Source organism: Emys orbicularis, chromosome 24 (assembly GCF_028017835.1).
Source record: "Emys orbicularis isolate rEmyOrb1 chromosome 24, rEmyOrb1.hap1, whole genome shotgun sequence".
Lineage (NCBI taxonomy): Eukaryota > Metazoa > Chordata > Testudines > Emydidae > Emys > Emys orbicularis.
The window spans coordinates 14,314,478-14,384,719 of NC_088706.1; the positions used below are offsets into that span (position 1 = coordinate 14,314,478).

Consider the following 70,242-nt stretch of genomic DNA (forward strand, 5'->3'; position numbering starts at 1 on the left):
TAAAGCCCATCACCGCAGCATCTGAGCACGAGGAAGGCACATGAGCTCTCCACGCTGGAGCCTATAGAACCTGTCACTACAGGAGCTGAGGGCTGGGCAGGTACGTGAGATCTCTGTACCAGCGGCTGTAGTGCCCATCCCTGCCGCGTCTGAGCACCGGGGAGGGACATGAGAGCCCCTGGCTGGGTCCCTAGGGGTCTCTCCCCACTCCAGCTCCCAGGACCCTGTGTATCCCCAGGGCTGGGGATACTGGGCCAAGCGACCTGGGGGGCCTGAGGAAAATATTCCAGTGTCTGTGACGCTTACTCCCTTTGCAGGCTGAGACCGGGGAGGCTCTAGGCACCAGCGCAGCAGGCACGTGCCTGGGGCGGCAAGCTTCGGCGGTAATTCGGCGGCAGGTACGCCGAAGGCGCGGGACCAGCAGATCACCCTCAGAAACACCACCGAAGGCCGCCTGACTGCCATGCTTGGGGCGGCAAAAAACATAGAGCCGCCCCTGGCTGAGACATCCCACTTTGTTATTAGTGATTAATTATTGAACACTGGCTGGAGGGGGCTCGGGGTGTCAGTAACATTCCTCAGACGTGTCCCCCCCCCCCACGCTGGAGGCGGCGCAGTCCCTGCCTCGTTCACACGCCAGCACAGCCAGGAAATCGATGTGCAGGGCCTGGCGGGGAAGATCTGAAGAGCTCCTGGAATAGCAGGGTGGCAGAATCAAAGGAGGAGGCTCCCAGGGCTGCCTCTGATCTCCAGACACCTTGTTTTATCCAGAGGGTGGATGGGAACCTGAGCCCCAGCTACAGAAGGGATCAGAGATGGGAAGAGGCCTAGCGGGTGGTCATGCCTGTGTCCCCTCCCCTTAGCCCTTCCCTGCCCCAGGAAGAAACAGGAGGAACAAAAGAAGAGATAAAAATAACCGAGGAGGTGGTTAAAAATTGACAACCTGCCACTTGTGCTCAGTGGAGGGCAGGCGGGCGGGACCAGGGCACCTGGGCGTGAGTGTGTGGAAACCACACATGTGAGACAGAAAGGCAGAAGGGGAAATGCAGCCCTCTGTGCTTAGCCCACCACCCACAGCCCAAGCCCCCGGTGCAGCCTGACGCTCCTGGCGGCTCCAAACAGGCCCATCGCTGGGAGACTGATCTGCTGAAGGGCCCCGGCACTTGATCATCACCAGCAGCTTTCTGATCACTCTGGATGAACTGTATCGTTGAAATCCAACCTCCAGCTCCCCCTCCGGCCACCTGGCTTGATCTCCTGCCCCTTCCTCAGGCCCCCCTTCCCGGCCCTGCTGGGACCTGGCTCATTCTTAGTCCAGAGCCAGGTGACCGCCATCTTCCGGCCCCTCCCAGACTGAGGTGAGGCTGGGATGGGGGGCAAGGAATCTCCCTGGCTGATGCCCATAGAGCCCAGAACCCACCTGCTTCTACATGCAAACACCTGTGGGGAGAGAGTCTGTGCTGTGCCCCCTGGAGGCAGCGCACAGAAGGCGCAGCCAGAGGCGTAGCGAGCGCCCTCCGTACCCTCCGACCGGAGGGGGCCCCGCAAGGAAGGGGGCCCCTAAAAGTGGCAAAATAAATACCGCATTCCAGTTTCTGCATTGTAAGGGGCCCCGCCCTGACATATGTTTGGAGGGGGCCACGTTCTTTGTTGTTACAGCCCTGGGCGCAGCCTAGGTGCAGAAGGAGGCTTTGAGCCACCCTGGCCCCCTCTCATTTCTGGGCTGTCAGAGGCCAGGGTCTGCTCTAATGTACGGCAGCCTGTTAGCTGCTCCACAGAGCCTAGCCTAGCATGCCCCGTCCCGCCTCCAGACACGCCCCCTGCACTGAGGCTTGGGGTGGGGGGCAGCCCATGGCTGCTTACAGCTGCCCAATATAGTATCTGCCCTGGGGGTGTGGGGTGGCTTCTCTCCCAGGCAAGGCACTTGTAGCTAGTGGGACCTTTCCCTTGCACCAAAGAAAGGTGGCTGCAGGTGTCAATTCGCTTCTAGCCTGAAATATGTCATGCCTAGATCTTGCCCTCTCCCCAGCCCCCTGAGACATTTCAAATCTTTGGAGTTTTAGGCTGGAACAGCCAAAAAAAAAAAAATCCATTTTTTTTTAAGGCTCATTTAAATGGAAATAGGAAGACAGGAAAAGAATGACAGAATATAATTATGTGCGGTAGCAATCCAGCAGCAGCGAAGTTTGGAATTAGCTGCAGAAAGATGCCCCCACAGCATTACATTAGCCGAGCGCAGGAGCCAGGCGTCTCAGCTGTGTCACTGCATCTGGGAAAGGAAATGGAAGGCAAAAAAATAATAACAATCATAATAAAAGGCAAAGCAGATTGCAGGGGCTTATTAACTGTTAAAAAAATTTATTAAAATGTCCAGCAATACAGAAACGCAGAGTGTCATTGATGCCATGGGGGGCTGGGGATACAGGACACTGTGGTCACATCGCAAACAGCAGAGACTGGAAAGCGGCTGGCTGCGTTGTCACGCGCACACACGCACACACCAAATCAACCCGAATAAATGACGACAAACGGAAAAAAAACCCCAACCCCAAAACAAACCGGGAGGGCCTCGATCCTGCAAAGGCATTGGGACCGATTCTGTCAACCTTGGGGGAAATTCAGCCCCCTCCCCGTGCGAAATGCCTGGCAAGAGGCCTATGGGCCGTGCAAGACTACGAGTGCTCTGGAGCTGAAGGTGTCATTTGCAATGAGCCGTGGCAGCGCTAGCAGCGGGACGGCCCAGCTGGCCCGAGGGTGAGCCCATCTGAGGTGCTAGGTAACACTCGCAGGGCTACACTTCCATTCCTAGTGCACTGGCGTGATCGGGTGCAGCCAGGCGAGCTGGAAATAACACCTCCAGCTCCGGCATAGACCCCCCCTCCCTTGGTGTAAATCAGTCCGGCTCGCTTGGATGTAAGGCAGAGGCAGCGGGGTCTAGTGGACAGGACTGGGGAGGGCGGGTTCCAGTCCTGCCTCTGCCTTGCAGGGAGTCACTTCCCCCCTTGGGGCCTCTGCTTCGCCTTCTGCCCTTTGTCTATTCAGGCTGTGAGCTCTGTGGAGCCGGGCCCGGCACAAGGGGGCCCAATCTCAGTTGGGGGCTCCAGGCGCTGCCATCCAAAACAGGAGACTCTCAGTTTGGATCGGTGCACAGTCCTTGTGCCGACCTCTGTCCACAGCTCAATTTCACCCCTTGGGCAAGTTCCCTATTGCTCGAGGAGTCCCCTTGAAATCGGCCAGGCAGCTCCAGGGATGGTGGCAGAATCTAGCCCTTACGCACTGGGGTAACTTTACTCACACAAGCAGCCCCACTGAAGTCAATGGGGCCAGAGCCCCAGATGCTGTAAGTCAGCCCAGCTCCACTGGAGTCAACGGATCAGATCTGCAGCTGGTATAAACTGGTGTAGCTCCACCAGTGCTGATTTACCTCTGCTGAGGGCCTGGCCCGAGGGGACTGCTCATGTCACATGTTTGTAAGATCAGTGCTTTAAAATGGCAAAGGAAATGAAAAGCAGACCCTGGATCCTAGGTACGTCTGTCCTGGGGCAGGGGCTGGAGCCAGGAAGAACCGTCAGCACAGAAAGAAAGTGTAACTGGGCCTGCTGCTGCCTACGCTATCAGACCCAATGGGGAAGAGACGGAAAGGCGAGAACAGACCCCGCCCCGGACGGTTTCCGATTGTTTTCTATTGAGAAGCGTCCCAACACCAGAGCAATACTGGATCTCAAGGGCCGCCTGCTCCCCCTTGTCTTTCCTACGGTGCGTTTTCTACCCGTTGCCTCTTGCCCCAGGGAAAGGAAGATAGCAAAGAAAACGAAGGCAGATGGAAGGGAAAGGATTCCGAGTTGATCACTGCGTTGTAACCTGTCGGTGGCTGGGATGCAGATTCGGGGAGACCGAAGCTGGAAAAGCATCATTAGCCACTGGGCTCCTACGGGAATTGCCCTTGGTTTGAGTAAGGACGGTCGTTTTAGAATACTGAGAAACCTTCAGTGCTGTGAGTGTGAGCGTGCGTCCTGCTCTGAGCTTCTGCACTTCTAGCCAGTCAGGAAACCACTGGATCCGAAAGGAAGAGAACGGAACATAGATGCCACTGGGGGAGGAGCGGAAGAGGGGGCCTGGTAGGGAGGGGACTATAGGGACCTGCTACTTGGGGGGCGGGGGGGAAAGGAAGGGGGAGTTGTTTATTAAAAAACTGGAGTCTCCCTTGCAGAAGGCCAGTGGGATTGGGGATGAGGAGTCACACTGGGGTCTTGCCCAGAAGAGGAGCCCAAGCAAAGGAGCCAGAGATGGGGAGGGGAACTGTCTGTCCTGCCTCCCTGGGAACACGGGCCAGATCCCAGCTGGAGTGAATCTGCCCGGCTCCACTGGAGTCAGCGGGTATGTCTCCGTTCCCACAACACCCCCCCGCAGTAAGTCTCAGAGGCCGGGCTCTGAGACTCGCTGCCGCGGGGTTGTTTTGCCGTGTAGACGTACCAAACCGGGCCAGAGCCCCCCATCCCCCCACCGGTGTGAATCGGTGTAAAGCCACTGAAGTTGACACTAGCTGAGGATCAGGCCCTGCACGGCCGTGCTAGGACAGTCTGGACCCGTCCTGAGAGCCTGGCCTGGCCTCTGCGCTCAGTGGGAGCCCGGATGGGTGGAGCCCAGCGACTGGACCCTGCGTGGTGCTGAGCGGCTCCTGGATGGACTGAGCACCAGCAGGGTCAAGGTCGTGTGTACGCACAGAGGGACACAAACGCACACACACGCACCCCCCCCCCCCAGGCACACGGGCGATGGGGGCGTCCTAAGGAATGAAAGCAAAGGGGTTTAGAAAAGGGGGGCTGGGGGGGCCAGTAAAAGTTGCCCTTTCCCATCACACACACGTGCCCGGCTCTTCCCGGGGCGGGGGGGAGGGGAGGGGACTTGTGCTTGCTCGTCACCAGCCTCTAGAAATAGTTGCCTTCCTCCATCCAGTCCAACTGGAGCTGCTTCCTGTGTTTTCTCCGCTCCTTGCGGGAGTTGTGGTGGTGGCGCGGGTGGTTGTGGTGGCGGCGGTGGTGGCGCCGGGTTCTGTGGGACCTTCTGGCTAACGGAGGCAAGGAGGAGAAGGAGGAGGCACGTTACCGCAAGGCTAAGCCACAAACGCCCCCCACCCCCAGGGGTCGAGGATAGGAGACGAATCCTAGACCAGGGCTGGGGAAACCCCCACCCCTCCCATGGAGGTGCTGCGGGGTGGGGCTGAGGGGCGCTGCACTGCGACAGGTGGCAACTTTGGGACGGGCCAGCAGACGAAGGCTCGTCTTCACTGCAGTATTAGCTGGAGGTAGAGCTCCAGTGTGGCCCCACCCCGACTCCCGGCCACACACGCACACAACTTTAGTCCAGGCTAAGTGGCGCTTTAAACTGGAGTGAGCTGACCCAGGCGTGTGTGCGCGGATGCAGCCCAGCAGCTGCTAGCCCGACCCCTCTGCGCAGCTCCAGCGCTGGTGCGCAGTGCGGTCACGCTCATTTGAGTGGAGGAACGCGCCCTAATCGGCAGTGAAGGCAAGGCCTGAGGGCTACCTCCGGTGCAGCCACTTCTGGGGTGGAACGCAGCAGCTGCTCAGCATTCTCCATTTGAGAGCGCAGGGCAGTGTAGACATGGAGAGACACCCCTGGGATCTAGCCAGGACATTGGGGCTAAATGCCTCCTCCCTCCAGGGAAGGGGCTTGGTGTTTCCCATGTGATGGGGCACTGGCTCGGCACTGAGCCAGAGGGATCAGCCCTGTGCTCGGGAACCCCCAGCACGGCTACCTCCAGCGCCCAGAGTAACGGTGGGTTTGTCTATAGAGAAGTGCCCCCTCCCCCAGGCCCCGTGGGAAGGGAGGGGGAGCCGGCACTAACGTTTTGTGCAGAGGATTTTTGGTCTGTCCCACTTCCCGTTGCTGTGGCACTTGATGGTGGGGACGTGCCTCTGGGTGAAGCCACCCTCGCACTGGTACCGGACAGTCGAGTGGATACTGTACTTCTCCTTCTGCTTGCCGATGGGGAAGGCGTTCTCCACGGCCGGGGGCGGCCCGCACAGCACTGCACAGGGGGCAAGCCGCAGGCGCGGTTACAACAGAGCCGGGGCATAGGGGCTGCAGACAGTGCTCTCCGTTGGATGCAAATGGGTCGTGGCCTGTGGGCTGCTGGCAGGATACCAGAACAGCCCTTGATTGGGCAAAGCGCGGGCACCAGAGGCCCTACACCGGTCTGCAAACAACCAGCTTTTGGACTCAGCTGGAGAGCTGCCTTTCCCCCCTGCCATCCGAGTTCATGGAGTTTGGGGAGGGTCAGCCAGACCCACTTCACTGCACTTTGCAGGTTCCTCAGCTCCATTGCCCCGGGCTACGGATGGAGGCTGGACTTAGCAAGCGGTGGGGCTGGGTTTGGGACCGCGGCGCATTAGCAGAGCTGCATGTGGGGAGCCCAGGGCTAGGAGTGCAGGGGTTTCACTGAGGCTGCCAGTCAGTGGGACCCAATGGTGCTGGTGGGGTAAACCCTATTTTCTGTGCAGTATCTGAGCCCCTCACAATGCAATGCTCACAGCACCTCCCAGGGCAGGGCTGGGCTATTATTCCCATTGTACAGATGGGGAACTGAGGCCCAGACAGGCCTAGAGCCAGACCATTCAATGTATTTAAGTGCCTAAAGATGCCGATAGATTCTTCTGAAAACCCCACTAGGTGCCTAACTCCCATTGGTTTCAGTACCTTGACAAATCCAACGCTAAGTGACTCACCCACGGAGCCCGTGGCGGGGCAGGGACTAAAACCCAGCATAGGGCCCTGAGCACTGGGCCCTGAACAGCTGGCAGAATAACCCAGGCCCTGCCCCCCTACAGCAGCCAAGGGGCCCACGTGGTCCAGTAGCGTGCCTCCTGCAGTGCACGAGACCAGATGCCTTCAGAGGAAGGTGCAACTGTGGCAGAGCCCAAAGAGGAAGATGGAGCAGAACCTGGGCGCATCTCCCCAGCATCTGCCCAGTCACCCTGTCCTGTCCTTAAATGCCTGTTCAGAGCCTTCCCGCTTCCTCCATTCTATCAGGCTCCCTATGAAATACGGCCGTTGTCTCCCGCTCTGCCCGGCAGTTCCACCGCACTGCTTATGTAATACAGAACGCTTCAGGAAGCTGCCGGTGGCTGCTGTATAAATCCAATCTATGGAGAGGGCTCCTTTGACAGATTTGCGCCAAGGTGTTGTGGAGGATTTACATATTTAATTAATGGCCTTATCGGGACAGATATATCATTACATACGGTGGCTGGGATTTTGGAGCGTCTTTCTCTGGCTCGGCGGGAACAGCTGGAGGTTAATATAACTTTCAAGATAAGGAATGAGAACTTAATAGTTTTAATGGTGGCCTATTAAGCAAATTAAAGCAGAGGGGGAAGAATTAAGCAGTAGAAAAACCGAGATTAAGCGAGGTTCTTTGGATTTTCTTTGTCAAGGGGTGAAATGGGCAGCAAAAGGGAACGAGGAGGGGAAAGTCGCCTGTGACTTGGGCGCTTTCTTTACAGTCTAGCCCGCATCTGATTTGCCACCTTCCACTGAGAGGCAGCACGAATCCATGCAGAAATCTCTATCCGGGGAGGGGGAGCGCTGGATTTACAGCCATAAAATGGGTCTGGCTGGCAAACAGCAACACTCTCCTCTGAGGGGGATTAGATTGAATGCAGCAGGGCTGGCACTGACAGGCCCTCAAAATTCATGACCCGTCCCCCAAATCAGGAGGTTGGCTTAAAAATCAGGTTCTTTTTCATTTGCCTCCTGAGATCTGAGACTTTTGGAGCCCTATTTTCCTGCTCTTCTCTGCAGCTGAGAGGGCTAACATGTCACTTTAGAAAAGAAAAGAAAGCCGAGATTCTCACATGACTCCAGGAGCTGGGGCTTGAAGAAAACCACTAAGTATCGCAAGTTTCTCAGTGAACAGTGAGAGTTGGAAAAGCACCCCACTTCTAAGCTGACCTCACCAGCTAGCCTCCCTGGGCTGCCCCACCCTGCAGCACTGACCTCTTTGGCTCCCTGCCTGCACCCCCCTGCTGCGGGGTCAGGGTGCCTGGAAGTCACCCCTCTGTTTCAACAGGGCCCATCTCAGCCCGGAGTCAGACTGTGCCCTGAAGCAAGCGCAGCCAAGGGCTACTGCTGGAGCTCGCTAGGACGGGGTTAATTTAATTCTGCATTGTTCTCAGTGGGGGAGGGGAGAAGGGACTTCTCACTGTTCTCACCGGGAGCTGCTGACTTTTTCAGCCCGCCCGCCCGCCCACAGGCCACGGCCACCAGCACCCACTGGCTCACCAGTTACAAACCAAGCCAATTTATAGTTCCATTGGCCCCACCCCTCTTTCCCATTCAGCCAATCAGAGGCTGACCCTGGTCACCTGCCAGGAGGAGCTGCCTCCTCCTGCTCCCAGCCAGCAGCAGCTGGGGGAGTCTGGGGGTGGGAAGGAAGGAGGGGGCTTGGGGGGGCCCTGTGGGCGAGGGGGCTGTGGCGGGGTTACCGGTGCCTTTCTTGCAGATGTACGGCAGGTTGTAGTTGCAGGGGACGTCGTTCCACTTGCCGATCTCGTGGGACACCAGCACCACGCAGTCCTCGCCGCCCGCGAAGAAGTTGTCGGGCTGGTTCTCCCGCCAGTTCTCATATTGCTGGTGGGAAAGACAGTGGCAATCATACCCCCTCGCTTGCGGGCCCCTGCCTGCGCCCCCGCCCCTCAGCCCTGCAGGGACCCTCCGCACCGCTCTCTGCAGGGCAAAGCGGGGGCAGCAGCCAGGGTGGGAGTCCCTTGGAGCAGGACAGAGGCTGCCCCAGGCCCTGGCCGTGCCCCCCTCCATTTACACTAGTGATGGTACCCCTGTTTATTCCAGGGGGTCTCCCAGAAATCAGGGGGGGACTGAGCCAGCTGCTGGCCAGACTCACCATGTGGTGTCCTGCACCGAGAGCTGTCTTAGGCATCCCGCTGCTCGAGGCTGTTCGCCCCGCCCCTCCCCCCGTGGTTTGGCTGGGTTGTATCCCCCCTGCCCAAACTCAAGGTGATGTCCGTGTGAGCCAGAGGCAGCGGCTCGCCTGGCTGGGCCAGAGCGGGGTCTCTGGGCGTGGGACGCTGCTCTGTGACTGCATGGAGAGGAGAGGCCAGGCCCGCGGTCACATGCTCACACGTGCTGTCTTGCACACACACCCACAGGTTATCACACACTCATGCACTCCCACACCTGTGCACACACCCATGCTTACACAGTGGCACACACACACATCCCTGCACACACACACACACACACACACACATTCATGTGCACACTCACGCTTGCACACATTGGCACACGTGTGCACACTCATGCACACTGAACCCCACCACGCACTCTGAGACCTCCCAGTCCCCTCCCTCTTTCTCTTCCATATTCCTCAGATGCGCACACATTCACACTCACTCCCCCGTGATTCCAGGCATGCACTGCCTTGCACGCTCTCCCCCCTTCCTCACCAGTCCCCTTTACAGTAAATATGCCCAATGGTCTGTGATGGGATGTTAGATGGAGTGGGATCTGAGTTACTACAGAGAATTCATTCCTGGGTGCTGGCTGGTGAGTCTTGCCCACAAGCTCAGGGTTTAACTGATTGCCATATTTGGGATCGGGAAGGAATTTTCCTCCAGGGAAGATTGGCAGAGGCCCTGGAGGTTTTTCGCCTTCCTCTGCAGCGTGGGGCACGGGTCACTTGCTGGAGGATTCTCTGCACCTTGAGGTCTTTAAACCACGATTTGAGGACTTCAATAACTCAGACATGGGTTAGGGGTTTGTTACAGGAGTGGGTGGGTGAGATTCTGTGGCCTGCGTTGTGCAGGAGGTCAGACTAGATGATCATAATGGTCCCTTCTGACCTTAAAGTCTATGAGTCTATGTGCACGTTCCCAAGCAGGGCCCAAGTGGCCAACGGGCATTTTATAACCCCGATCCCTTGGGCCAGGACCGGATCGAACAGGACAATGCCATGCTGGGGCCTGGGGCAGCGAAGGGTCCCTGAGCCAAGGTGCTCCCTGCCAGAGGTGCTTCAAACTCACCAGGCCTGTGTTATCCGTCCACTGGAAATCCTGCTCCACAATCCGGTCATTGAGCCCGATCCAGGTGTTCTCGTGCCCAAAGCCTGGGAAGAATCACACAAGAGACACACGTGACGGCTCAGAGGGCCTGGAGCCCAAGTCATTGCGTAGGGAGCAGCTGTGCAACACAACCAGGAAAGCAGTTGCTAGAGCTGATCACTGTTCTTGGCAGGGATCACATTAAATGCTACTGGATGGCACATTCCAGGGCACTAGAACCTGGCACCGAGCTCTGCTTCTCTTCCTGTGCTAAGCTGTGTAATACTAGACAGCTAGTGTGTCATGCTCCACCCCAGTGATGGCTGCATTTCCGTGATGGGTGATATTTACCTATTGATTTACCAACTGCACCCAGAGTCTACCTGGGGCACTTCTGCTGGATGGGCCTGTGGATTTTCATCCATAGACCTCAATGCACTTTCAAAGATTGTGTAAGTGTCATTTTACAAATGGGGAAACTGAGGCACAGAGCAGGGCGGTGACTGGCCCAATGTCACACACTGAGTCCAGTGATAGAGCTGGGAATAGAACCCAGGAGTCCTGACCTCCAGCTCTCAGGTCTAACACCAGAGCTTGGGATAAAACCCAGGAGTCCTGATGGCCTGATGTGGACTGAGTTTTGGTGGGGCTCAGCCCAGGTCCCACGCCCCAAGAAACACCAGCGCTGCTGGCACTAATTGAGACGTCAGTGGCAGGGCTGGGAATAGAGTCCTGGCTCCCTCTTTGTCATCCCTCCCCACAACAACTCCCACCCTCCCACTGGCTCCTTTGCAGTGGCTGCTGGAGACGGGGCGCTGCCCATGGGCAGGGGGTCCCTCATGGAGGTTTTGTTGGGCTGAGGAAGAATCAGCGGACAGAGACCTGACCTGCACTGTCGGTGCTCAGATACTACGGAGCCCTTCACCTCCCCCGGCAATGGGGCTGTACAAGACCCGAGAGAGAGACTTGGAACTGGTTTTGTTGTTCAGGGTCATCTGTTCATAGTGGGGCCAATCCTGCAAGAAACCGAGCGCCTCGTAAGAGGGGCTGAGTGCCCTGATTTCCCACTGGCGCAGGTGCTCAGCTCAGCACCCAGCAGGACGTGAGACCAGCCAATTCCTAGCAGCAGGAAGGGCAGAGGGCAGCCCATGCCCCGCGCAGGCCTTTCCCGATTGCACAGTGGTGGATGGAAAAGGCAGAGCAGAGACTGAGCAAAGAAGAAAAAATAGAGTCCAACCTTCATTTCCCAGCGTGGCCGGGTCCCCTCTGCAGCACCCGCTCCATAAGAAGCTTTGAACAGACGCCCCTGCCTGCGAAGCGGCGCAGGGACGGCTCCGCGGATGGTTATTTGAACCTGGGCTCTTAGCTGGCAGGTGCACTGGGTGTGGGGAAGAGGTTGGATGGGCGCCAGCTCAGCTCAGGGCTGGAAGAGAGCTGGGGCCTGCCGAGACCTGCGGCAGGCGTGTGTGCAGGGGAGGGGCTGAGCGGAGGAAGAGGCAACAGGAGCTTGGCCAAGCCAAAATTGTTTGTGCATGAGGCTGGATTGGAGCCATTGGAGAACGAAGTCTTCTGTTTAGCTGCAGGCACAGGCAATGGGGCAGCCCCGTGCCCATGTGCCGGACCCAGCGGGACCCCCTCTAGGGGGGAGCAGGGCACTGAGATGGCACAATTGGTGCCAATGGGGACGAAGGCTTTATGGTGTGTGTACCCTGAGGCCCAGCAAACTCACTCCACACAGAGCCCTGAGCCACCCATCAGAGAGCAACAAATCCGGGCCGTGCTGCCTCATGCCACTTCCCCCCGGCCCCCCAGCAACAGGCGGGATGCTCCGTTTCCATGACGAGCCCCCGAGCCGGCCAGGCCCCCACCGCACCGCTTTGGCTCTTGGCCCAATGAACGCCTGGCAGAGAAAGGCCTCTCCCAGCCAGAGCGGGTCCGAACATGGAGATGTCAGCACTTGGAGAATCAGAGCAAACCCGAGTGGGTCGGAAATCTCCCCCGAGGCGTCCCGCTGGCAAGGTTTTGTGTCGGAAAAATTCCCAAATTTTGTTTCAAAACAAACATTTTGCTTCAGAATTTCTTTTTTTTCTCCCCATTTTTATATCACCTGCCTTGTTCTGTCCATTATTTCATGCCATGGCAGCAGGGACGGTAGCTCATAAGGCACGCTGTGCGATGCACCAGAGCTGCTGCGATATTCTGACATCATATAACCAGTGGCACTAGAACAATGTGTGTGGGGGGGAGAGTCACTGAACCAAACTGTAAACCCTGTATATGATGGAAACCACTTCAAGCCGGGGGTGCTGCCGTGCCCCCAGCACCCCTAATTCCAGTGCCCCCTCCCGCATCTGGCTGTGTAACCCACCCCTGTGGGCAGGAAAATGTGCATTTTGGAGTATTCCCCATTCAAAAGGGAGAAGCTCTTGAGAGAAGGGAGTGCTTTCATTTCACAGACAAAAGCAGGGCATGATGCAAGGGCTGGGAGCTGAAGTCAGACTGGAGAGATCAGAGGCACATTTTACCAGCAAGGGTAATGAACCATGGGAACAGCTCCGCAGGGGAGGTGGTAAATTCTCCATCATTTGGAGGCTTTACATCAAGAGTGGGCGTCTCAGCCACATGTTCCTCAGCTCATGGAAGAGTGAGATTCTCTGGTCTGTGCTTTGCAGGAGGCCGGGCTAGATCATCACAAAACCCCGCTCGCCTGCAGCGCTTTCAGCAGCAGATCCCAGTGCGCTTTACAAAGAGCTCAGGATTCTTATCCCCATTTGACAGATGGGGAAACCAAGGCACGGAGCAGCCACGTGATTTGCCCAAGGTCACCCAGCAGGGCAGTGGCAGAGCCAGGAGGTGACTCTAGGTCTCCTAAGTCCCAGTCCAGATTAGACTGGTCAGACTGGTCCCTTCTGGCCTTGGGAATCAGTTTGAGGTTTCCACGCACGACTAGAACCATTTCCTCAAAATTCCAATGGCCACACTGCACCGGGCGCGGTTTCTGATTCCCTGCGAACCGGCGCCCTCTGAATACCACTCACGAGGCTTGTGCTCCCGGCAGCGCTGGGATTAGAGGGCCCGGCGCCCACCTCGGAGGCTTTCTGCAATGCTTAGCCCTGCATCCCTCAGCACATGGCCCCACTACAGAGTTGTGCTGCTCTAACTCGCCTGGGAGAGGATCCTGTATATTTCCCTACAGCGATCTGATGAAAGCAGCGCAACCCTCCTTAGCGTGAACACAGCTATCCGGGGGGGACGGGGTTTATACCAGTGTAACCGCATCCACACTAGGACACCACCCCAGAGCCCTGCTAGCACTGAACCCGGGCTCTGCCCCGCCACCCTCCCGGCCCACGTCAAGCTACAGGAGAAGGGAAGCACCCGCCCTACTGTTAATGAAGCCGTGCTCCTCTGGCGAGTGGATGCTGGCCAGGTGGCCAGCACGCCGGCGACAGTCCCGCTCCGCGTCCTCCCAGGAGCGCCGATGCGCAAAGTAGCGGTAGCAGTGGCCCTGGAACTTGTGCCAGCCGTGATCGCATCCCTCCGTGTCTGCCGCCAAGTGGGGAGAAATGGAACAGGTTAGCAAATGCCGTCAGCACCCCAGCATCGGTGGTCAGAGCATTGGGGGCAGGAGTCCTGGGTTCTATGCCCAGCTCTGACTGGCTGGGTGGCGCTGGGCCAGTCCCTGGCCCACCCCGTGACTCGATTTCCCCCTCTCTAACTCGGGGGAAATGAGCAGTGACCTGAAGCCCCAGCGTCGGCACAGCACCGGCGCTTGCTGCGTGGAAGTTGCGAGCAGAGCCCAGGTCTGATGAACGCTCGGCAGAGGCGGGTGGATTTTCCGCAGAGCGAGTGAGCTGGGAAGGCAGCCAGAGCCCCGTTTCCCATTGCTGCTCAATGGTCTGCAGCGTGCCGCGGACACAGTCCCACTCCCAGAGGGGAGCAGGCGGCTAATTCCCTGGCCTCAGAGCTGGGGCTCTGCTCACAGGATCTTATTACAAGCGTCCTTGTCTCTGGCAGCCAGGATGACAGCACCTGAGACGAGGCAGGGGCCGTGTGGGTGGTGCCAGGTGGGATGTTGCTGCAGGGAGGTTTCTTTCCTCAGTTCTGGTCTGGGGCTGGCAGGGCTGATGCCGGGGAAGCGCAAGCTCTGAATCGCACATGGACCAACCCCAAATCACCCGGAAATTCACTTGAAACTAGAGGTCTGCTCAGTCCAGCCTGGCCCCGAGCCGAGCGCAGCCGAGCTGAACGTGACCCAAGGGCATCGAGACATTTTCAGAACCGACCCAACAGCTCTCCTGAGCCCGTGTCAGCACCGACGCCTCGGCCTGGTGGGGACTCCCTGCTCCCCATCACCGACCCATCCCTGGCTGCCTCCTGCCCGTGGAACGGCAGGGCTGAGACCCGACCCTCTCGTGCCGTGCTGTGAACGCTGCAGAGCGAGGGGTGCTGCAACCCGCCCAGCACTCAGCGAAGGGGAAGCGCCTGGGAGGAGCCGCGTAGCCCCTCGCCAGGAAGAGTTATCAGAGACGGGCTGGCTCAAGGGGTCTGGCTGGTCTCAGACCTGAGCGACCCAAACCCGACCCTCGTACCCGCGTCCTGTTGAGTTTGGGTCGGGCTGCAAGGCTCCGCTTGAAAGTGAGTTTCACATGGCTGCTCGGTCAGGCGCTTCCGTCTGTCTGTGTCCATCCCTAGATCCTTATCTATCCACCTCCTAGATCCTAGTCTGTCTGTCTATCCCAACGCCCTCGTCCAATTCCCAAAATCCTGATCACTCTCTGGCTCGCTCTCCCTCTCTATCAGGCTGTCCGTCTGTCTGTGTGTCTTTCTATCCTGCACACATCACTATGGAACCTGAGCATCAAGAGTTTGGGTCCCCTCCTCCCATCTCCAAACTTCGCAGTTGTGAGGCCAATCTACAAACAGGTCCCAGGTTCCCAGCCCCCAGAGAGCCCCACTTGGGCTGGCCCCAAAGCAAAACCCCAGATCCTGATCCCGGATCCAGACCTGATGTGGAACTGCCCTCCCCGGGGCTGGCTCTGATGTAACTCCATCCAGTCTAGTGTTGTTAAAGGGGCCGCGGTTCCCAGGATCACACTGCAGGCTGGGCCACGGGATGGCTCGGCTCTTACCTTTCTCGCACAGGCTGTCCCCATAGCTGGGCAGGCAGAGGCAGACGAAGGAGTTTATCTCGTCGATGCAGGTGCCTCCGTTCTGACACGGGCTGGACAGGCAGTCATCAATATCTGCCACGAGAGACACAGCAGCTCAGGGCCCAGCGGCGATACGCCCCCCCCCCCCCCAGGCAGTGTCTGTGCGTTGGGGATGCACACACACACACGCACACGCACACATGTATGCACACACACATGCCTGCTCTGCCTGACACACCGAGGCTGACGGCGTGGGCGTTAAAGCCATGGCTCTGGCTGGGGGAGCTGCCTGGGTGATGAACTGGTTCTGGGGGCGCCCCATGGCGGGTATGTGCCGGCAGCTGGGATGCAGCTTGACACAGCTTCTCTGGGGAGATAAAAGGGCTTTAACGAGCTCTAATGAGGCAGGGTGTCCTATGGAGCACAGCCTCTGCCAGCTTGTCCTGCTGACAGCACCTGGTGCTGTGGCCCCCAGGATCGGGCCCTGTGCCCCTGGGGCTTGGCCCCAGCCCTCCTTTATTTCTGTGTGTGGGGGGGTTCCCGCAGCTCCCTCCCCCATCGTGGAAACCAGAGCTGGGAAAGACCTGTCAGGCCCCATCGGGTGGGGTCGCTGTCCCTGGGGTACAAGCTTCCTGTGGGGCCCCCCAGCAATGGCCTCCCCTCCGCCTCAGAGACCTCCTGCTCTCCAGCCCATTCCACTCCTGTGATACACACACTCCTGCGGCCACTGTCAATTCTCCCCCTGCCCGCAGCCCAGGCGGATGCCTGCAGATGGTGCCCATGCCCCTGAGTCTGTCCCCGTGCCCTGGCACTTGGACATGGCTCTCCCGGAACAAGTGCCAGCTGGGGAGCAGGAATTCCCTTCTCCCACTGGCCTGAGCCAGCCCTGCGATAGCCCATCCTGCTCCGGGACCGAGGGACTGGGGGATGGATGGATGGAAGGCAGGGCCACGGCACCCCGGAGCAGCTGCCAAGGAACCTGGGATGCCGGATGTCACCTGCAGCAGGACTGGGGAGGATGTCGCTCTGGCTGGAGACGCTTCCTGATACATCGGTATCAGGGGCTTTAGGAACAAACCAACCAATCAACCCCCCCCCCCCGCCCCCACTGACTCCTGCTCCCAGCCCTCCAGCACCCTGGCCACCCCAGAGAAAGCACGGCCTGGCCAGCTGCAGCTCTGTTCCTAGCTCGCCGTGGGGGGAGGAGGGTTATGCTGGGGGAGGCTCCCTGTTGGGTTTGCTTTATGGAGAATGCGCCCCTTTAAACAAGGATCTGGGGGGTCCGTAGTCATAGGCAGACACAGAATTTAAAGGGACCTGCTGTACGTCACAGGCTGCCTCCCCCAGCCTGCCTCCCCCCACACTAACCCCAACAACCGACAAGAGACCAAAGTGTCACAGCCCTTAGGAGACGAGGCTCTGATGTGCCACAGGCAGAGAACAGGAGGGACCCAGGTGAACCAGCACCCACGTTCCCCGCAATGGCAGGGAAATGGTTACGTGAGACCCACCCAGATGACCTGCACCCCACGCTGCAGAGGAAGGCGGAACCTCCCGCCCAGCTCCCTGCCCGTCTGACCTGGGGGAAAGTCCTGCCTGACTCCATTCCTGGCGACCGGATAGACCCTGAGCATGTGGGCAAGACCCAGCCAGCCACGCGCCCGGGCGAGGGAATCACTCTGAGCCAGGGACCAGCAGATCCCTCCTCTGCAGCTGGGCAAGGAACCCCAAGGCGCCCAGTCGGATGCCAGCCGAGGCAGCTCACAGGTCGTACGTGCCGCCAGGCTATGAGGCGTGGGGGTGGGGAGCTCGGTTCTCAGCCCGTCGCAGCCTTCAGCTGCCCACAGACGGGATACGCCAGGGCCTCAGTTTAGCGATTTCGGGCGTCACAACACCGTTCCAACAAACGAGGGCAGCCATCTCCCGACGGCGCTGAGGAGCTGGTGCTGCCAGTGGTGGTTGGATGCCATGGTGACGGGCACCTTAGAGAAACCACGGAGAGAGAGAGAGAGAGAGACAGACCAGGATCTAGGGCTGGAGATGGATGGATGGATGGATAAACCCACTATGATCTAGGGATGGAGATAATCAGACAACTAGGAGCCAGGACCGGGGCCGGGGCCGGGGCTAGCGAAATGATTGATGGGAGGGGATTGAGCTGACGCTGGCTCTTTCAGGCAGGGAAAGGGCACAGCTGGCTGTATCCGAAGTAAGAGATTAAACCCAGAGGATATCAGCCGGGCTGATGGTCTCCGTGGAGCAGCTCAGCAGCTGGGACATGCGCCCCCCTGCTACCCCGTGTTAATATCGACTGGGGCTAGCTCAGCGGCCTCATCCCGACCATGGCCAAGTCACAGACACAAGAGAGAGACTTTGGGGGCGGGGCCCGGGCTGTTATTACCGCTGGTCCTGTCCCTCCCCAGTCTGGTCACGTGGGCAAGGGGGGGTGGGAGAGGGTTTGGGATAGGAGTGAGCGCCAGAGATGGCAAAGGGCAGCAGCCCAGGAAGAAGCAGAATCCCTGGGTGACCCCAGCACCCCAGCACCCACACAGCACTCTGCAGTCCCCTCTCGGCGAGATCAAAGGCCACCGGGATGGGACACACAGGGCACCATCTCCTGAGCGACTGGTGGTTCTGGGTGAGGGGTTCAGTGCAAATGGAAGTGAAAGACAAGCAGCAAACAGTGCACGGCTCGCTGCTGATGGCCCTCAGTCCAGACCTGCTCTGCCCATGTGCCACGGTCCAGACCCACAACGCCCGGCCTGCCCCCCTGCTCTGCCCATGCGCCACGGTCCAGACCCACAACGCCCGGCCTGCCCCCCTGCTCTGCCCATGCGCCACGGTCCAGACCCACAACGCCCAGCCTGCCCCCCTGCTCTGCCCATGCGCCACGGTCCAGACCCACAACGCCCGGCCTGTCCCCTGCTCTGCCCATGTGCCACGGTCCAGACCCACAACGCCCAGCCTGCCCCCTGCTCTGCCCATGTGCCACAATCCAGACTCACAATACCCAGCCTGCCCCCCTGCTCTGCCCATGCGCCATGGTCCAGACCCACAACGCCCAGCCTGCCCCCTGCTCTGCCCATGTGCCACAATCCAGACTCACAATACCCAGCCTGCCCCCCTGCTCTGCCCATGCGCCATGGTCCAGACCCACAACGCCCAGCCTGCCCCCTGCTCTGCCCATGTGCCACAATCCAGACTCACAATACCCAGCCTGCCCCCCTGCTCTGCCCATGTGCCACGGTCCAGACCCACAACGCCCAGCCTGCCCCCAGCTCTGCCCATGTGCCACAATCCAGACTCACAATACCCAGCCTGCCCCCCTGCTCTGCCCATGCGCCATGGTCCTGACCCACAACGCCCAGCCTGCCCCCCTGCTCTGCCCATGCGCCACGGTCCAGACCCACAACGCCCGGCCTGCCCCCCGCTCTGCCCATGCGCCACGGTCCAGACCCACAACGCCTGGCCAGCCAGGCCTGCCCCCTGCTCTGCCCATGTGCCACAATCCAGACCCACAACGCCCAGCCTGCCCCCCTGCTCTGCCCATGCGCCACGGTCCAGACCCACAACGCCCAGCCTGCCCCCCTGTTCTGCCCATGCGCCATGGTCCAGACCCACAACGCCCGGCCTGTCCCCCTGCTCTGCCCATGCGCCACGGTCCAGACCCACAACGCCCAGCCTGCCCCCGCTCTGCCCATGCGCCACGGTCCAGACCCACAATGCCCAGCCTGCCCCCTGCTCTGCCCATGCGCCACAATCCAGACCCACAACGCCCGGCCTGCCCCCTGCTCTGCCCATGTGCCACAATCCAGACCCACAATACCCAGCCTGCCCCCCCTGCTCTGCCCATGCGCCACGGTCCAGACCCACAATACCCAGCCTGCCCCCCTGTTCTGCCCATGCGCCACGGTCCAGACCCACAACGCCCGGCCTGCCCCCCTGCTCTGCCCATGCGCCACGGTCCAGACCCACAATGCCCAGCCTGCCCCCTGCTCTGCCCATGCGCCACAATCCAGACCCACAACGCCCGGCCTGCCCCCTGCTCTGCCCATGTGCCATGGTCCAGACCCACAACGCCTGGCCTGCCCCCTGCTCTGCCCATGTGCCACAATCCAGACCCACAATACCCAGCCTGCCCCCCTACTCTGCCCATGCGCCATGGTCCAGACCCACAACGCCCAGCCTGCCCCCAGCTCTGCCCATGTGCCACAATCCAGACTCACAATACCCAGCCTGCCCCCCTGCTCTGCCCATGTGCCACGGTCCAGACCCACAACGCCCAGCCTGCCCCCAGCTCTGCCCATGTGCCACAATCCAGACTCACAATACCCAGCCTGCCCCCCTGCTCTGCCCATGCGCCATGGTCCTGACCCACAACGCCCAGCCTGCCCCCCTGCTCTGCCCATGCGCCACGGTCCAGACCCACAACGCCCGGCCTGCCCCCCGCTCTGCCCATGCGCCACGGTCCAGACCCACAACGCCTGGCCAGCCAGGCCTGCCCCCTGCTCTGCCCATGTGCCACAATCCAGACCCACAACGCCCAGCCTGCCCCCCTGCTCTGCCCATGCGCCACGGTCCAGACCCACAACGCCCAGCCTGCCCCCCTGTTCTGCCCATGCGCCATGGTCCAGACCCACAACGCCCGGCCTGTCCCCCTGCTCTGCCCATGCGCCACGGTCCAGACCCACAACGCCCAGCCTGCCCCCGCTCTGCCCATGCGCCACGGTCCAGACCCACAATGCCCAGCCTGCCCCCTGCTCTGCCCATGCGCCACAATCCAGACCCACAACGCCCGGCCTGCCCCCTGCTCTGCCCATGTGCCACAATCCAGACCCACAATACCCAGCCTGCCCCCCCTGCTCTGCCCATGCGCCACGGTCCAGACCCACAATACCCAGCCTGCCCCCCTGTTCTGCCCATGCGCCACGGTCCAGACCCACAACGCCCGGCCTGCCCCCCTGCTCTGCCCATGCGCCACGGTCCAGACCCACAATGCCCAGCCTGCCCCCTGCTCTGCCCATGCGCCACAATCCAGACCCACAACGCCCGGCCTGCCCCCTGCTCTGCCCATGTGCCATGGTCCAGACCCACAACGCCTGGCCTGCCCCCTGCTCTGCCCATGTGCCACAATCCAGACCCACAATACCCAGCCTGCCCCCCTACTCTGCCCATGTGCCACGGTCCAGACCCACAACGCCCGGCCTGCCCCCTGCTCTGCCCATGCGCCACAATCCAGACCCACAACGCCCGGCCAGCCAGGCCTGCCCCCTGCTCTGCCCATGTGCCACAATCCAGACCCACAATGCCCCTGGGGCTCCCACACAATTCCCATGCACCTTAGTATGGACCTGCAGCCCTAGGAGGCCTCTCCCGTTGCTGTAGGCCCCACTGGGCCCCAGCACCCCACCTGCCCCGAGTGTGATGGACACAAGCCGGTGTCTGCCGATGGGGACACCCCGCTGGAGGAAGCTACTTTAGGCCCAGAGCATGATGAGAACAGAGACTCCCGCCCTCGCAGTGGGGTGGGGCAGGCTGATCCCTCCCCAGGCAGCCGCCCCAAGGGATCCCAGAAGTGGGGTGAGGCGGCTGCTTAGCCCCAAGAGGCTCAGGGCTGAGCGTGCCACTGGGCTGATGGCTTCACTAATGGGGTATCGGATTCTCCCTGACAAGGACAGAGTGCACCTGCCATCGCAGCGGAGGCCGCTCAGCCCCGGCTGCCCTGCTCAATAGCACTAATTGGAGCTGATTTATCTGTGGTTAATGAATTATCGGGCTGATGCTTTCAGTTCTGGCAGCTGTCCCAGCGCTGGTGCTGAGGGCTGGGCGGTGCGGGCAGCTGGCCAGGGGGCACCCGGGTGGGACTAGTGATGGGAGACTCTGGGAGAGCACCCAAAGGGGCAGATGTCTGTACGGCCCAGGGCTTGGCTGGGGCTCCCTGGTGGATTGCCAGACCTTTCGGCAGCTAGTGCTGCAGGAAGTGTCGGAGACGGCCCGTGCTGTCGAGATTTCCAGCCCCGCTTCCTGGACCCGCTCCCCAGCCATTCTGGGGCAATTCTCCGGTGGCACGCGGATACCTGTCTGCTCCAAACCCCTGCCATCACGCAGGCTCCTGGGTCCTGCCCCTAACCCACCGGAGCTCGTGGAAAGGCTCCCGTTGGCTTCGGTGGGCTTTGGATCAGGCGCTTAGTCACTGGTGGAGCTGGAGCCAGGGCATAAGGCGGATGCCACGACCCTCTTCCCCAGTTGGCGCTCAGTGGAAGGATGGTCCAGAGGTTGGGGCTATATCTCAGGAGAGCTGGTTTCAGTGCCGCACTCTGCTACGAACTCACCACGTGTCCTTGGGCAAGTTCCTTAGCCTCTGGACATCAGCCCCCCACCTGTAAATGAGCTAATCGCCCTGTCCTGCCTTCCGGGGCAGTGAGGAGAAATCTGCCGCAGTGTGCCCGGTACTCAGCTGCCACAGCAGTGGGGGCCCGGTTAGCCCCCCCAACAGCCAGCGGGCGTGTGCGCAGTCAGGCCCGAGCCTGTCCCTGTGCAGGAGGCACCGATCCCATCTGGGAAGGCGCCGAGCCGTTCGTTACCGTTTACTGAGCTGTAACAGGGAAATCGATGCTGCTTCACCGTTATTACCCGACTCTGGAAAGGTTTTTTCTCCCCACGTGTATCTCAGCCTCTCTGGTTTTAAGCCTGATATTCCAGTGCCGGCTGCCCCAGGCCCTGGGCTGACCTGCAAAGCACGGCCGACGGGCAGGGCCCAGGCCTTGTGGGAGACGCAATGGGCTCCCATGGCAGCTCTTCCGCGTGGTCAAGAGCCAGTGTCTCCTTCGGCAGCCCCTGACCTTGGGGAAAGGCGCCGCGTGGGGACCCAGGAGAGCTGCCTCTGCCACAGACTCCGTCTCTTGGAGCCTCAGTTCCCTCGCTGGGCAATAAGGATCCTCCCTCTGTCTGGCCGGGGTTCGTGCAGCACCCTGCACAACAGGGCCTCTAGCTCGTACTGCGAGAGAAACGGCTGCAGCAGGCGGAGAAATGAACATGCTTGGAAAGCAAGCTCTTCCCCTCCCTAGGGTCCCCCCCCGGGTGGAGTTTGGGGGTCCCCCGTAGCCCACTGCACCCCCCGGGAGTGCTGCCCAGGGGAAGCACAAGGAGACTGGGGGTGGGTGGGGAGGAGAGAGAGAATTAAAGAGGAATCAGCGAGGTGCCGTTCCCGCACCAGCTTCCGCGCCAATTTGAAATCAGCGAGTGTGGCGGCACCAGCACTGTGATAATAGCCTGGAGCCCACAGTGCTTCATCACGGCACAGGCGTGGCATGAGGTAGGGGGGCGAGATCGTCCTCGCCAACCATTCACACTCCCCGCCCCTCGCGGGGGAACGGGGCCAGCTCCTCGCGCCACCGAGGCAGCGGGAGTCAGCTCCCAGCTGGGTCGCCAGCAACACACCCAAGGGTCATTATCCAACAGATGGGCTAGCTGGGGGGGTCCACTGGATCACAGAGGTTTGTAACGAGCAGCCTGCAGCCCCTACATCCCGGTGTGCCGAGCCCTGATACAAGGGACAGACACAAAACAGCAGGGCAGGGAGCCTTCAAGCTGCTTCCATCCTGCCTGAGGCCCAGACTGGGAGCTCTCCGGGGCAGGGACTGCCTGCTTTGTTCCTGTCCGTGTGTCCCCCAGCTCTGCAGGCCTGGGGCCTGGTCTGAGACTCCTAGCACCACCCTAAAAGGAACACTGATGCCAGGAACAAATCTAGGGTGGACTGGCCTTTCCGGAGACACCCAGCCCTGGATTAGCCTTCGTTTTTAGCCAGGGGTTTTACTTTTCTCCGGGGGCAGAAACATTCCCGGGAGAGATTCCTGCATCCCTCAGAACGATTTTATAAAAAAATGGGAGTGAATGTTCCTCCGGGACGGTGAAACTCAACCACAGCCGCCTCCCGCTACGGGGGGCGAACCAGGGGGTGAAATGCTGAGCTCCGCTCTCAGATCCCCCTGTCCCTGCACTTGGAGATGGGATAGGAGCCTCACGCAGCCTGTGTGCGCTCTGTAATTTGGGTCCATGCGTGGCCTTGGCCAGGTCCCAGTGTAAATTAGAGCCGCTTCAGGGTGGCTCGAACTTACGCTCCTCTCCCTACTTCCCCCTATGGGTGCTGGAAAGTAAAGAACAGACATAGTGCTGTGAGCTCCAGCCACAACCCCCATCTCCCCATCTGGGAGCGGGGCTAGGAGCAGGGTGGGTGTACGGCCCTTAAGCCAGCTCCACATCAGCTGGAGAGGCCCCCTGTGCTGGGGGGGATGCTCAGAGAACCCGTTTATGCTGCCAGAGTGCCCTAAAGGGGCCGCAGGGCATGTCTGCACTCCAGTCCTGGGGTGTGACTGCGGCTGCTGTAAATGTACCCACGCCAGCTTTAATCTAGATCCCTCGGGTCCCGGCGCAGCACAGGCCTGACGGGAACACTGGGTTATGACGCGGGTGGCTAGTCCGTGCCGCAGCCTGCGCTTCACTGCTCCAGCACCTGTTAGATTCAAGCCAGCTCAGGGACATCTACACGACCTGCGATCCCACCCGGTGACTGCAGTGCAGACAGACCCTTCGTGTAGCCAGGACGGTAATGCAGGCTGAGACGATCTGCCCCCTACAGCTCCCCTGGCCTCTGGCAGCGGGTGGGGAGCTGGCATCCCGGGGTCTCTCTTGAGCAGCGTGGCCGGTGAGAAGCTGGGCGGGGTGGATGTACGGGCGGGTGGGTGGCCCTGCAGCCAGCTAGCAGAGCCGAGCTGCAGTCGCATCGTGGGAACCGGCCTGGCTGCGAACGAAGGGCCGGCTGCCGATCAGTGGGCGCCAGCTCAGCCTGTAACATGACATTTCCCAGCCTCTGCCTGCAGAGAGGCACTGAGGGGCCTGGCCAGGCGTCTGCGTGCAGGGAATCGAGGGGTGGGGGTGGGACGCGATGTTGCGAAAACGAGGCGCATGAAATAAAAGGTGCTTTAAAGGACCGGGACCGGGGCTCCCTCTCACCGACAAAGGGATTAGCAGGCGTCCGCATCGCCGGCAGCCTTTCCCCTTGCTGCAGAGCTGGGGGTTTCGCTGCCCATTAACCCCTTTGTGGGGGGGTTTTCATAGCATTTGTAAGGCTGGCAAGAGGGCCCACCTGGCTGGAGTCTGAAATTCCCCCCAGGGCAGGGGGAGGAGCAGACTTAGCTTTGCACCCCCCTTTTCCCAGGGGAGGGCTCAGCCTCCGTGGCTCACTCCATCCTCGCAGCATCTGCCAGCCAGGAGTCAAGCAGTGCCCACGGGCACCTGCACTCCCATCCCCAGCCTGGCACCGCCGCAGAGACCAGGCAACGGCCATCAAGTGCCACGCCTGCCCTTGGCTGGATTTGAACCGGCGACTCAGTTTGGCCGGGCGGCTGTTCTCAGCCCCTCCTGTCTCTGCAGGGCAGGGCCGTGGCTGCGGGGCAGAGGCCACTCACCTATTTCGCAGTTCTCCCCGGTGAAGCCCCGGTCGCAGCTGCAGCTGTAGACGGTTCCGTTGGACTGGCAGGTCCCGCCGTGCAGGCAGGGGTTAGTCTCGCAGGGGTCGGCCTGAGCTGCAAGACACAAGGCACGGGGGCATGGGCATGGGGCAGAGCTCGGGCCCCTTGGGAGACGGGCGCTGAGGCCACTGCTCAGGCTCCCCCCCGCCCCTCTCAGGCCCCCAGGACCCATGGAGATCACTTCACACATGGGCCATCATCAGTAATCTGTGTGGGCTCCTCACGAGCAGGGTTTGTTCTCCGGCTCCACTGGGCAGCCTCCCTCCATCTCCGCTGCAGCCATGCGCGCTAGCGGTTCCTTCCCCCACCCACCTGATACCAACCAGGGGGGTCGCTCTGTGGCAGAGCGAGAGACCCAGGGCTTGTCTGCACGGCCCTTATCTCTGGCTCGCTTGCGAGCGCTGCCCCTCACCCGAGTCCCAGCCACACCCAAAGGCCTCTGGCTCAAGCATGGGGGTGCTTTGCACTAAGCCGGCCGGCCGACGGGGCCCAGTCTACACCCAAGTGCTGCTCACACTGGAGCGGCTGTTGTCACTGCTCTGCAGTGTGAATACAGGCCTGAGCCATCTCAGTGCTGCTAGTCCTCCAGTGCCTTCCCACAATTCCTTGCCATTGCCCTCCTCCCTGCTTCAGGACGGGAAGTCACGCCCCAGTTCGTCCAGCCTGGTTCAGCGTTTGAACCCCACGGCTCTGCCCTTGCAGCAGGGCTGCCGTGGGAACGGGGCCCTGAGCGAACTCCAGGAGACAGCCACATTTGCACACTCCAGTAATGTGCTCGCACGTGGCCATCTGCTTGCCGCAGGCCCACCCGCTCCGCTCCCCAAATGAAAGCCCAGCTCTGCAGCCCTCTCTCTCCTTCTGGTCCTGGTACACGCCCAGCTGTTAAGCCGTGACAGGGTCTGTGCTCTTGATCTCTGCAAGCTGGGATTTTTCTCCCGCTTTTATTCTGGGCCCGCGTGCAGGACCCGCCGTGCACGCCCGGCATCCAAACGCAGCGTTAAAATATGCAAAAGATTTGCAGCTCAGACGCCTGCCAGCTGGCTCGAGTCGGAATCTAATTCTTTCTTTTTATAATTAGTTCTGACTGACTTTAAACAGTCTCTGGGGGAACCAGCAGGCAGCCCTCGCATGGCAATGAAAGTCCGAGATAGGCGAGCGGACTTCTCTGCCGGCTGAAGTGGAGGAATCTCGCTCCGTTTATCTACACAGAAGCACTTAATGAGCAGAGAGGACACACCAGGCAAACTAACAGCTGAGCCCCTCCATCAGGAGCTTTGCAATGCGCAGAGTGAAAGCCCCTGGCGGAGGGAGAGTGACTGGATGAGCTGAACGGCAGAAGATGGCTCCTCCAAGCAGCTTTGACATGCTGTGTGCTATCGCTTGGCCATAGGCTCCGCTGGCTTGGACCTGCCGGGTACATCTATACCGCAAAGGACGGTGTGTTGGTAGCGTGGGTAGGAATCCCCCCACTAGCTTTAATCCACCGGCACAGGTAACAACAGCAGGGAAGATGCTGCCACAGGGGCTAGCAACCCAAGCATGTGCTCAGGGTCCCCAGAGTGGGGTTGTACCTTGGAGTCCATCCCTGTTCCCTGCTTCCCACTGCTGCCTCCAGAGCCCCCTGCTAAAGGCTGGGTTTTCAAGTACACAACGCCAAGAATTGGGGCCAGATTTTCCCAAGAGCTCAGCATGGGGAATCACGAGTTCTTGTAAAACAGGCACATTCTTCCTACAGGAATATTAAAGGTGCAGCACTGCAAAAACAGAATCTCTCTCTCCCTCCTTCCTTCCATCCATGGTACCTCGTTCGGTACCAATTCAAACGAGAGGTGGCAAATCTAAAACCAATATGAGGAAATACTCCGTTACACATTCATCAGTAACCTATGGAACTCATTGCCACGATATAACACACCCATCGATCTATCTGTCCCAATACACATCTATCTAATCTATCTATCCCCATCCACCCCCTGTATCATCTATCTATCCCCATCTACCCCCTCTATCTGTCCTCGTACACCCCCTCTATCTAATCTAATCTATTCCCATCCACCCCCTCTGTCTAATCTATTCCCATCCACCCCCTCTATCTAATCTATCTATTGATCTATTTATTCCCATACACCCTCTCTATCTATGTATCCTCGTACACCCCCTCTATCTAATCTAATCTAATCTAATCTAATCTAATCTAATCTATCTATTTATCTATCTAATCTCTTTGTTAGATTCTCATCTTTTTGTCCCCAAGCTGGAAGAAAGTGGGTCCCTTTGATTTAGATGCCAGCAGACCCCGAAGGGGTTTAATGCAGAGACTAATGATGCCCCCTAACCTTCGAGTGTGTCTCCCGGGAGCTACGTCTGCAGCCATCTTATTTTTCAAACCGAGTAACAGCGGCTCCATGGGGCGCTGCGTCCAGCGCAGGAGCAGGGCCTGACCAGGGCGGGAAGGAGTTCACAGCCAACAGGCTAGGCCAGGGCAAGCCACTCTCAGACCCCGAGGCCCCAGCTGATTGTGCAGGGCCCAGCAGGGTCTATTTCCAGCACAGCCGAGAGCTGGCAGAGGCGGGATCTCCCCTGCAGGGGAGCCGCACGGAAGGCTTGGCGGTTAGTGGGGGACTGACGGGATCGCGTGGAGGGCTTGGTGCTGGCGTGGGGCGGCACAATGAGCAGGGGCAAAGAGGCCTCAACTGGAACGCCACCAAATTCGCCCCGGGCTTTTCCGTCGGAGCCTTCGCCCTCCCGCAGCCGACTTCTCAGTCTGAGCTCAGGGAGCCACGTACGGGGGCGAGGCCCTTCGGTCTCACTTCCAGCCGTTGGGGTCATTTGCATCCAGTGCGTGATGCCTGCCGGGCCGCGGCGGGGCTCAGCCGGCTCTCCAGGGCTGATGGCTGCGCCCCGGCACTGACCCCACCGCCCCGGCAAGGGCTTAATTAGGACCCGGGGACTGAACAGCGAGTGTCACCAGGTGCTCCTGGTTAATGGCATAGCAGCCTCGTTTCCTGCCCAGCATACCTGGCTCTGCATGGGTGCCGGACTGCACACTCGAGTTTGTTAGTGCAGGGCTGCCTGCGGGTGCTGGGCTGTGTTCACTGATTTGTTATTGTGGGGTTGCCTGTGGGTGCTGGGCTTCCCACTTCTCCGCCTCCCCAACCCAGCCAGAAAGCAGAAGGGGTAACAGAGGAGAGCAGTGCCCGGTGGTAGCTGGGACTGGGGAGAGCTGGGGCCAGCGCTGATGGAGCAAACCCCAGCAATCAGGCAGTCGCAGCGCCCCTAGCCAGCCAGGGCGGGCAGATGTGCTGGAGACAGGAAAAAGAATCCAGGAGCCCCGCGGCTGTTTGTTTGCTCGGCAGGCATCAGTGCCGCCAGCTCCCACAACGCGGCAGGGGATGCGCCATCCCCGCTGGCTATGGGAATGGAGCAGAGACACTGCTGGAGAACTGCCAGTAAAGCGGGCGCTGAGCACGTGGGTGAAGGCGCGCTGCACCCTGGGTGGTGATGGAGGGTGAGTGGGCATGCTGGAGCCAGGGGCAGGAATAGGGAAGAACAGCTCTCCGCTTTGAGTGTTTGTGTCTCTTGTTATAAATCCACCAAGACCCAGTGACAGGGGGCTAACCATAGGAGAGAAAGAAAGAAAAAGAATCAACATCTCTTTCCAGGCCAAGCAGTGTCTTGGCCTCGTGAAACCCCGTCCTCTCCAAGCTGCTTCCCCTCGGAGCTGTAAGTGCTTTACCAGGAAGATGTGTTCAAAAGCAAAGTCCCAAGTGCACCTTATTAAAACCATCTCACATCTTGCCCTGGGCTCGCTGGGACCTATTAGCAGGGATGCAGGGGGGCCCGGGCCTGCCCATCAGTATGCAGGAGAGCACGGCCCCCCTTTCCCAGGTGCTGTTCTGTGGCCAGCTCGGATTTGTAGGTAGTGGGGGGTCCCCTGGATCTTGACACCGCTAAGGCCAGTGTGGAGAATGCTGAGGCTGCAGCACAAGGCTGATGGGCGGGTAAATTCCAGACCTATGAAAGGCAGCGTTCTGGGGCCGGGCTCCATGCGCCGTCACCAAAAACACCCTACAGGGCTGAGCAGAGCGACCCCTGCAGAGGGAGGGACATGCCTGGGGCTTCTCTATCGGGGTTTATAGACATGCACCAGGTGGCTCCACCCAGGGTGAGGCGCTCCCTGCTGCCTGCACTATTGTGGGAGACCCAGCCCGGATAAGGTGAGGAGGTTACTCTGGGACTGGACCGTAGCCAGGGCTACCTGTCCCCTGGCTGAGCCAACCAGCAATCCTGCAGCATGGCCATCTTCCACGCAGGGATGTCTCTGCAGTCTGGGCTGGCTTGGCCAGGGAGCTGCTAGGATGTGGGAGCAAGGGACAGAGGCCAGGAGGGTGGGCCTGCACAGGGTGTGTGTGGTGGTGGGGGGCAGTTTGGGGATGGGACCTGCCTGGCTCACTCCACAGGCCGGCAAGGAGGGACACTGAGTGTTATACCCACAGCCGTGACATGGGGAAACTCCTGTCCCGCAGGAAGTTCTACCACATCATAATCTGGTTTTGCCCCCAAACGTGACAAAAAAAGTCACCATCTGGGAATTTTTCATGAAATGAAACAGTCCAAAACTATTTGGTTTTGAACGTATTGTTTGGACTGTTCATTAATGACATTATAGGCTAGCACGGTGCAGCATATTGACATCGAAGTCTGAAGGATAAAATGGAAACGAAAAGTTTCCGGTGAAAATTTAGATGAAATTGTTACGTTCCCGCAAAACATTTCAATTTCATGGAATCAGCATTTTCCAATGGAAAATTTCTGGCTGGCTGTTGTAACGAAGAGGCCAGTTCATCCAGGCCTAGCGAGAACCAAGCTGCAGCCCCCACCCACAGTCAGCGCTGGGGAAAGAAACCCACCTGGGTCAGGTCAAGAGCCGGGGCAGTGGGGAGCACCAGCTGGGGATGTGGGGAGGGTTGGGGAATCACTCCAGGTAGGAGTCTGTCTGACCTACCTCCCCGTTGGGGGAAGCTGACTGCTCCCCCTACCCCCCAGCATTAGCACAGCCACAGGACAGAGTCTGTGTTGCCCCAGAAACAATACGATCGTGCCAGGTTCCTGCCGGGCGTGCCAGGGCGGAGGGGTGAGGTGCCACAGCGCATTTGCCCATCAGGGAGCTGTTTGCAGGGGCTCGGCCCAGCAGCAGCTCCAGCTCCCAGCGCTGACACATATTTCACCAGCACGCTCCTTTCCCAGCAACGCAGGAACCTCAGACTGCTGAATATTAACCGTGTTGACTTTCCCGCCTCTCAGTGGCTCCAAACTTTAAATATATTTGTTGTCTTTCTCCCAGATACTAAAAGTCTTTGGATGCTAAATATTCCCTGCCAGGAGCTGCCTCTCTAGCTATTATTATTAGCAACTGCAAATATTAAATATTTAAAAGCCTGGGTTCCCGGCTCGCTCTAACAGCACAGAGCACGTCGAGAAATCCAGGCTACGCCTGCAGCCCCGTCGTGGTTGGAAGGAGAGCTCTGTATAAAACTCAGCACCGAGGAAATTGGTGCTAATAAAATATGGCCCCCTGAACCCTGGCCTTAACATTGAATCAATCTCTCTATATCCTAGTGTGTCTATCCGTTGGGCTGTCTATCGGTCACCATTCCTAGAGTCTAGTCTTTCTCTCCCGAAATCCTAACCTATCTATCTATCCCAATACACCCCCTTTATCTGTCATCTATCCAGCTATCCATCCCCCTCCCCACCCATCTATCGCCTAAAATCCTAGTAACTATCTCTCCATCCCTAGAGCCTAGTGGCTCTATCGACTCTGTTTTCTCGATTGTTCTCTCGCTCTCTCTGAAAGCCCCTGGTTTTTAGCAGCCGGGCAGACTTGCTCGCTGAGCTACGCACAAGGACTCTGCTGAGTTTCCCCCTCGGAGGCTCCAGCATGCCAGGAGGCTGCCAGCTCGGAGGAGAAGCTGAGGCTATTTTTTGCCAACTTGACTGTATCCGAGTTGCATTTCATCAGCGGGGCTGCTCAGTTGGAGAACCTCTGCGTAGGGCGCGAGAGTGGCTGCACAGGAAGCAGAGCCAGGAAACTAAGACGGATTATTTTGCTCCTTGTTCCATGAGAGATGGGGGACCTCTCCCTTTGCCTGGGCCGGGTCCTGCATCCCCAGACATCCCCCATGACTTCATCAGGCTTTTGGTCAGGCCCTGGGATGGAGGGAGGAGAAGTGCAGGGGTGGGGTGCAGCTACCCAGAAACCTGGGATCAGGAGCAGCAGTGGGCAGGGGAAGAGAAGTGGGGGGGGGACGACGACACAGAATGGCATCTTGCAATGTGCAGACTGCTTCCTCCCTCGGAACTGAGTGGCTTCCGAGGGACTGGCTTTGCCAGCCCGGCTGTGAAGACCTGGGTTCAAATCCTGGGAAAGCTCCTAGGGTTTCAGGAATGGCAGGCAAGCAACACAGCCACCACACTGTGTAGCACAATTCAGCCTGACTCAGGGGCATCAGCAGAGCTGGAGAGGGAGCCCAGGACTGGGACAGCAGAGGGGCTGTGGATCGGGATTGAGGGGCTTCAGCAGAACTCCAGGGGGAGCCCAGGTCTGGGATAGGAGGAGGGGGCTATGGGTTGGGAGTGGGGAGCCCAGCTCTTGCTCATGCTCTGCCTGGCTCCAGCAGGTGCCACCACCCCTGAGCTCCCAGCATGGGCCCCGTTCCCGGCTCTGCAGGCCACCACTTACCCAGTGTGCTGGCCTTGCTCTCCCCTCTCCAGGCCGGGCTCTCCTTCTCCCCCACAAAGGGCAGCGCTTGCTCCTCTCCGCTCCCGCTGTCCGCCAGCGAAAGCCCCGGGGACTCAGCCAGGATGCCCTCTTGGGCTATGTCAATCACGGGCTGGAGAATGAATCTGTCCAGCTCCGCCTCGGGTACCTCGAAGGCCTGGCTGGTGTGCACGGCGGGCTCCAGGACGCCTTCCTCCCGGGACCCGGCAACCAGCGGGGACAAATCAGTGGGCAAGCTGGGCAGGGGGTCCTGAGGGCCGGCGCTCACCCTCGGCCGTTGTTCCAGCAGGGGCGGCCCAGCTGCAGAGCCCCACAGCGTCGGGGGCTCCTCCCTCTTGGCTTCCCCTGAGACATCCTCCGCGTTGGGCTCTGTGTGGCTTGCAGCAGCCGGTGCGGAGGGTGAGCTCTCCAGCTCCGTGGCGCCGGTGGCTCCTGGCAGCCTGGTCATTGCGACAGCAGCCTGGGTTGGTCCTGCTGCAGGGGCTCGGTTAGCAACTGTGCCGGGGAGTGTGGGACCCGGTGCGGGGGAGTGGGCAGGCTCCGTGATTGCCAGCGATGGCTGTAGGAGGCTGATGGCTGCTGCCGCCATCTGCCCCCTCCTGGTCACCGGCCAGTTGGTCCCTGCCGGCTTGTAGGGGCCCAGAGCCATGGTCTGGGTGGTGCCAAAAGGGAGTGTAGGGGGACCCACAGACTGCTCCGCTGACCCGTCTCCGGACAGCGCTGCAGCCAAGTCCACGTCCTCGCCCTCCCCCTCCAGCTCCTGTGGCCGTGGCTGGCTGGCTGCCATTGCCCAGGCTGGGCTGGGCTGCATGGCAGGTTCGCGGCTGGCCGGCTCGCTGTCCCTGGCTGGTGCCACCCGAGGGTCAGAGCGGGCGGGTTCTGGGGATGGAATCTCCTCGGCGGGATGAGTGACTGTGCCTTCGCCTTGCAGCTCATCCTCTGCACGCTCGTCTCTCAGCTCCCGGGCTGGGCCAGGCAGGCTGGGCAGCGTTTCCTCCGGGCCCGGGGGTTCATCCAGAGACTCCAGGCCCAGAGCCCTGTGGGCGTCCATGCCAGCTTGCTCTCTGGGATCCTTGGAGCCAGAGCTCTCGGTGCTGGCTGCTGGGCTGCCAGTGCGGCCAGCCAAGGAAATGAACCTCTCCGTAAAGCTCACGGCTTTGCCCTTCCTCTCCGGTAAGCTGTACTCCGCAGCGCCGCTGCCTTCGCTGCCCTCGGGGTGGGGATGGGCGGAGGGAGGCACCCCCGGATCCTCAGCGTGGGGGGGGAGAAGTGCATGCAGGTGGGCCCTGGGGAGGGCAGGTAGCGGCAGGATGGGGGTGGCACCCTCCTCACTGGAGGTGACCTCCCCAGAGGAATCCTCTGCATCCTCCCCAGGGGGTGGCAGCCCCAAGCCCCCCGCCTGGGGGTAGTCGCCTCGGACGCTGGAGCTGGGGAGCAGCGGGTCGAGAGCAGCCTCCTGCAGGGGACTGAGAGCGTCTCCTGGGGTCAGGGTGCCGGCCGGGCGCAGAGGCATCCCACTGGCTGCTGGTGTCGGGGTGCTGTCAGAGCTCCAGTCCTGTCTTCCCTCCTCCGCGCTGGCTGCTGTCTCTGCCGCCCCCCGAGTACCCATCAGTGACTCTCCCACCCCGCTGGTGTCGGCCGCATGCTCTGCCCAAGGACTGTCACTGGCCGGGGGCTGGTCAGTGGGAGCCCAGCGGTTGTGCTGGGGGAGCGGCGGTGTCAGGTGGAGGGTCCATTCCGGCAGTTCTTTCTGGCTGGGAGCGGATGGTGAGGGGGGCGCTGGGGCTGTCCCCGTCTGCGGGGGCCATGGGTGTGTTGATCCCCTTTGCTCTGCAAAAAGCCGGAGATGTTGGTTAGCAGAAGGCCCTGGGGCATGGGCAAGGGAGCAGCGAGGGGGCATGGATCACACAACCGGCTACACCGGGAGCCCCCCTTCTAAATACAATAATCAGACAACAGCAGGACCCACACAGGCCAAAGGGAAGGGCCCAATCCTGGCAGTGCAGGGCTTTGACTGCAGAACTCCCGTTGGGCCCATCCTGGCTCCTGGTCGCACTGATTTCAGCAGGGTCGGGGGGAGAATCTGCCATGCGCTGGGGGTGTTACTCATCGCTAGGGCAGCAGGGGAGAGACACAGCAGCCAGCCGAGTCCTGGTCATTCGGCTTCCCTTCCCGGCCCCCCCGAGTCCCATACTAGTCATTATGGATGAGGAGTTGTTAAGCACGGATGATGTGCTCGGAGCTGTACAAGACCCGATGCCCCAAGTGGAGAGCCCCACCCACGCAGGAGGAACGACCGCCGGTAACCACTGTGGTGCTCATTGCCGAGGCCCGTCTCAGTGCTGGAACGGTCTGACTGTAAACGCTCGGGTCTTGGCGGGCTAGTGCAGAACGCGGAGGTGTTTCATGTTGGCAGAGGGGAAGGGGCGGGTGTGTGGGTCAGAGCACAGTAATAGGAGTCAGGACTCCTGGGTTCTCTTCCTGGCTCTGGAAGGGGAGTGTTGTCTGGTGGTTAGAGCAGGGAGGGCTGGATCTCTATAGGACTCTGACACGGTCTCACCTAGGGCCAAATTTTCAAACCAGGCAGGGATGCGGTGGCATGGACGGAGCTGTGCCTGACGTGCCGACACAGCCACCGCATTTGTGTATGTACATCAGCTACGTGCACGTGCGAACGGTCAGACGGGGCTACTGCACCTGCGTGTGTGAGAATCATTTGTGCAAATTCAATACGCAAAAAATACCACCGCTTTCGGCCACGTGCCCTGGCTGTGCCCTGCTCCTCAGCCGTGGGCCAGGAGCTCTCAGGGGCAGGCTGTGGGTCTACAACGTGGGGGGATCCTGGGACAGAAAGCACCATCGATGCACAAGGGTCTGAGGAGAGGTGCTATTGAGTGGCTGGACGCCCGTCACCCCGGCCCCTCTCCTTGGGCTGTGACGAGCGCTGAGCACTCAATTTACACAGCCCCGCTCTGCGCTGCCACATTATCACAAGGACTTGATAATGGCCTTTAATGATGAGCAGCAGCAGATCCCGGCTAGGCAAGGTTGCCATGGCTACTGGCTCCTCATCACTCAGGCAACATCTGGGGAGGAGGCTCCCCCACTCTGAAGGCCTCGTTAGTTGCCAGGTGATGGGGGGGCTGCACATGATGCTCTCTCTCCTGGCGGGGGAGGGGAGACAGCCCTTTGTCCAGGGGAGGCTCCCTCAGGTGTGTGTGTGTTGGGGGGGATGTGGGAGATGGGGTGGAGAAGGGGGCAGGAAGGGCTCAGGTCACCAACAGTCCCTGGGAGCAGGGGGTGGTGGGAAGTGAGAGCAAGGGAGTTGTTTATACAGACAGTGAATTCAGTGCAGATGGGAGGGGGTGGGGGGAAGGGAGGGGTGCCCTTGCATGGGGAGAGGGACTCTGTGGACTAGGAGGGAAGGGGGCAGAGTGAGTGGGGGGGGGGGGCGGCTGGTGTTGTATTGTTGGGGCTCTCTGGCTCACTGCCCCCACTTCCCTGAGCCCCTCACAGGGACCTGGTCTTGTCTGTGCCGCGCCCGGCCCGACGGGGACCCCCATCTCGGTCGGCGCCCGCCCCGCGCCCGGCCCGACGGGGGCCCCCCCATCTCGGTCGGCGCCCGCCCCGCGCCCGGCCCGACGGGGACCCCCATCTCGGTCGGCGCCCGCCCCGCGCCCGGCCCGACGGGGGCCCCCCCATCTCGGTCGGCGCCCGCCCCGCGCCCGGCCCGACGGGGGCCCCCCCATCTCGGTCGGCGCCCGCCCCGCGCCCGGCCCGACGGGGGCCCCCCCATCTCGGTCGGCGCCCGCCCCGCGCCCGGCCCGACGGGGGCCCCCCCATCTCGGTCGGCGCCCGCCCCGCGCCCGGCCCGACGGGGGCCCCCCCATCTCGCCTGGGGTCTGTGAGGCTCCCAGCACAACGGGGCCCCGATCCTTGGGAGTGTAGATGCTCCCATGATACAGCGAACAAGAAGTCAGACCAGGGCAGAGCAGGAGTAACCCTGTGGACATCAATGGAATTGCAGGTGTAATGAGCGGACTAGACTGTGGTCAGAATGGGGTGAAATTGGCACGACTGGGCGGGAAACGCTTCTCTTTGTCTAGATACAAATCGCTCAGATCATGGGGTTGCCCTGGCAAACACATGGGCAGATGGTCAGTCCTGCATTATAAAGCTACAGCGGCCGCAAATAATTCCACTTCACCCCCCGCCTCGGATAGAGGTTAATTAGAGATACTCACTGTAGCCGACCTGCCCCTCGGCCTGCCCATCCACTTCGTTGGAGAGGGGGTAGGCGCCTTCCCCTGCGTGGGCCTTGGCGGTGGGCTTGGCCGCAGGGAGGATCTCGACTGCGTTGTCCACTCTGCCTTTCCTCTCCTGCGCCAGGCCAGGGGCAGGCGTGAGGCCCCCCCAAGCATTCCCGTCCACGCCCTGGGCTTGTCCCTCGCGCTGCAGCTGGAAGTAGCGGCCGTTCAGTCCCGAGGAGATGCTCTTCTTGGTGGATTCGGGGCCATGGGGCAGATGGCTGGGTTCATCCGGAGCAGCGGGGCTCGGCTGCTCGGGCTTGTTGGCAGCGGATGATGCCCCCATGCTATCCTGGGCCATGGTGCTAGTGACTCCTTCCTGGGGGAGCTCTGGGGCAGGGCTTTGGGAAGGTGGCTGCAGATCAGCTGACAGGGGCCCCCACGTGATGCCAGTGTGCCAGGTTGGCTGGAAGGCATCGGTGGTCTCCCCCAGGGCTGGGGCGTCTCTTTCCTCAGAGGACAACTGGCTGGGGCCAGGTGTCTCCTCCCAGCGGCCTGTGGTGAAGCCCAGCGGCTCGCGGGCTCCCTGGTCGCTGCTCACCCCATGCGCTGGTGCCTGGTCGACCATATTCACAGACTGATCTTCCCCTGGCCCAGCTGGAAAGGAGACTGAAGAGGGTTTCGGAGACACAGGCTCAGCCAGAACCCCGGCCCCGTCCAGAACGGGAGCTATCGTGGCTGCTGCCCTCTCGGATCCCACCTGGGGCGGCTCCGGGTCTTTCCCGGCTGGGCTAGCCGTCACCAGCTGCAGCTGCTCGTCCTCCGTCAGGACTGGCCCCAGCAGCTTGTGCCGCAGGGTGTAGCGATCACGGGTGATCTCCCTGGAGTCCCCGGACTCGCTGGGGTCCTCGCGCTCCTTGGGGATCAGCTCGTTTCGCGCCAGAGGCAGCCGCTCCTCGGCATGCTCCACCAAGACGTTGTCAATGCCCAGAGGGTCAGGCCCCGCCGGCTCCAACCCATCCAGATCCTGCTCCGGCTGCCCGCGGTCCAGGCTGCTCTTTGTTTTCTCAGGACTCAACTCGTCTGGTTTCTTCTGTGACGGGGATGGCTGCTGACCCGCTGCAAAGAGATGAACGAGCAGGAGCTGACACCGGCTGCTCTGATCCAAGTGGACAGAGACGAGAACCGGGCGTGTGCTAACAGGGACTCAGTGGGATTCACCCAGCAAGGGCAGGAAGCCCCCCTGCGAACCAGGCCTGGACCCAGAGCCAGGTGAAACCCGGGGGCCTGGAAGTCTCGTTTGGCTCCAGCCCATACGGGGTTGCAGGAGCCTTGGGGAGATGAGTGAGCGTGAGGGGTGGGGGGCACAGGAACGCCAGAACGAGCCCGTTTCCTGTTTGAGTCACTAATGGACAGTGTGAGAGGCAGCTGACCAAGTGACTTGCACCATCCCCAGGGAGTAATGGAGGGATCTCCGAGCCAGCGCCGGAGTCGTTAACGGAGGGGTCACCACACGCAGAGCAGGGCCGTGGAACAGGTGGGGAACCGAGCCATGGGAGGTGTGTAAAGGGATTCAGGGTCATGTGGAGGAGGTGGTGCAGGGATAGGCAGGCACCAGGGTTGTGGGGTGGGTGGGTGACGCAGGGATTAGACGGGCACCAGGGCTGCGGGGTGGGTAGGTGATGCAGGGACAGGTGTGCACCAGGGTCATGGGGAAGTGGTGATGCAGGGACAGGCAGGCACCAGGGTCGTGGGGCGGGTGGGTGGTTTTAATGACACGGAAGGGGATTCTGGATCAGGAACTGGACAGGCCCATCATCCCTGGTCTGATCGGTCCCCGGAAGGGACGCCCTCACTCCCACCTACCTTTGTAGCAGTAGGCGTCAAACTTCGAGGCTGGGTCCGGGAAGCCCGTCCGGTTGGGGAACTGGTACACGGTCCTCACGCCCGGCTCGTCCCCGCCACATTTTTTACGTGGGGTCCTGATTGGGTAGCGGACGCTTCCGTCAGCCAGCCAGCCTGGGTCGCACTGGTCCAAGCCATCCCTCCAGGCTAAGTACAACTGGCCCGTGGTGGCTAGCGAGGCCCCCCAGCTCTGGCAGTGCTTCCTGGCTCCCTGAGACGTCAGCCGTCCGGGCGTGGAGACGTAGAACACTTTCCCTGCCAGGGGAAGAAAAGCCCATTGATACATACAGCTCACCAGTCACCCAGCAGTGCAGCCACCTCTGGGGTGGAATGCAACCGCAGCTTAACAGTGCTGTATAACAGCTGGGATGTGAACTGAAGCCTAGTGGTGCAACAGAGCCATTGACTTTACTAGAGTGATGCTGACTTACACCAGTTGAGGATCTGGGCCTCTTGCATCCAAGGGATGGCAGGTTCATGCTGGCATCCAGCCAAGATACGTGAGCTGGCCCTGCCTAGGCCTGAGAATCTTTGCTACCACTCAGCACCCCACCTTCCCCTCTCATCTGAAAGAAAGCCCCTCCAGCAGCACAGCGCCCGCTGTCATCCTACCGGGGAACTGGGGCAGAACTGGCTCCGAAGGGCAAACATCCCCACCACTTGCTGAGAGACCCTAGGGTCTCCCCTCCAAGCACTGACCAGGCCTACTCCTGCTTAGCTTGCAAGGCCTGCCACAGCACAAATCCCAGGGGGAGAGGGGATGCAGCTGTAGCATCCCTGAGCCACCCCACCGCTCAAGGTCACCAGAAAGGCTTCAGGTGCAAAGAGACAATAAATTCTCCTTTGCTCCATTTGCTGACACGGCCGTGAAATCAGCATCCGTCAGCCCGGGGAGCTCGGAGCAGAGGAATGCATTTTTAAAGTCTTCATTGCTTAAGCAATAAGGCACAGCCAGGTGCACGGTGCTCCTCGGTTTATCACCGTCCCCTGGGGGCGGCATGCAGCCCAGCGGTGTGTCGCCAATCCATCAGGAGCCGCCCGGCGCTGGCTGAGGACCGGCCCTCAGGGAGCCTTTTATTGACTCTCAAAGAGCAGCAGGGGAGGCTGCGGGGGGAGGAGAGATGGCCAGGCTTGGCACCAAGGAGCCCGCTCCCTGCCCTGAACCTCTTGGGGTAGAAATCCTCCTAGCTTCTCTGCCATTGACCCTGCCAGAGAGACGCTCCCAGCCCAGAGGTGCCGGGGGAAATAACTGCCCCCCTCCAGCCCCTGAAAGCAGGCGGCAGGAGGGGCCCTTTGGGGCTGCCTAGGGAAGCGTCGTCGGGAAGGGGCCCATGCCCCAGGCTTGCCTTGCAGCTCCCTGGCGTAGCAGTAGACATCATAGGCTTCACTGGCTTCCCGCTCCCCGTAGCTGCGGATGCCCGGGAGGCTGCTGCGGTCTCCGTAGCAGCCAGGTCTGGAGAGCGTGATGGGGTACCTGTGGGGAGGAGGTGCAGAGCAGCGGTCACGGGCCTGGATCAGCCCTTGTCCTCCCCGTCCCACAAGCCTCGGACAGCCACAGAACAGATGCTCCCTCCGTGCTGCTATGCTTTAAAGCGGGAAGCATAGAGTGCAAAGGGGGAGATTGGGAGGGGGGGTCACAGCTTCACAGCATCCCCATCGGTGTCTGCAGGGAGCTGGGGTGGGGGTAGGGGCCCGGTGTCTCTGCAGGGGGCCCTTTGACAGCAGAGATGCCAAGCCCCGGCTCTCCGAATTTGTGACGGATCTGGCTGCATGACACTCAGGCGGCGGCACATTGATCTCGCAGAGAATCACTCGCCATGGGGAACCGCGCTGGAATCAAGCAGCCGTCACTTTGATTCAGGTCAGAAGCTGAGGGTGTCTGATGGCAATTTCAATGAGAACGGAGAAGAGGTGGAGGAGGAAAAAAATCTCTTGATATAGAGGAGAGCCGGGGGCCCAAGGGGATGGAGAGATGGAGAGGGGCAGGGGGGAGCTGGAGGTGTACAGATGGGAGATGTAAGTGCAGATCTGTGTCCTGAACCCAAAGGAGAACTGTCCCCTGTTTGCTAACAGCAGAAAAGCAGCCGCAAAGTGCTTGGCAGGGATTAACCACCTTCCACCCCCCACGCTCAGGCTGGTCAGGGTCATTCTCCCCAGTTTGCGGATGGAGCAGGGACATGACTCACTCAAGGTCACACAGAGAGTCAGTGGCAGAGATGGGAGCAGATCTGTGCGCATGGGACAGGCCTGCGCATGGAAAGGCACCACTGTGCACCAGTTACCAAGCCCCTTGCCTGATCTGCAGACACAAAGGTGTTTTGCACACACATTTTTTGCATGCGCGGGAACCTGCTTTGGGTAGATTTTGCAGGCTGCTGCTATCTGAATCTATGGCTCAGTGGCTGTGGCTTAGCTAGGTGCCTCTGGGCCACCGGCATGGCTGCTTTGCTGGGTCAGGGCTGTGTTACGGGAGCCTGGGCCCACAGGGAAATAGGGATCTAGGGTCTCCAAAGGAGGGATACAACATCACATCGATTCCCTGGGCTCTGGTGCTGCCAGGTGAGGTGCAAGATGTAGAAACGAAGCAGCCGCGTCACACTGTGAAGCTGTCCCATAGTCCCACCCCCATCACCGAACGGCCACTCTCCAATAGGGCTATTCCCCGAGCCGCATCCTAACAGCGCCCAGGATCCGGGGGCTCCCCTGTTTACCGGACGGTCTGGTCGGCCAGCCAACCAGCATCGCAGTTGTCGTAGCCGTCTTCGAAGGCAGCCTGCAGGTGACTCGGGGAGGCGATGACGGCGGAGTTTTCCTGGCAGGTGCGCTGGGCCTCGGGGAAGGTCAGCGCGTAGCGGTTGCTGGCGGCTCGGTAGTGGAACACCACGCCTGGGGAGAAGGGGACATGCGGGGCGTGAAAAGGGGACAATGCCGATGGGGGCTGCGCAGGGAGGAAGGAGCCCCCTCTCCAATCAGCCCAGAGACAGTTTGTCTTAGGGACAAAGTAAATTCCACGCTGGTGAAAGGGGCTGGATTGATAGCCCTGGAGCCTGCCGTTTTCTGTTTATCCACAGAGAAAGTGTTTGCCCAAAGTGACACAGTGACAGAGCTGGGGACATAAGGCAGCTGTCTGGATTCTCAGCCTCCCCGATCACACTCGCCTCGCAGCACTGGCTCCCAGCCCCCTCTGCTCTAACCCACTAGACCCCACTCCCCTCCCGGAGCCAGTAACAGACCCCAGGAGTCCTGGCTCCAAGCCCCCTCTGCTCTAACCCACTAGACCCCACTCCCCTCCCGGAGCCAGTAACAGACCCCAGGAGTCCTGGCTCCCAGCCCCCTCTGCTCTAACCCACTAGACCCCACTCCCCTCCCGGAGCCAGTAACAGACCCCAGGAGTCCTGGCTCCCAGCCCCCTCTGCTCTAACCCACTAGACCCCACTCCCCTCCCGGAGCCAGTAACAGATCCCAGGAGTCCTGGCTCCCAGCCCCCTCTGCTCTAACCCACTAGACCCCACTCCCCTCCCGGAGCCAGTAACAGATCCCAGGAGTCCTGGCTCCCAGCCCCCTCTGCTCTAACCCACTAGACCCCACTCCCCTCCCGGAGCCAGTAACAGACCCCAGGAGTCCTGGCTCCCAGCCCCCTCTGCTCTAACCCACTAGACCCCACTCCCCTCCCGGAGCCAGTAACAGATCCCAGGAGTCCTGGCTCCCAGCCCCCTCTGCTCTAACCCACTAGACCCCACTCCCCTCCCGGAGCCAGTAACAGACCCCAGGAGTCCTGGCTCCCAGCCCCCTCTGCTCTAACCCACTAGACCCCACTCCCCTCCCGGAGCCAGTAACAGATCCCAGGAGTCTTGGCTCCCAGCCCCCTCTGCTCTAACCCACTAGACCCCACTCCCCTCCCGGAGCCAGTAACAGACCCCAGGAGTCCTGGCTCCCAGCCCCCTCTGCTCTAACCCACTAGACCCCACTCCCCTCCCGGAGCCAGTAACAGACCCCAGGAGTCCTGGCTCCCAGCCCCCTCTGCTCTAACCCACTAGACCCCACTCCCCTCCCGGAGCCAGTAACAGATCCCAGGAGTCCTGGCTCCCAGCCCCCTCTGCTCTAACCCACTAGACCCCACTCCCCTCCCGGAGCCAGTAACAGACCCCAGGAGTCCTGGCTCCCAGCCCCCTCTGCTCTAACCCACTAGACCCCACTCCCCTCCCGGAGCCAGTAACAGATCCCAGGAGTCCTGGCTCCCAGCCCCCTCTGCTCTAACCCACTAGACCCCACTCCCCTCCCGGAGCCAGTAACAGACCCCAGGAGTCCTGGCTCCCAGCCCCCTCTGCTCTAACCCACTAGACCCCACTCCCCTCCCGGAGCCAGTAACAGACCCCAGGAGTCCTGGCTCCCAGCCCCCTCTGCTCTAACCCACTAGACCCCACTCCCCTCCCAGAGCCAGTAACAGACCCCAGGAGTCCTGGCTCCCAGCCCCCTCTGCTCTAACCCACTAGACCCCACTCCCCTCCCGGAGCCAGTAACAGATCCCAGGAGTCCTGGCTCCCAGCCCCCTCTGCTCTAACCCACTAGACCCCACTCCCCTCCCGGAGCCAGTAACAGACCCCAGGAGTCCTGGCTCCCAGCCCCCTCTGCTCTAACCCACTAGACCCCACTCCCCTCCCGGAGCCAGTAACAGACCCCAGGAGTCCTGGCTCCCAGCCCCCTCTGCTCTAACCCACTAGACCCCACTCCCCTCCCGGAGCCAGTAACAGATCCCAGGAGTCCTGGCTCCCAGCCCCCTCTGCTCTAACCCACTAGACCCCACTCCCCTCCCGGAGCCAGTAACAGACCCCAGGAGTCCTGGCTCCCAGCCCCCTCTGCTCTAACCCACTAGACCCCACTCCCCTCCCGGAGCCAGTAACAGACCCCAGGAGTCCTGGCTCCCAGCCCCCTCTGCTCTAACCCACTAGACCCCACTCCCCTCCCGGAGCCAGTAACAGACCCCAGGAGTCCTGGCTCCCAGCCCCCTCTGCTCTAACCCACTAGACCCCACTCCCCTCCCGGAGCCAGTAACAGATCCCAGGAGTCCTGGCTCCCAGCCCCCTCTGCTCTAACCCACTAGACCCCACTCCCCTCCCGGAGCCAGTAACAGACCCCAGGAGTCCTGGCTCCCAGCCCCCTCTGCTCTAACCCACTAGACCCCACTCCCCTCCCGGAGCCAGTAACAGATCCCAGGAGTCCTGGCTCCCAGCCCCCTCTGCTCTAACCCACTAGACCCCACTCCCCTCCCGGAGCCAGTAACAGATCCCAGGAGTCCTGGCTCCCAGCCCCCTCTGCTCTAACCCACTAGACCCCACTCCCCTCCCGGAGCCAGTAACAGACCCCAGGAGTCCTGGCTCCCAGCCCCCTCTGCTCTAACCCACTAGACCCCACTCCCCTCCCGGAGCCAGTAACAGACCCCAGGAGTCCTGGCTCCCAGCCCCCTCTGCTCTAACCCACTAGACCCCACTCCCCTCCCGGAGCCAGCAGCAGACCCCTCTGAAAGAGCAAAGCAAATCATGAGCAAGGCCCCAGTCTGCAAGTACTACAGCCCCGCGGAGCCGCTAGAGCTCCGGGGGAAGCCTCAGGAGGAGGCTGAGAAGCAGCCGGCAGCGTTTGCTCGTGGAGCGTTGACAGCGCCCGAGCAGGCCTATGCGCGGATAGAGAAGGAGTCGCTGGCCATGTGCTGTCAGGGTGGAAAGATTCCATCAGTTCCCCTTTGGACACCAGCTGGACGTGCAGCCTGAGCACGAGCCATTAGCATCAGCGGGAAGCTGCTTCCGGGGGCGCCCAAGTGACTACACTGCATGTTACTGGGACTCCAGCGTACCGGGGTGAAGAGACGGTGCACCCCTGCTCAGTGCACAGGACACACACACGTATACACACAGCCAGACAAAGGAGAGAGACCCAGAGCCAGCGGCCCCAGAGCCAGGGCTGCCCTGAGTGCCACTGCCTACCCTGCTATTATACCGTGCAGCAGCAGCTGCACTGATCCCAGCTGCCCCCAGGGCAGAGTTCACCTCCAGCTCCTGGGACTGGCAGCGCACGGCGGTGGCTGGGCTCTGGCCAGCCTGGAGTAGCCGACACTCCCGCAGTGGCTCTCCCGTAGGCAGCCAATGGGAAACTAATCACCCGCTTGGCTTGGGCATCACTGCGGAGGTGGAGGTGGGGGTGAGGGATGCGGAGCAGCAGGTGGCAGAGGAAGTGTCCACTCTGGTGCTCGGCCTGCATGGCTCATGACCCCCATCCTGCTGGCGTGCTCCCCCCCCCCACGTTGCCATGCCCCCAACTCACCCGTGACTTCCAGGGGCAGCAGGTCCTGCTCGTCGTCGACGCCGGCCACCACCTCGCAGCGGTACAGCCCGGCGTCGCTGGCCCGCGCCGCGCCAATCACCAGGGTGGCGTTGTAGCGGTTGCTGGGGTAGCCAGGCAGGGACACCCTCCCCTCGTAGGCTTTCACCACCTTCACCACGTTATCCTTGGCCACCAGGACTGGCACATCCTCCTTCTGCCCGGATGCCGCCTGCACCTTGCTCCATTTGATGCGAGGCGGGTCCGGTGGCTCGTTGGGCCCCAGCGAGGCTGAAGGCTGGAGCAAGAAGAGGCAGGGCAGGGCCACTGGCTCAGCCAGCCCCACACGCAGCGGCTGGTGCTGGACCTTGTTGATGCGAATCACCTTCCCATTGTCCTGGGAGCCTGCAGGAGAGAGACAAAGAGGAGAGGGGATCAGAGGGAGGTGTACGCCTGGGGGGAGCGAGATACCCCTGTGATGGGCACAGCCGAGAGAAAGAGACAGAGACACATGTTCTGGCCAAACCATCTCAGACTCAGAACCGACCCCAAGCTCAAATTGGAACCGACTCCAGGGTGCAGAAAAGTCCCCTGCATTTCCCCCGACAGTTTCATTCTCACTTCGTCCGCCTGGGATCCGGCAGTGCTGGGCTGCCACCGGGAAGCTATTGGGGTCCATTTCCAGCCCCCAGTCCCATGATGATGAGCATTCTGCCCAGGTCTCCCACATGGTCCCCAAGCTCCTGCGATCCGTTCCCACTGGGCGACTCTCAGAGCGTCCATTCCCTGGGAGCGTCACACGGCGAGGACAGGGTGAGATCAAGCAGCCCTGTCGATCCTTCGCTGATGCCTGCAGACTCACCCGCAGGCCAGGGGCAGTTTGTACCAGCGCCAGTGGCTGCACCCCTCCTGGCTGGTATCCATTCCCCCTGCAGGCCCGCGATCACTCCCACAGTGGGTCTGGCTGACACGGCAGACACCGGGGGGCTTTTTTACGTGTATAAATCAAGTGAGCTGCGGCGGGGAGCAGGATCCTGCTCAATGCAGGGGGATGCAGATCAGCTCTGGTTACTAGCTTTCACCCCCTTGGCCCTGGAGCTGCAGCAGGTGCCGAGACAGCCTGAACCAGACCCGCCAGGTCAGAAGGCCCCTGGGCTGCGGTGGTGTCCCCTGTCGAAGCCCAGCTCCGGATCTCCAGCACTGAGCTGGAAAAGCCCTCTGCAGAACAAGCCAGGCTGGGAGCACAGAGCAAGGGCCTGCCGCCTTTGCTCACAAGGAAGAGCCCTGTAGACGTCCACGGGCCCCAGCGTGACCTCGCTGCCGGGGAGGATACCAGCTACCTGGGAGCAGGTGAGAGCAGGATCAGAGGAGCAAGCCCGTGGTCAGCATACACCTGCTGCTGCACCAACAGATGCACTGCAAGGGACCTCCAGCCAGCCCCCAGGTTCTGTAGCACCGCAGAGCTATCTGCTACCTCTGCAGCAGGTGGCACAGAGCACGGCTAGAAACAGGCCTCTGGACTAGGCTGCATGGCCCATGACTCTTCTGCTAGGGCCCTTCTCGGTGCTCCTACATAGCACGTTTCAGAGTAGCAGCCGTGTTAGTCTGTATCCGCAAAAATAACAGGAGTACTTGTGGCACCTTAGAGACTAACAAATTTATTAGAGCATAAGCTTTCGTGGGCTACAACCCACTTCTTCGGATGCATATAGAGACGCACAGTGCTGGAGATGCTGGGACGGCTTTAGCAGCAGGGCTGTCTGGGCATGAAAGGGTGTCAGGCAATCCGGTCCCGGCAGGCAGCTAGGTTGATTGGCCCAAGCTGTGCTTAATTGCGTGAGTGCTGACACCTGCAGCAGGGAGCCCGGGATAAAAGCAGCTCTGGCAAACGTGGGCTATTGTCACTGGGGGCTGGGATGCAGGTGAGGTGAGGTGAGGTGAGGTGAGGCGAGGTGAGGCGAGGCGAGGCGAGGCTCTTTAGCGAGTGGAAGATAAAGTAGCTAAATATCAGCTTAGATCAGGAGTCCTTTCTAAACTGCAATTAACAATTCTCCTTCTTAATTGCATGTTTGCAACCCTCTTCTCTCCTCTCAAACATACTCTGAAACCCCCCAGGGCTCTGCTTTGCCACAGGCAAGAATAAAAGCTAAGTCTCCTGTGAGAAAATGCAGCATGTGCCTCCTCCAGAGAGGGCTGTCTGAATGCAAAATGGAAGGTGCCTCTGAAGGAAGGAGGCATGGGCCTGAGATCAGGGGGATCTGGGCTCCGGTCCTGGCAGGGTGCGACTCTGGCCAAGTCCCTGCATCGCCTTCTCTGGAAAAAGGGGTTAATGAGCCTTCCTTTTCCCCAGCCAATATTGTGAACCTCAAACGATCGGAGACCATGAAGCAGGCACCAAAGATCATGAGTTTGGCTTCCTAGTGAAGAGATTTAAACAGGATGATAACTAGTGGGTTCTTTCCCTTTGCTTTCTGGTGGTGGGGCCATTTTCCATCTCTTCTCTGCAACCAGCAGAGCCAGAAACTTACCCTTTTAAAATAAAATGAAAGCTGAGACTTGCACTTAATCCCATGAATCCAGAGGCTGGGGCTTAAAGAAAATGCTGTGAGGCTGGTGATACAACTGGGAGCGCTGCCCTGAGGAGCTGCCTGGCACAGTGAGGGCCTGATCTAGGTTGGGGCCTCTAGGAGCTACCCCAATTCACATGATAAGGAGGGAGGGGGAGTTTTTGAGATACAGGCCAGAGACTGGACCCTCCTCCGCCCCCCCCCCTCTACCAGCAATGCACCCCCATCTCCCTGAGCTTGTTCTAGCCAAATGGTGTTGCCATGTTACCGGCATTTCCTTGCCAAATGTGACATGCCCAGGCCAGAGGCTCTGTTCCTCCCCATGTTCCTCCAGCCTGGGCCCCACAGCTAAGAGCTTCCTATGGCAGCCAGACTATTGAGTGGACAGGGGGCTCTGAGCTAAAGACCCTTCGCCACACCTATTGGGTTGCCATGGCACCCACACAGTCCAGCCCTGCCCTGGGGTGTATAAGGGGGGAAGCGAGAGGTCTGGGCGCTGGGGCGAGTAACAAAGGTCCTGTGGCTGCAGTGGGCTGGTCTATGGAGGTGTCAAGACCAGAAACCGAGGCTCCTCGGTGCGCGCAGCATGACGGGGGGGACGCCGTGCCGGGAAATCTTTGAGCTGCCAATTGGCCTGGTCTCTCTGAGGCCCGAGGACCAGCTTTTACTGTGAGGTTTGTGTTTGCAAGCTCCCTGCCTGCCATCCCCACTCTAACTCCTTGCACTTGGTCCACCAGCCCCATGAGGGATTGAGCTGTATGCAAAGCAGCGCCCCAGGGAAAGCCGTGTCCCGCTCCACATGAGTAACCCAGAACCCGCCAGGCTCTCCAGCTGGGCTGGCGTTCCCTAGGAGGGCATCAAAGAACTGCACTGCAAGGATTCATCTACCTCAAGGCATTTACTGAACGTCGTAGAGTCCAGCTGGGGGCCCTTCCATGTGGTGCCATCAATTTCTAGGTGGTGCCAGCACGTATGAAAATAGAAACCATGTGCAAATGGAAACCCCTATGGTGGTATCCCCTGGCACCATGCTTGATGCCCTTAGCATCTTTGTGTGTTCTAAGCTGGATCTTAGAGCTTGCAATAAATGCTATTGTTGCCCCTCTGCTGAGCCATATCCTTGCAGGTCAGTTTCCACTGGAGGAGGAATAAGTGAAGTAGAGTCTCTGTATTTTCCTAGTGTAATTATTTATGTCATATACACCCGTCCTGGAACAGAGTGGCCACAAATGGTACACAGCCACTCCCCTCTGTCTGAACTTTTGCTCAAATGTAAAGTCCTACATGTAGGAGCAAAGAATGCAGGCCATACTCAGAGCACAGGGGACTATCCTGGGAGGCTTTGTGGGTCACGGTGGATAATCATCGGAACATGAGCTCCCAGTGCAACCCTGGGATGCATAAAAAGAAGACTCTCAAGTAGGAGTAGAAAGGTTAGTTTGCTTCTGGATTTGGCACTGATGCGATCACTACTGGAACACTTTGTGAAGTTCTGGTGCCCACAATTCATGAAGGATGTTAATAAATTGGAGAGGGTTCAGAGATGAGCCACAAGAATAATTAGAAAACTTGCCTTGTAGTGATAGACTCCAGGAGCTCAATCTATTTAGCTTAACAGAGAGAAGGCAAAGAAGCGACTTATCAGTCTACAACAGGGGTAGGCAACCTATGGCACGCGTGCCGAAGGCGGCACACGAGCTGATTTTCAGTGGCACTCACACTGCCCGGGTCCTGGCCACCGGTCCGGGGGGCTCTGCATTTTAATTTAATTTTAAATGAAGCCTCTTAAACATTTTAAAACCCTTATTTACTTTCCATACAACAATAGTTTAGTTATATATTGTAGACTTATAGAAAGAGACCTTCTAAAAACGTTAAAATGTATTACCGGCACGCGAAACCTTAACTTAGAGTGAATAAATGAAGCCTCGGCACACCACTTCGGAAAGGTTGCCGACCCCTGGTCTACAAGTACCTCCACGGGGAGCCCAGATTCGATAACACAGGGTTCTTCAGTCTAGCAGACAAAGGTCGAACCAGCTCCAATGGCTGGAAGTTGAACCTAGAGAAATTCAGACTAGAAACGAGGCACAATTGTTTTTAAACACTGACAGAACAATTTACCACGGGTCGTGGTGGATTCTCCAGCACTGGACATCTGAAAATCAAGACTGGATATTCTTCTCAAAGACGCGCCCTGAGTTCAAACAGGAGTTAATTCAGGGCGGTCTCTGGCCTGTACTACGCAGGAGGTCAGACAAGATGAGCATAGGGGTCCATGTGGCCATAGAATCTATGAACTCTCAGCCCAAACACCAGGGAACTGGTTCCCGGGGAGCAACTCTGCCCCAGGAACTGACTAGCTCTGCTCCCCCGCTGCTTGCTACAGCGCCCCAAAGCATCACCAAACTACCAACAACGCAGCATGGCTTCAAGGACACTGCTCGCTCACGAAGCAAAATATCTGGAGACGGTAACGGCACCTCCTGGTATGACGATATTGACCTGGTGCCTCTCAGCCCAACTACCAGGGCCACGTTCCAGATCAAGGGACTTGGGAAAAACTGGGGAAGAAATTTCCCTCCCAGCTTATACAGCAGAGCACAGTCCACATCAGGATGGCCCGGAACTGTTTCAGGTAGATTCCAGTTAATCCTGGGTCTGCCGCATACCCCGCCGCTGCTTTACCACTGACTCTTAGTGAATTCACTCCAGGCTGCTGTGCCCACGTTGGCACAAGATCCAGCAGCACATGGAACTTGGTAGCTGGTACCAGGCTCCCCACTGAGGCTTTCCCCACATGGCTGGATCTATCCGTAATGCCCAGCTCCACTCTGCCTCCAGGCGTAGCCTCACCTGAGTCAAAGCCTTTGCAGACTTTCCCACCCCCTTGGTAAGAGGACCCCATAACCCGGCAGGTCGGCTTGCTCCCCATTCCCTTCCCCAGTGACCCTCCAGCATGGGCTTTGATGGTCTGGCATCAGCGAAACCCAGCTTGGAGGGAGAGGGCCTGGCTTGGCGTTGACTCCGCAGCCTCATTGCTCACCGGGCCAGTCATACCTGCAGCAATTCCTGAAACCACCAGGAAAGAGCCAAGTGTCTCGCTGCTCACCAGACTGTTAGCAGAGACGCTGCTTGGCAAGCTGCGGATGGCAATTAGGGCACCAGGACTCAGCCTCGTCAGAATTAACAACACGCACACAATGGTGCTCCCCAGCCTGTGCTGTGATTGATTTCCCCTCTGGCCAGCTGGACCCAATTAGCGTGCAAGAGCAACAGCAAAATGATCTGCGGAGACACCTCCTCGCGCTGCCCTGTGAGTAACACCCTAACCTCCAGCGGCAGGCAGCCAGCCACCACTACCACCGGCCCTGCCTGGTGAGCCCGGGTCACTAGCTTGGGGAAGGTTTCCGAGTAGCAGCCGTGTTAGTCTGTACTCCTGTTCTTTTAGCTTGGGTAACTAGCGAGATCTCCCCTCTAGACAGCGCCTCTCCTGCCGCACGACGGCTAACCTGGCGCTAGGGCACGGCAGCTGTTTAAGGCCGTGCAGCAGGGCAGGATGGGAAGTGATGAGTGATGTGGGACGCGGCTAACACCACGGGGAGGCAGAATGGAGCTGGAATGGAACCAGGACACCAAGGTTAATACCCTGCCCCTTATGCCAAACACCACATGGGATCTTTAGTCCCTGCATGCAGCCCACTGCCCCACCCTGATACATAAGAACGGCCATACAGGGTCAGACCAATGGTCCATCTAGCCCAGTAGCCTGTCTTCCGACAGTGGCCGATGCCAGGTGCTTCAGAGGGAATGGACAGAACAGGGCAATTTATCGAGTGATCCATCCCCTGTCGTTCAGTCCCAGCATCTGGCAGCCAGATACGAACCTAGTGGGAGCAGCTCCATGTTGTGAATCCCCACCGTCGTCTATTGCCAAGGTTCTTTGGCGATCCCCTCCCGATCCCCCAGCCCAAGTTAACCCTGTGTCGCTCGTGAGAGCGGACAGAGCGCGGCGGGGCTGACACATGGCTCTCCAGCCAGCCTATGGGAGTACAGGGCGGGAGAAAGCTCCTCACCCCCTCCCCGAGGCTCCAAGGCTGCGATTATCTCTGCCCCCTCCAGCCACACGCACTAGGGCCTTGGATTCTTTATCTCGGCAGAACAGGCCGCCCTGAATGCAAATGGCTCCCGCTGGACTCAGGCGCCCAAACCCAGCGACAAATTCATTTCTGGCTCCCGGGAGGGGCAGGGAGGAGCTGGGAGCCCTGTGGTGGGTGCGTGGATGTCATTTCGCAGCCAGCTGTGACAAACACCCCATTCTAAGGGGTGAGGTGGGCTGTGCTGTCTGAGATATCAGCAAGGCCCCCGCCCCAGGGGAAGAGCATAAAAGGGCCTGGCTAATCCCCCCTAGGCACCCCTGTGCCACTCCCCAGCCGGCACTTGGAGGCGGACGTTGCTAATTAAACCCATCCCTCCAAGGCTGAAGCTCCAGGGTTCACACACCCCACCCCCAGCACTAAGCTTCCCCATAAGAGCCCCCTCCACGGGCTGCGGGCTGATGGAGCTACCCACGGCCGAAAGGTATCACTGGCAGAGCGAGCGCAATGCCGAGAGCACCAGAAATACAGAGACGAGAAATCAGGGACTGCCCTGCTCCCTGCACCCCCCGCCCCGGGGTCACCAGGCCGCGTGTGGCTAGATTCCAGTCAGCAGGCCTTAGGGCGTACCCAAGTGCCCCCGGTCATAATTACCGGGCTGTAATCTCTCCAGGACAACCTGCTGTCTCAGCTGAATTCTAGATTCAGCAGCCACCTCCTTTAGCTAAACACTGTTTAGAAAGGGCCCTGATTGCTGTGGGCTTTCGAGGATCTGTAACCTCCTCTCTCTCTCTTCATAACACCCCCGCCCCCCCCCCCCAGCAGCTTTGGGTTTCTCTCTGTACCGTTCTCTCTCTCTGCCCTGCTCTGTCGCGCAGTCCTGTAGCTTAGCTCCTGTGGGAGCCCTTGAAAACACTGGAGTGCGAAGTGGGGTTTCTTAGACTAGCGCACAGGAACTGCCAGGCTGGATCAGACCATTGAGACATCCAACCCAGTACCTCCCCTCCGACAGAGGGCAGCGTCACATGCTGCAGATGGTCTGCAATGGGCAGCACTAGGATAAAATTCCCCCGGGGAGGTTCTCTCCTGACCCCCATTAATTCGGGATCAGCTGATGCCCCGGAGCCAGGAAGATGTTCCATCCCTTCCACACTTGGAGAAAGATTTTTCCCTCAGCTGAAGCCACAGGGTTTGGGGCTTTTATTTTTGCCCCATAACTTCCTAATCTCCATTTTCGACAATGGCCTGGCTGTAGAGGGAAGCAGCATGATTTAATGGTGAGCACAAGAATCAGGACTCCTGGGTTCTATTCCAAGCTCTGTTGCCAACTCTCTAAGTAGCCTTAAGCAGGGCACTTCCCCTTCCTGTGCATCAGTTTCCTACTCTGTTGAGTGGTAGCAGGCATGGGGAGGGGAGAGGCTGCAGATCAGTTTCCTGTTGAGGAGAAATCAGTGATATGGAATCTGGGTAGTTTCCTAGAGTAATTGGTTTATTTACCCTATACTTGCCAGTCCTGGAACAGAGGTGGCCACAAACAGCACGCAGCCAATCCCCTTTGTCAGGACTCTCAGCCCAAACATCAATGCCTGGCTGCTTGGGAGCAACTCCACCCTGAGAAATTACTCTAGTTACAAAGGTTACAGCAGGGAACAAACTCCTGCTGTTTGCAACAGCTCCCCCCAAAGCTTGTGCATAACAAAACTAAAAACAATGCTGTGTTTCCTCAAGGATGGTACACGGCTCACAGACTGAGACAAAGAACTTGTGAGGTGACGTGGAATGGCGCCACCTGGTGACCACCCACCATAACATGAATACCCTGCATTTCACGTTTTTCCACCAGCCCTGCACAGCCTTGGCATTTTCAGATTCCGCATTTCCCCCGGCTACTTTGAGAGCTGTGTTCCTCTCCCCTACAGAATCACCCTGCCCTACACTTCTTGGTTCCTCTTCCCATGCATGGCTGTGCAGTGAGTTATACACTGCCCCACCCTTCCTCCTTGCACACCTGTTCTACCACCCTCTGTGTGCCCCCCTCCCAGCCTTCCTGCTCCCTGGCCTCTCTTTCTGTTCTGCAGTTGTTCATCTAGGAATGGATATCCGCGAGGAGCAATCTGAGCTCTGGGGCTGGGGAGGAGGGGCTTGGAGTGGCTGCATAAATTGCTTTAAAATAGAAGGGAGAAGAAATAAGCAAGCCAGGCTGCGCTCCCCTTCAGGGATAAAAACCCGGCGTCAATACATCTAATTATGTAAAGCCATAAACTGCTTTTATCCCCTTCATAAATGACCGGGTAGTGAGTTGAATCACTTGTTGAGGGCATTTGCTGAAGCAGTTTATCCCTCTGGAGAGGGGCTGATTTATAGACTGAATGAGAGGACTAAAGGGATCGCAGGGAGCGTGTGCGAAGCAGACACTCCCAGACAACCATTGTTATTAAAATCTTATGAATGTATTATTTCTATTGTGGTAGCACCTAGGAGCCTCAGTCACGCACCAGGAGCCCATTGTGCAAGGTGCTGTACTTTATTATTATGCTTTTATTGCTGGGGATAGAATCATAGAATATCAGGGTTGGAAGGGTCCTCAGGAGGTCATCTAGTCCAACCCCCTGCTCAAAGCAGGACCAATCCCCAACTAAATCATCCCAGCCAGGGCTTTGTCAAGCCGGGCCTTAAAAACCTCTAAGGATGGAGATTCCACCACCTCCCTAGGTAACCCATTCCAGTGCTTCACCACCCTCCTAGTGAAATAGTGTTTCCTAATAACCAACCTAGACCTCCCCCACTGCAATTTGAGACCATTGCTCCTTGTTCTGTCATCTGCCACCACTGAGAACAGCTTGGCTCCATCCTCTTTGGAACCCCCGTTCAGGTAGTTGAAAGCAGCTATCAAATCCCCCCTCATTCTTCTCTTCTGCAGACTAAATAACCCCAGTTCCCTCAGTCTCTCCTCGTAAGTCATGTGCCCCAGCCCCCTAATCATTTTCGTTGCCCTCCGCTGGACTCTGTCCAATTTGTCCACATCCCTTCTGTAGTGGGGGGACCAAAACTGGATGCAATACTCCAGGAGCGGCCTCACCAGTGTCGAATAGAGGGGAATAATTACTTCCCTCGATCTGCTGGCAATGCCCCTACTTATACAGCCCAAAATGCCATTGGCCTTCTTGGCAACAAGGGCACACTGCTGACAGGATCTGACAGGCTGAGAGCAGCTGGGTTCAGCTTGGGAATCTCTGACACCCACATGACTCCAGCGTGTCCTATTCTGCTCAGGACACTTTCCTGGGGATCCCCTCTGATCCACAGCTCCCCGGGGCTGAGCACTGCGATGTCCGCTCCTGCCTTCCAAAGGAGGTGGATCCGACAGCATCTCCTTGGAGTCCCATGCTCCTGAGTGCTCTGGCTCAGGATGGATGCGTGCGTAGGAGAAGGGTGAGCTGAGTCATCTAAGCACAGGCCTGGGAGCTGGGAACTCCTGCGTTCTAATCCCACTACTGACACCAGCTTCAACCTTGGGCAAGGCACGTGTGACTCTGTAAACCGGGGATGAGATAATTAATTTCTGTCCTGTACTCTATGGGCCATGGAATAACAGCCAGCCCCACAAAGTCACCGGGCCACCACATGAGGAGGTGCCCAATTCCTGCCAGCATAAGCAGGCACCATGCCATTGCCTGGGCTAGAATCGTACCCCCTTCTGCCAGCCAGAAGTCTGCTCCTGCCTGCGTACAGGGCGCCAGGCAGGAAAGTCATTCCCAGCCCACCTTCAGCCCTCACAGTGATAAACTCCTCACCCAGCTAATCTGCCACCAGGCAGCACAAGCATGGGGCTCCGGGGCTGTAACGCTCTAATTCTCCTCCTGGTGAAATGGCTCTCACGAACGCCCAGGCTAACATGCTCGGCTCTCCTGACAACTCTGACGCAGGAGATGTCTGGTAATAAATAATGCTCCTCATTACGGCCGTTCTCTACTTAGCTTAATACCGAGTGACCCTGCTTTGCAATCCTATTAACGCTCTGCCCCTCTCACGACATCGCTCTGCTCTCTGCACCAGGGAGTGTGCGGATGGGTTTTCACAGTGCAGGCCACGCGGAAGGCAGGGTGGGGAGGGGGGGCATGTTTTATTCATATTTCATTTCAGTCTCTTCCTACGCTCCTGTTCTGGCACCTGAGAGAGATGCTCTGGGAGCCTAGGGGGCTGGAACACAGAGCCTTTCACTTCTGGGTCACAGGTTCGAATCCAGCCCCATGCTAAGGGCTCGCTCCTGGCCTGGGGGGTGGAATGAGTTTGATGGGTCTCAGCCCCGTGATCCCGAGCAACCCTATGATAACAAAGCAGACTGAAAAGCCAGAGGATCTGGTTTTGGGAGTGGGGAGCTGGGAAGATGCCCTAGGTGAAAAGCCCCCGCTGCCAGTGAATGCACAGCCGGCCTCAGCGTGTAGGGAATTTGCATGCTGAGCAGAGCTCCACAGCAAGGCCCATGCTTTGGACTCACCCCACGGTCCCCACTCGTCCAGGCTGGACCCCACCCTCACTGCCGCTTCCTCCGGGATGTTTTGAAGCTCAGACTTTATCTTTCTACGCACCCGGTTAGAACTCCCCACAGGCCCCTCACCATCTCCTCTGGCCTCGGGCACTGCCCCCTCCTCGCTGGTGGGAGGCTCCCCAGCTGACTCCAGTCAGAAGGGCAAGGGAAGCAGTTGTGTGCACCAGGAGCTCCCAGGGTCCTTGCGCTAGGCACACGAGGGTGCACAATGGTGCACGTGGACCCTGCATCTCCCCTGCCTCGGGTGAAGTCACGGCTGTGTCCAGTCAGCTGTGCCAAACCTCTCTGCTTTTGGACACTGCAGTCGCCAGACCTCCTGGGACAAATCCATGCCGGTGCAGCTCGGCGGCAGGCGGCTCTGAGCCGGCTCCCGGCAGCAGGCAAAGATCTCCCTGTCAGGGCAGGTGGAGCCCCCCGGCCTGGCAGAGCCATCAAGCAAGGCCCACATGGCTGGGCAATGAGATGGGTCTTAGGGAACAGCAGCGCCCCTCTGTGGACTGCTGGGAAAGGAGATGCTGGAGGGGAGAGGAGCATGTGGGTGCCTGGGCCTGGAGTGAGGTTAATGACATGGGGGGAGGGGGGAAGTACCCCTTGCAACTCCTGCATTTCAGCCACTGCATCCTCCCCCGCTAGTCAGCAAGGAGCAGAGCCGGCGTCTCCACGCCGGGCCTGCTCCTGTTACCAGTTATTTAGTGTCTAATTCTGCAACTTGGATACTAAAGCTGAGTCTGGTTTTATTGTCCCCAGCACGAGCCCTGCCAGAAGCCAGCGATTGTTCTGATTGTTCATTACGAACCATTGCTGCCTGTTAACGCTAGTTAATGCATTGTTATTGGCTAATTATCACGGGCGATTTGTTACTGGTCATTAGCAGTTTATTCTTTGCTATTTTTTATCAGGGATCGTTAATACTGATTCTCTCCCGAAGTCCTCTCCGTGCAGGGCCTTGGGAAGGTGTTTCCATAGCAGCCACGTGCACAGTGGTTGTTTGAGAAGTTACTGAGCGAAAGGGGCTGGTGGTTGAGGCTGTGGGGAGCAGAGAGGGTCTCACCCCCAGGAAAGGGAGGGAGGGCAGGGTGCGGTTCCCAGCGCCCCCGGCCTCACGTTCTGTGGCTTACTAGGCAAACTCCTGCTTCCGGGGGGAGCTGTAAATGTAGAAGCACATCACGCCCTTGGCCTCCCAGGGGGTGCACTCATTGGAGGGGCAGAGGGGCCTTATCAACTGAGGCAGAGTTTGAGGATGTCATCCGGGGAGTTCTCCACAGAGCCCAGCTGGGCCACAAGTCACACCCCCAGGAAGTTCCCTCAGCCCAAGGAGGGACTAGGGAGGCCCATTGCTCTGGGAATCGGAGCGAGTCGAGTCGCAGAGCCGGCAGGGAGGATGTGCCCACTGGGAACTGTAGGGAAAAGGCGGAACCCTTTGCTGAGGCGCAGTCCCCAGAGGATGGGGACCCGGGGGAAAAGTCTGCAGGGGGCTGGCCGATGCTAGATGTGTTTCTATGCTGGGCGCACAAGCAGGTGCGCTCAGAACTAGAGAGCACCCGTTTGTGCACATCCCTTTGGGAGACACTTTCCACAGGCTGCCGAGTGGGTCGCGGTCAGTCCCAGAGGGGCTTCACCTGGAAAACACAACACACTTCTGACAGTATAGTGAATATACAAGCTCTGCAGAGATGGTGTTTGAGCCAGGGGGGAACAGCAGAGTGACCACAGGCTGCAGGCGGCTCTAGGAAGAGCCAGCGCTGCTGGGCTAAAGCTGAATAAAGGAAAACGTAAAGTCCGTGTAAGAGACGTTAGCCCAGCAGAGGGGACGGGCCGAGGCCATCCCCAGCACACTTGCCCCAAATGACAAGGGAGGGGAACAAAGGTTCCTTGTCATGGCGAACTGTGCCTCACCTAGCTGCCCGAACCAGCAATCTGCGAGCGTGTCCAAAGGACCCGGAGTCTGAGAAACTGACTGAGGCCCCAGGCCTGAGGCTCGATGACGGACAATAAGCACCAAGGAGGGGACTGGCTGGCACAGGCCACTTACAGCAGCATGGTCCCAACAGGAGACCCAGCCGCTAACAAAACCCGAGTGCCAATGTGCTCAGATAGAGAAGGCGGCTTTGGCCTGAGTCCCTGGGCATAAAAAGTGTCATGACTCTATTGACGGGAGGCCAGCGCTAGCTGAAACTGACCGTAAACAGCTTACAGCGATTGCCAAGGGGGGCTGGCAAACGCCCCCGGGCTCCCCTGAGAAGACAGAGATCAGTTGTTCAGCTCCAGTGGTAGGATTTGCACGTTGAATACAAACCCGGGAGAGAGCTGGTGATTACGGAGGCTTTTGTCAAAAGGGCTCTGCAGCCGAGTCCAAAGCTAGACACTGTACATGTCGATCTGATTAAAAAACGCTTCTCCAGCCTCCGACAAACGCTGAGCTGCACTTGCCATATCCTGCTCGGGAGGAGTGATGGCTGGTATTCACACGGCGTGGCTGGGCCACCAGATTCCCAGCCCCTAGCGGAACGCCCCACCTGGAGGAGGTGGGCCTGAACTGCAATTGGAGCAGCGCAGGCTGACGGCTTGGGGAGCCCAGAACAGCTGCTCTGAGGGAGTCCCGGGAACTCCAAGGATTCATCTCAGGGCAGTTGAGGGGTGAGCTCCAGCCTGGGATGGTTTTTTGGTGTGGGGGGAGGGAGAGGTCAGAAAAGGGGGAAAAACAGCGCGCGAGAGCAGATGGTGGCTCCCGCCCTCCCCCTGAAGCGCTGCTGCGAGCAGGTGAAACAGGCAGTGGCAGAAATGGCTGGAGGAGTCAGAGGGAGGCTGCCCAGTGCTGGGGGGCAGAGAGGCCAGTCGCCAGCGAGGCAGCAGCCGGCACCAGAAAAGAAGGGCAGCAGCAAGTGGGTAGGGCCGAGTTGTGTTGTCGGAGGGGCTCCAGGAACAGAGCTGAGAGGGAGAAAGTCCAGTTCAGGAGGGCGAGGAAAGACCGAGCTGGGGGAACAGCAGGGCTAGCCACAAAAGGGCCAGTAAGAGCCAAGGCAGAGGTATAACAGGAAAAGAAGGAAAGTTAAAGGAAGAGGAGTGCAGATAAACAAGAGCCAAACTAACTGAAGAGTCTCTAAGAAATCGTTAGACAAACCTTGTTAACAAATGGCGAGAAAAGTCAAGCAAGAATGAAATGGGAAGGAAATAAGCTGTAATGGAAGAGAAACTGTAATTAAAGGGAAATCGACTTAGGAAAGGAGGAGGGAGGGAGCTGGAGTGAAGATAAGAACACAGGAAGGACTGTGACACAGAACTTCTGGAGGGCGTCCGAAGGTATCCAAAGGGCAGTGCCAGGAACAGAGAAATTCTCAGAGAGCAAAGGGACCGTAAGCCAGTCAAGAAGCCAAGACATGGCATCAAGGAACAGCTGTCTTTACTGAAGCTGGAACTCAAACCAGCAACCAAAGAGAGAACTAACCAGCCTAGGAACTCTTCCTCCAGACTCTGGGCGTGCAGAGGCTGAGCGCTGAGGAACTGAAAAGGGAGCAGACACCGGTGGGGTTTATCTTCTAGGGCACGGTATTTTCTAATTCCAAATTCTGTCATTCCATAAATGTTCATTGTTACCTATAAAGTGAGTTTAATTAAGATACTAGCCGATAATAGACACTAGATAAGAGTAAAGCTGATAGCAGTTAATATACAATAGAGCAGAGTAAGAGTTTGCAGTAATTTATGGTGTAAACCTAAAGAGCAGTTCCTGCTAAAACAACTAATTTTGATTTAGTTGGGATTATTCCCCAAGTAATTGACTTATACTGTACCCCAACTGGTTGAGAGAACAGAATGTGGCCTCTTAGATTTCCTCTGCCTCCCCTCACTGCTCTGATTCAGAACAGCCCTCCATCGGGCCGGTTATGCTCTCACCAACCCGGGGAGGCGCTCTCTGGAGGAGATGGGATTTTTTTTTCAAAGCAGCAGGATGGGGATTCCTGAATTGTTGCAGAAGAAGATGCTAAAGGACACAGGAAGGTCATTTAGATGCAGAAAAATCTAAGCGAAGGGCCAGAGATGATTTTATACTGGCCTCAAACGAACAGCAACATTCAGGAAGCTGTTAGAGCTTTTTGCCTAGACTAAAAAGTACTGGAAAAGCCAAGAAAAAGAGCCCATGTTGGTGGCACAGGACAAACTGCCCCCCCGGAGTAACGTAGGCATAGATTGATTAATGCTGGCTGGGGAAAAAACCCTGCACTCATCCCAGACAATTATTCTCACTTCCCTGAGATCGCCTTACTAGAAGATACTCCTGCTAACCATGGGACTGAGCGTATCAAACCTATTTTTGCTAGACGCGGTGTGTATCACATCGTGATGTCTAGTGAACATAAGAACATAAGAACATAAGAACATAAGAAAGGCCGTACTGGGTCAGACCAAAGGTCCATCTAGCCCAGTATCTGTCTACCGACAGTGGCCAATGCCAGGTGCCCTAGAGGGAGTGAACCTAACAGGCAATGATCAAGTGATCTCTCTCCTGCCATCCATCTCCATCCTCTGACGAACAGAGGCTAGGGACACCATTCTTACCTATCCTGGCTAATAGCCATTTATGGACTTAGCCACCATGAATTTATCCAGTCCCCTTTTAAACATTGTTATAGTCCTAGCCTTCACAACCTCCTCAGGTAAGGAGTTCCACAAGTTGACTGTGCGCTGCGTGAAGAAGAACTTCCTTTTATTTGTTTTAAACCTGCTGCCTATTAATTTCTTTTGGTGACCCCTAGTTCTTGTATTATGGGAATAAGTAAATAACTTTTCCTTATCCACTTTCTCAACATCACTCATGATTTTATATACCTCTATCATGTCCCCCCTTAGTCTTCTCTTTTCCAAACTGAAGAGTCCTAGCCTCTTTAATCTTTCCTCATATGGGACCCTCTCTAAACCCTTAATCATTTTAGTTGCTCTTTTCTGAACCTTTTCTAGTGCTAGAATATCTTTTTTGAGGTGAGGAGACCACATCTGTACACAGTATTCGAGATGTGGGCGAACCATGGATTTATATAAGGGCAATAATATGTTCTCAGTCTTATTCTCTATCCCCTTTTTAATGATTCCTAACATCCTGTTTGCTTTTTTGACCGCCTCTGCACACTGCGTGGACATCTTTAGAGAACTATCCACGATGACGCCAAGATCTTTTTCCTGACTCGTTGTAGCTAAATTAGCCCCCATCATGTTGTATGTATAGTTGGGGTTATTTTTTCCAATGTGCATTACTTTACATTTATCCACATTAAATTTCATTTGCCATTTTGTTGCCCAATCACTTAGTTTTGTGAGATCTTTTTGAAGTTCTTCACAATCTGCTTTGGTCTTAACTATCTTGAGTAGTTTAGTATCATCTGCAAACTTTGCCACCTCACTGTTTACCCCTTTCTCCAGATCATTTATGAATAAATTGAATAGGATAGGTCCTAGGACTGACCCTTGGGGAACACCACTAGTTACCCCTCTCCATTCTGAGAATTTACCATTTATTCCTACCCTTTGTTCCCTGTCCTTTAACCAGTTCTCAATCCATGAAAGGACCTTCCCTTTTATCCCATGACAGCTTAATTTACGTAAGAGCCTTTGGTGAGGGACCTTGTCAAAGGCTTTCTGGAAATCTAAGTACACTATGTCCACCGGATCCCCCTTGTCCACATGTTTGTTGACCCCTTCAAAGAACTCTAATAGATTAGTAAAACACGATTTCCCTTTACAGAAACCATGTTGACTATTGCTCAAGAGTTTATGTTTTTCTATGTGTCTGACAATTTTGTTCTTTACTATTGTTTCAACTAATTTGCCCGGTACCGACGTTAGACTTACCGGTCTGTAATTGCCGGGATCACCCCTAGAGCCCTTTTTAAATATTGGCGTTACATTAGCTAACTTCCAGTCATTGGGTACCGAAGCCGATTTAAAGGACAGGTTACAAACCTTAGTTAATAGTTCCGCAACTTCACATTTGAGTTCTTTCAGAACTCTTGGGTGAATGCCATCTGGTCCCGGTGACTTGTTAATGTTGAGTTTATCAATTAATTCCAAAACCTCCTCTAGTGATACTTCAATCTGTGACAGTTCCTCAGATTTGTCACCTACAAAAGCCAGCTCAGGTTTGGGAATCTCCCTAACATCCTCAGCCGTGAAGACTGAAGCAAAGAATCCATTTAGTTTCTCCGCAATGACTTTATCATCTTTAAGCGCTCCTTTTGTATTTTCATCGTCAAGGGGCCCCACTGGTTGTTTAGCAGGCTTCCTGCTTCTGATGTACTTAAAAAACATTTTGTTATTACCTTTGGAGTTTTTGGCTAGCCGTTCTTCAAACTCCTCTTTGGCTTTTCTTATTACACTCTTGCACTTAAGTTGGCAGTGGTGGGCCGCAGTGCAGTGGGCATGAGTTTAAGCAGTTTGCAGTGAAGTTTGGGTTTAGACGGGTAACCCCTAGTCCACGTTATCTTCAATCCACTGGGCTGGTTGAAAATTGTGTCAGAATAATAGCGCATCTAGTGAAAAAGGCGGATCCCTACTTAGCACTGCTGCATCCCACCAGTGAAGCCGGGGGTATCACCTGCTGACGTTCTGTTCAACAGGAAACTGACACCCGGTGCGCCGGCACTGTTAGAAACCGATGTCAGGCATCACAGGGGACTTGCAGACGTCTACAGAGGCAGACAAGGCAAACCAAAAATCTGGGGTCGCTGGGCGTCTCTGTGACGGGAAACAATGGCGCTCAGCAGCAGGGGTGTCACCAACAGGTGGCGCTGGCGTCAGATGAGGACGTACCCCCAGACAGACACATTCTCCAGGGGAATGGGCTGCACCTTCTCCAAATCCCAGAACGGGGGGAGATGAGGGGCACTCAGACAGGCACCAACCATGGCAGGGTGAGACGATGGAGCCCTAGGCCATGGCACTACCAGGAGAAGTGGGACCGGTCACGTCCTGCCAGCAGTGGTGATGCTTTTCCAGGGCAGCCCACAGGCCGAGACAGCCACCCTGGGCGCTCCAGAAACTCGCTGAAGATCGTTGGCAGGGTTCGCTGCTGGGCTGGCTGTGAGCACGTGCACACGTGCGTTATGGTCATGTTGGTTTAAGTTTTGGCCGGGGAGGGAAGGTGCGGTACTGGGGACTGTGCCGCTAAGGACTGAGCTTCCCAGAGAGAGTCTAGGCAGGGCGCTGGGACACTTTGTTTGTGCTGCACCTGCAGCTACAACCCACCCAAACGCCAACAGGGGACGCAGGCCCCCGCACTCCAACAGGCAGAAGGATACAGGCCCTGCCCACGCTCCAACAGGCGGAAGGATACAGGCCCTGCCCACGCTCCAACAGGCGGAGGGATACTGGGCTCCTCAGTGGGCAAAGGGAAACAGGCCCCCATCCCATGACGGGATACGGGACTCTACAATGGGCAGAGGGAGATGAGCCCCCAGGATGGGTGCGGGAATAGGGGCCCAGCAATGGGCTGAGTGACGTGGTGGGTCATGGGTCACACGTTACAGGGGGAGGGTGACTAGGTGCTTACATAGGGCATTGGTGGTGAGCATTAGCGCCTGGCTGGGTCTGATAGGGTCCGCATGCTGCCAGGACAGCCGTGCGCTCTCTGCCAGGCACATGCCCTCTGCAGCGAGGCCAAAGAGTTTTACAGTGTCATTGTCCCTGTTCTACAGATGGGGAAACTGAGGCACTGAGGAGGGCAGTGACTAGCCCAAGGTCACACAGAAAGTCGGTGGCAGGGCTGGGAATAGAACCGGGAGTCCTGACTCCCAGGCCAGGCTGCCTCCTGCTCCCAGGGACTAGATCTGTGACCGAGGAGGCTCAGGAACTGATGGGTACAACACGAAGTCGTTCACCTCAGGGCACCGGGTCTTCTGCAGCCGGGCAGTGGCTACCTGGGGCCTGACGCATTGGCCTCTTTGGTGCAAGCTTTTACATATCAGCGGGGTCCTGTCAGGGGTCTCAGCTCCCCCCCCCCGAAACACACCCAATTAGCAGTAACCACCAGAGAGACCAAGCCCCTCTCCCATCCCACATACACACCCTGCCAGGTCAGGGCCGGGGCCATGTGTGGGCAGGGGGGTGTAGGGGAGGTTCCTTGGCAATGCGTGGGGGGGTCAGTCGGGGGCCCCACTCCACAGCACTCATTGCAGCTGGACAATAACCCTCCCCCCATCTTCCTGCACGGTTGCTCCTGCCAGGGGGCTGCATTGCACTGGGTTGGGGGGGGGCCTTCATGGAGCCAGACATCCCGGCAAAGCTTCCCCCACTTCCCCAGAGCCTCACTGGCTTCCTTGAGAGAGGATTTCCCAGCCCGCCACGCCCCCTTTGGGGAAGGAGCCCCCCTCCCCATCTGCCATCCCCTTGGCATGCGCTCGCCCGGCCCGGCGTCACTTACCCAGCCCGAAGACAGGGAGGAGGGACAACCCGAGCAGGAGCCAGCAGCCGGCATCACCCATCCCATTTACCATCCTTAACCTGCAAGGAGAGAGAGATTTTTGAAGACAAATTCTCCCCCCCCCCCCGAGCTTGTAAATCACCAGCGGGCACCGCGGCCCCCGTGACACCCAACCTCCCCGTTGAGTAATGGAGAGGAAATGGCCCAGCGGTGCAAAATCATCTCCACGTAGGGAGCCGGCTTTAAACGGGGAGGATTTAATCCCACTCTTGGCAAGAAGATGCCCCCGGAGCTGGGTGCTGGGAGAGCAGCCCGTGCCCATGGGTGGGGTCAGACAGGAGGAGGGATCGAAAGCCATGGGCGAACAGCGCGCCCCGTGCAGTGACACAGGAACGGGCCACCCAGGTTGAGGCCACCCGCCAAATGAGACGGAGGAGCTGGTTCGTGCTCCCAAGGGAGGTTTGTCCCCCGCATGCCGCCGCTGTCTGTCTCTGCTCAAGAAGGGCCGGAGGCTGCAAGCTGGGCTTGATGGGCATGGGCAGAGCTGTGTGTGGCGAGCCCAGCCAGCCCCTGGCCCAACGTTTGCCCCTTTCTCTTCCTGCTGCTTGGGTCGATTTCAGGGCCCCAAAGCTACCTCCTCACCCTCGCCCATTGGTGCCGCTCTAGAAACACAAAAGGGTTAAATCTCAAGGTGCTTTGGACATTTCTTGTTCTCCCTGCTGGCCGGAGACCTGCAGCCCCAGCACAGAGCCCTACATGGAGGTGTCCATAAAAAGGGCGTGGGGGGGGGGCAGGCTCAGGAGATCTGGGTTCAAGTCCCAGCTCTGCCACAGCCTCCCCATGTGATCTTGGGCCAGTCCCTGCATCTCCCAGGGCCTCAGCTTCCCAGCTGTAAACAGAGGATAATGCTTCACTCTGCCTGGGCTGCGCCCGGCACAGCGATGGACTCTCTGGCGGGTTCCCTTGCGTGACTAACGGGTGGTGTGCTGAGGGGGGCGAGAGCTCACCACAAAGACGATGGGCCCCCTCTTTCCTCCATGTCGCTGGGGCTTTGCAATGCCTGATCTTCTGCATTACGGACCCGCCAGGGCCGCAGGGCCAGATCCTGGCGTCCCGCCCTGACGGGCTCCCTCACTGAGCTCCTTGCTGGAGCGAGCATGGATTGCTGCAGCCCAGGGCCTGCCCCCAACACACACCCAGTCCCATGGCTTGTTTGCGGGCAGCTGGGGGCCTGTGGGTCAGGACTGAGGGGATCAGCAGAGCCATGCCCAACATCCGGCTGCCCTCTCCCTGCCTCCAGCTGGTGTGCTCCAGATTTCCTGTTCCCAGCATTACCATTCAGCGGCGGCCTCCTGCTGGGGCTGCGCGTGCCGCACAAAGACAGCAACGTTACTTGCTTAAAATCTCCCATTAATCTGTTTTACTGCAGCGCCAATTATTATTTTCTAAATCATTTGCTCTCCAATCTAGGAGAGGAAGTTCAGACAAATCATTCTCCCATCACAGCATGCGGGGACGCAACTGCCGGCTGCTTTTACAACCCCGTTTGGCCTCAATGCGCCTTGCTGCTCTTTGTTCAGGCTACAAAATGCAGCAATTTTCACCAGCCCGCAGTCCTCCTCCCGCCCACCCCCGCTGCTCCCCCACACAATGGCCAGCAGGGAGCAGGGGACCCAGCAAGGAGGCCAGGCCGTTCCAGGAGCAGAGACACTAAGACCTGGGCTTGTAACTGCCCCTTTCGGGGATTCTTGCCCCGGCTCTGCAGCAGCTGGTGCTGTCGGAGATGGGACGCTGGCTCGTGTAAACCCACTGAAATCGACAGTTGCTCTGGATTGACACTGGGGTCATCGAGATCGGACTCCAGCTGCGATTCCCCCCCCACCTCCGTTGGGGCTTCCCCTTCCCCCGAAGGATGGAGATCCTCCATCCGGATGGCTCTAGCCATTGGCATCAGTTACTGGGGGGCCTTCCGGCCCAGGGGTCCACGGGGGTGAGCTGGGCACCGTTTAGTGCCAGGTTATCGCAGAAGGGCAGGCTTCTGAGGTTAGGATAAAACACCCTGATGGATGGATCAGAGTCTAAACCCACGAACACCGGCACTGGTTACTCGGTTTGCGTTGCCTCCACCCCTCTCCCAGTGCAGCCTGTTTATCCCGGGGCTGGGCCGGCTCCCTGGCTGGCATCGAAGGGCTGGGAGTGATAATGGGCACTGCGTGGGGAGGGGGGATTTCGAAGCGTCCATGGGTCAGGGCAGAGCTTGTGGGTGCTCATGAGAGGTCCCCAGGGCGCTGCAGCGAGGTGCAGTTTGACACGGTGCTAGGTGTGAACGCAGAGAGCCCCCAAAAGCCCCAATTTCTGGACATCTGCACAGACCCCACCCCCAAATATTCCTAACCCCCCAGACGGCAGCCCTGTGGAAGGGTTCTTACACCCGGACTCGCTAGGACACCATCTAGCCCCAGCCAAGGCAGGAACCTCCCTGCCAGCTGGTCTCCCTGTCGGGGCTGAAATGAGCCAAGCCAGGCTGTTCCCGGGCCCCCGAGATCTCACCTTGTGGCCACACGCCCCATCCCCTGCAGAGCCCTTTGGGCCAAGCTAACCACTCCCGCCCCGGGCACGGCAGGATGGGCCTCCCAGCGCAGCTGGGCTTTGCAGCAATTCCACGGAGCAGAGATTGGGGATGGGGGGTGGGCGTGTCCCACTGACACAGCAAATCTCCCCAAAGTGGGGGGCCGCCTGCCAACTCTGCCGCTGCCCCTCAATTCCAACCCACAGCCCCTGGCTATTCCCGCTGGGGCTCCTCCCTTCCAGGTCTGCCAATGCCCCACAGTCCTAACCCACAGCTTCTCCCTCACACCTGTTCCAGTCCTGGGCTTGTGTGGGTCAGGTCAGGAAAAGCTGCCTGTCCAGCTGTGATCTCGCTGTGTTTCCGTCTGCCCCTGAGATGGGGAAACACGGGAGGAGACAACGTCCAATAAATCAGCCCAACATCTCCAAAGAAAAAGAGTTTGTGGAGAAACTTCACAGTTTAGTCAGTCCAAGGGCAGGTTTAAGAGGTGACTTGATCCCAGTCTGCCAGGGCCTCCCCGGGGAAGGGATTTCTGACAGGGGCTCTTCACTCCAGCTGACAGAGGCTGAACAAGATCCCAGGGCTAGAAGCTGAAACCAGACACATTCAGACTAGAAATAAGAAGCCAGGAGAATTAACCATCAGAACAACTGAGGCCGGGCGGCAGCGGGTTCTCCATCCCCTGGCCTCTCCACACCAGGGCTGGACTGACACGCTCCAGCTCAGGCCAGAGTCCTGGAGGCAGGAATCGCTCGGGGGAGACTCTGCAGGAGCTGGGACCAGATGCTCATCACGGGCCCTTGCTTCTGACTTTGGAATCCATGGTGCCAGCCCAAGGCCAGCCGGGCCTGCGTAACCGACCCAGCCAGGGCCCTGTTTGCTGCCCTGGAGGTCTGTCTAGATGGGAAAGGAGGCTCCTGCACTAGTGAGCCGGGGGCCAGCCCCGCGGGAGGGGAGGGCTGTTCAGAAAAGCTGGCTTCTGAGCTGGGTGCCAACCCCCGGCGCCTCCCGATCTCTGGCCAGCGGCTTCTCCCTCCTGCCCCCTTTGCCAGGCGGGCACGGTGAGGTTCACCAAGCCCCAGGGGCAGAGCCGCCCCTTCCGCCTGTGGGTCGGGGGCTGCTCGCTCTCTGTGGACAGCGACACAGCCAGAGAGAAGGGGCTGGCTACTGATCGTGTCTCAGGCCAGCCCCTCTTGTCGCAGGCAAACCGAGCCGACGTTCTCCCCTGTCCGATGCAGGGGAAGCGCTGGGCTCAGCACGCGGTCACCTGACGTGAGGTGGGGCAGGGGGAACCTCTTGTGCCCGGCGCCCAGGTCACAGGGGCTGCTCCATGGGGAGCTGGGGCTGTGGTGTGGCAGGTGCAGCTGCTGCTCCATGGTTTTGGGGGATGGGAGTCCCCCCCCAGCTTCCAGCAGAGATCCTGGTGCATGGCCAGTCCCAGGATTCAGGCTGCAGGTCACAGACCTGACTGTGGAGGGCTCTTCGCTGTGTCACACCCAGGAGTTAGCCTCCTTCAGTAACCCCCCCAGTGCACCTTGGTCCTGGTCTGCAGCCCCCTGCCGTCCCAGCCCTGGGCTCCCCCCTCCCCACAGCTCTGCCAGTGCCCCTCAGTCCCAACCCGCAGCCCCCTGCCGTCCCAGCCCTGGGCTCTCCCCTCCCCACAGCTCTGCCAGTGCCCCTCAGTCCCAACCCGCAGCCCCCTGCCGTCCCAGCCCTGGGCTCCCCCCTCAGTCCCAGTGCCCCTCAGTCCCAACCCGCAGCCCCCTGCCGTCCCAGCCCTGGGCTCCCCCCTCAGTCCCAGTGCCCCTCAGTCCCAACCCGCAGCCCCCTGCTGTCCCAGCCCTGGGCTCCCCCCTCAGTCCCAGTGCCCCTCAGTCCCAACCCGCAGCCCCCTGCCGTCCCAGCCCTGGGCTCCCCCCTCAGTCCCAGTGCCCCTCAGCCCCCTGCCATCCCAGCCCTGGCCTCCCCATTCACACAGCTCTGCCGCTGCCCCTCCGAGGTAGGGGGATTCCTTGTCTCCAGGCTTCAGACTTTTGGCACAATCGCAGCCCCGGCTGCTCCTGTGCCCCCCTCTCCCTGGAGCAAGGCTGGAGCTGGCACATAGCGACCGATGCTCCCTCCCCACTGGGCTGGCTCAGATTCCCCAGGGTGGTAGAACCTTGTTGGTCCCGTCCTATCTGGCACCCTCTGTGGCCACGGAAGGCAGGCCAGGGCCTCCTCCCCAGGTGCATTGCCCAAGGGATGCCATGCAGGCCGTGAGGCTGGGCTCTGTAGAGCCCTGATCCCTCAGGATTCCCGGTGGCGGGTGGATTCCCACCAGGCCACGCCGCTCTCCAACGAGTCCCACGTGGCAGCGGCTGCTGGCAGTGCAGGGTCGCTAGCTCCCACCCCACTGGGATTTCCTGGTGCCTGATCTAATCATGTCTCCGCAGGCAGAAGGCGCCAGGTGATGGCGCCGGGGCCCCTGGTGACAGCCGGGGCAGGGATGTTATCGGGAGAAGATGTAATTAGCGCAGTGGCAGCGTTGTGTCTGGGAGGCGTCCACTCAGCCCCCCGCCGATGGCACCGCAGGCTCCTGGCATCTCACGGCACTACCCCGGGCACCCAGCCCTGACACTTCTCTCGCTGCACCGTGCAGCACGACTCCTGCATGGGCCGTGCACTTGGAGCTGGGAATGGCTCTTGACAGATGGGAGAAGAGGCTCCACGTTCTGCTGACATACAGCCCATCCGACGCTCACCTGGCGTCTCTCCATTGCCTTGGGACAAGGCCCAGACCTTATGTTCGTCTGGTCCCCCCACTCTGTCACTTACAGTAGCACCCAGAGGACATAACTGAGATCAGCCACACGCTGCACGGACACGGAGCGGGAGACCGTCCCTGCCCCAAGAGCTCAGTCACGATAGATAAAGGGTGGGAGGAAACCGAGGCACCAAGAGGGGAAAGTGACTTGCCCAAGGCCACCCTGCAGGTCAGTGACAAAGACAGGAACAGATCCGAAGTCTCCTGGCTCCTTGTCCATGCTGCCTCCCTATAAGCGGCTGTCAAAGCCGATGGATTATAGCATTTCCCCCCTAGCCACACCCAGATCCCTTCTGCAGGCGCTGGCCGGTTTGTAACGCCTCAGCCCGGGGGCATTGTCTGAGGGAAGCCAATGGGAGCAGGGAGGAGCGTGGGAGCTCGCAGACACCGGGCGCTTATTCCTCACAAAACAATCAGTGCGGTCGCCTGTCCAGCGCTCGTCAACAGCGCGTCATCTTAACTGGGGGGGAATCCGCCTGCCCACGCAGCAACTGCCAGTGCTCCCCCGAGTCACAGGATCCCAGATGAGATGGAGAGATTCAGGGAGCAGAAGCCCGTCTGTGCGTCTGTCTGTCCAACCATCCATCTGCCCCCAGGCTATAAGGTGTGCATGGCAGAGAACGGGAAAATGTCTCAAATGGCATATTTTTTTCCATGAAAAAAGTGGTCATTGATGGGGCAAAAGTCAGGACAAAGGTATGGGGGGGGGGGAGACTGGGGGTTGGCACATTTCTGGGGGGGGAAGGGGGGTTGACAAAAACTGAAAAAAAAGTTCATTTTACATTTTCATCTTTAGTTTTTTCCTTTTCCCGCCTCCTTTTTCTGTGGCAAAAAGGAAAAGGGGGAGACGGGAGGGGAAATGGCAAGAAAGAATGAATAGGCAGCACTGGAAATTGTTGGTCAAATGTTTTGCAAAAAACACCCCCCTCCCCCCCCAAGAAATCAGTTATTTTCACAGCTTGTAAATAAAAATGTTTTTGACGTTTCAACAACTATTTTCCTCCCCCCACCTGGCCCTGCTTTTCCACCAGCTCCACTGGGCAGCGTCTCTCCCCTCCGGGAATCTTTACCAGTAAATATAGAAGATCAAGAGGTGCCTTGATCATGGTGTATCAAGGTCTTCCCGGGGAGGAAATGCTGGTTGCCGAAGGGCTCTTTAATCTAGCAGAGAGAGGCCAAACACAATCCAGTGGCTGGAAGTGGAAGCCAGCCAAATTCCAAGGCGAAATAAGGCCCCGATGTT

The 70,242-nt window shown here is 58.8% G+C and overlaps 1 protein-coding gene across 1 annotated transcript; it reads right to left on the minus strand.

The window, feature by feature from the left end:
• Nucleotides 1-565: 565 nt before the first annotated feature.
• NCAN (neurocan) lies at nt 566-44,734 on the minus strand. Its single transcript, XM_065422360.1, is given in 16 exon segments — nt 566-692; nt 4,834-4,862; nt 4,865-5,064; nt 5,867-6,049; nt 8,505-8,649; nt 10,059-10,141; nt 13,464-13,622; nt 15,209-15,322; nt 24,697-24,813; nt 31,502-33,370; nt 35,785-36,906; nt 37,654-37,947; nt 39,039-39,166; nt 40,404-40,578; nt 44,008-44,409; nt 44,626-44,734. Coding segments are annotated over 16 exon segments (5,256 nt in total).
• Between the last annotated feature and the right edge of the window lie 25,508 nt (nt 44,735-70,242).